The 70,785-nt window shown below is 36.2% G+C and overlaps 1 long non-coding RNA gene across 1 annotated transcript; it reads right to left on the bottom strand.

The window, feature by feature from the left end:
- Positions 1–15,668: 15,668 nt before the first annotated feature.
- Positions 15,669–48,157, bottom strand: LOC130852397 (uncharacterized). Its single transcript, XR_009053344.1, has 3 exons — positions 48,079–48,157; positions 16,288–16,399; positions 15,669–15,758 (listed from the first exon to the last, which is right to left on the bottom strand). It is a non-coding gene; the product is annotated as an uncharacterized LOC130852397 (long non-coding RNA).
- Between the last annotated feature and the right edge of the window lie 22,628 nt (positions 48,158–70,785).

Genomic DNA, 70,785 nt, shown 5'->3' with positions numbered 1-70,785 from the left:
TGCTTATTACATATACAATTTCATGATATACAATAGCAGTCAAAACAGAGAACATTACAGAGCAAGGCTAATTAATTGCTTGCAATTATTTGAAGAGATATTTAATTACTTTCCATTTCATTATTTAAATCGAACACATAAAACTTCATAGCTACTAATTTATAAACAATTTTATTAATCAGAATTCTAATGGCTGCAAGTGATGGAAACTCCACTAAAACTAGTTTAGGTAAGATGTGGACTATACTGACTCACTAATCAAATTATAGGCCTTTGGGTAACCAGAACCAGGACCTTGAGAACCAGGGGGTGTGGGGATAGGGGTGGCTCTTTGTCTCTCTCCTTCTCTCCCCCTCTTTCTCATATTTTCTTCTCTTGTTCTGCTTGTTCATTCTCTTATATCTTCTTAAAAAGGCTAGAATCATTGCCCCCAGCAGATTCCAGGCTCTGTCTCCTCTCTTAGGTTCACAACAAAACATGAAAAGAGCTGATTCCCATAATTCTAACTTAAAAAAATTCACCTGAAGACCTTTGATTATTTCGCTTGGTCATGTGTCCCCTCCTATGGCATTAGAGGAGGATACTAAGGGAATTCCATATAGAATCACAGACCTGCTCTGGTGAATGGCTTATAGGAGAACTAAATACATACACAGATAAACAAAAAGAGCCTTCCATTTTCCAAAAGTGTGGTAGGCAGGAAAAAAACAATTGTTGTCCACTTTTGTTCCTCCAATTATTTCTGTGGACGTTCCTATCAAGTATTGACTAAAGTAATCAAACTAACCACAATAAAAGCTCAGAGGTAAAGTCAGAATTTAGTCTAGAAAATGTTAGTAATATGTAACTAAATAAATATTTGAGAATTCTAAAATAGCTTAACCTCTTTTTACTAAATTAAACATACTTATTATAGGTAAACACATTGATAGGAATTAATTACCAGAAATAAAATTCACCATACCTCAGCTTACAAATAACATTTATGTGTCTAATCTTAAAGACTTCTGAGACTCCTCAACCCAATATACGCAGTCAACCTCATATTACCAGTTCATATACATATATTAACAAAGAAGCAAGCATTTGACTTTTGACTCATATTTTAATGGGACTTCACATTCTTGTTGCCTCTATAAAGATATCTCTGAATCAAAGATCATGCATCTTAACCTAGACCATTTCCACTGATTTTTTATAAATTAATTTCTTTATCATTATTTTTGTGCATGATTGCATAAAACAGCATTATATTTTAGTACATTAGGAAATCTAAAAAGTGTAACGTATTCCATGCTGTACACTTTGGAAAATAAATAATTCTCAGTAATTCTCTTGCGTTTATCTCCCTGCTAATCCAGTTTTCTTATATTAGAAACATTAATAAATTAGTTAGGATAATTAATTGATTCATGATTAAAAGACTACTAAGATTAGCTTGTTCTGGAAAGGGAACACACTAGGAAAGAATGATTGGTAAAAGTATTGGGCACCTTGCAAGATACCAGGAAGGCTGCTGCTAGATGCCAAGCCCAAGTCGAGGCTGTTTCATGCCATGGTTGCAAAAGATCATGTGTTTACCTAGAACTGCTACCAGATTGTGTCCTGATAAACACAGAGTCTGAAGTACAGTGTTGGATGGCATTGCCTCCTCATCAGTGTCCCACAAATGTGTGAACCTGGAGCAAACCATCACTGATAGAAAAGTTAGACTTTGGAAATTAGGGAGAGAAATACTGAAAAGAACCATCCTCAGTCTCTAACTTCTCCTATGCAAAAAAGTCAAATGGTGAGATAGGTGGACAAAAAGAGGAGGATAGGAAAGTGACATTATACAAGTAAATTATAAATTATATATACAACAAACTTCATCAAGATTTTGATCTTTGTAATGAAAGTCATAGCTCATACTACTGCCAAAATTACCAAATTTTAAAAAACCAGGCTCTGACTTTTTTTCCCAAAAATGTTTGTTAATAGAAATGAAATAGAAAAACAAGGAATAAATTAATCATAACGATAGACAACATTTGTTGCACACTTACTCAGTGCCAGCTTACATGGATTATTTCATTCAAAGCTCACAACAATGCAATGGAATTGGCAATATTAAATACCTGAATTTTCAAGCTGAGGAAATGAAAACTTGGACAGGTCAGATAACTGGCCCTGAATTGGACCTGGTAGCCTTAAAGCAAGTCCTGTGTTAATGAGCACACATGCTGCCCCTTTCAAATTAGTGCTGCTCCCAAAGTGTGAGGAAAGAAACTCCTTTTCCAATAAAAGCAAAGCACCCTCCGGCTTCCTACGTGGCGCAGTGGTTAAGAATCTGCCTGCTAATGCAGGGCACACGGGTTCAATCCCTGTTCCAGGAAGATCCCATATGCTGCAGAGCAACTAAGCCAGTGCACCACAACTATTGAGCCTATGAGCCACAACTATTGAGCCCACGTGCCGCAACTACTGAAGCCCACATGCCTAGAGCCTGTAGTCCACAACAAGAGTAAGCCATGGAAATGAGGAGCCCGCACACAGCAAAGAAGAGTAGCCCCTGCTTGCCGCAACTAGAGAAAGACTGTGTGCAGCAACAAAGACCCAACACAGCCAATAAATAAATAAATATTTTTTAAAGTAATTGGAATGATCTTAAAAAAGAAAAAAAAAAGAAAAAAAAGAAAAGCACCCTCCAGGGGAGTACACGACTTACCATGATTCACCAACAATGACCTTAGGAGTTGATAGTTCAAGGGAGGAAAATATCTGAGAGATGTCTTCAGCCACAATAGCACAGAACATAAGGCAAGAATTGTTTTCTAGCTCCTAATTTCACCTAGCCAAAAAAACACAAAAAAACAAAAAAGCAAACAAAAAAACTATTATCAGGCCTTTTCAGCCTATTCTATAGTATCAAGAATGTAGAGAATAGTGACAGAAATATTCTCAGTATCCCCTAAGTATAAACTAAAAATAATTCACAGAAGTTTTTAATCTCTAAGTAGAATGGAACTTTAAACATTCTTTTTCTATTTACATTCTCTTTGGAGAAAATATAAAGCCTGCACCAATTATACATTAGCTAAAGTACAAAAATATAAGAATCAAAAAAGCACAAATATTATAAGAATAAAATGTGAAATGATAAACCAATTTATTCCATTTACTGGGTTTATTTATGTTATATTTTAAATATATTTGACTCAATGGCTACAATTCTCAGTATATGTCTTTTGACAAATAAATACTGAATTTACATGATTTCCATGTTGCTAGACTTGGAAAATTTCTCTTGTGCTCTCCTGCTCTTCAGAGGTGATTTATCATCTTGGGTAGTTGAGTATACAGTTCTTTCATAAATGTGTTATTTTCTTATTCATGTGTGTATTCAAAACTTTAAAAAAATGCTAGTATGAGTCACAAAATTATTCATGAACCCCCTTTTTTTCCTATGGCTTGCCCATCTCCCTTGAGATTTCATTCTCTTTCATAGACCAGCAAGTACTAGCATGCTAACCCTCACAGGTGATGACTGTGATGTAATATAAGTTTCTGGAGATGTAAAGGACAGACTCTATTGTTGGGAATTTCAAACTCTGTGAAGTTTGGGACGGATGGCTCCTTGTAATGCCAACAACTTGAATTGTGTTCTGGGTTTTACAAAGAAAAAGCAACTTAGAAAAGCAGAATTATTAGAGTAAAAAGATTTCTCTGTGCTATTTTTAAAAAATCATCAACCCACTACTCATAATCCTATGAATAAATCCAACAATATTAACTAGGCACCTGTTAAGAACTTGTCTTTCTACTAGAGATGCAAATAAAAAACTAAAGTACAGTCTTGCTCTCAGGGAAGTCCTAGAAGAAACCACATAGCAATCATGACAATGGTACTATGAGTTCCATATTAGGTATATGGAACAGTAGAGACACAAACAAAGGCCAAAATCTTCCAAGTGAGGGCAGAATGAGAAACATAATGAAAGCCTTCAGAAAAGGGAAAAATATTAAAAATGAGTTTTAAAGAATAAAGAAATATGGCATGCTGACAGGGACTTTTGGTGTCCAGGAAGCATCAGGTGTCACGGCTCAGTAAGGCAATGTTACAAGGTTAATGGAACCGTGAGTGATTCAGAGGAGCAGGGGATGTGGTTGAAGCCGAAGACAGAGACCAAATTATGAAAGGCCTTAGAATCCATGCTAAGAATTTGATATTATCCTTTGAGTAATAATGTGATGGTTAACTTTATGTGTCACTGCTTCTCTGGAGAACCCCAACTAATACAGATGGGAAACCACCAAAAAAATTATAACCTGGGGGTAATGTGATCGATTTTACATTCTGAAGAATAATTCTGGTAACGGTGAGTGGAGTTCCAGTGTTTTGTTAATTTTTAAAAGGGGTGTGTGTGTGTGTGTGTGTGTGTGTGTGTGTGTGTGTGTGTGTGTGTGCGCGCGCGCGCATGTGCATCTAGTTATCTACTACATGTTAGGCATTAAGATGGCTGTAAATTATAAACAAAAAACAAATAAACACAACCCTTCTCCCCATGGAGATAGTCAGTTAAAGTAGTTACAAGACATATTATAAGAGATTACTGGAAAATCCCATCAAGAAATAATGAAAGCAAAAGTGACAGGCTTGTTAGATGGATTAGGGAGATATCATTGACAAGACCTAGCAAAACAACTGAATGTGAGGCAGAGATGATTTAAGAGAGAAAAATAAGTTGAAGATGATGCCTAGGTTTCTGTCCTGGGGACAGCAGAAAGATAACATTTAGAATAGAAAATAAAGCAACTCATTTAAGAGTTAAACTTTATTGTAAACAAATCTAGGCCCTTCACATAGATTATTCATTTAATTTATAGAACAATCCCATGAGGTGGGCATTCCATTATTATCCTCATGATTCTTCTGTGGATAAGGAAACTGAGTGTGCAGAAGCTTACAATGTGTAAACTGACACATTTTGCAAGTGGCAGTACTGGATTCAAACTCAGATAGGGCTGAAGCCAACCCATGCCCTTTCACAGGCAGCATGGTGAACACAGCAGGCTGCTTCTCACTTAGTTCTCAGATGACTAAGTAAACAGAAAGATGCAGCATTAAAACGTTCTTCAAAAAATGTAATTTTATCACCAAAAACATAGTTTTCCTGTTTGATTCTCTGGCATGTGAGTTTAGCATGAAAGTCATAAGCCAACACATACTTTCTGATTAACTGATTTATTGAACTAGAGAGGTTTGCTTTTAATAAACTATTTGTAACTTGTTCATCCAACACTTCCTTTGTACTATTTCAGTCACTGCAAATGATATCCCTTAGATATAATCACTTGATCATGTGCATATACTTGGTTCTGATTTACACATGATAATCCTATGCCAGTGTGCAATAATTTGGGTATATTTAACATAAGTGTGCTCTCACTATACTTTTGAACAATATCCTTAGGCATAATAATGATAGGCTATGCCACTGTTTTTCACAAATACAAAAAAATTTCTTCAGTGCCAAACGATATCCAACATTTATGTAGCACTTACTGTCAGGCACCATTGTAAGCACTTCATAGATATTAGCTCATCTATTCTTGACAATGGCCTTATGAAACAGATACTATTATTATTATTGTTGTTCCCATTTTACAGATTGGGACACTGAGACATTAGGTAACTTCATGGTCACAGGGCTACAAAGCAGCACAGCCAGAAGGAGGACCCAGAGTCCAGTCAGTTCCGAACTGCTGCACCTACACTGCCTCTCACATACAAGGCCTTCTTCTTTCAAACCTCAACCTTCCGCTTTCAGAACCAGTTGCATTCCTTCTTAGGAAATATTGAGAAAAATGGTGATAGAATTCTTCCAAGCCACAGAGTAAGGGTTGGGCATAAGGCTAGAATTCTGAGTCACTGCAGACTCTGCCGGACAGATTTGGAGGAGCCCTATGTCAATGGGTCTCATTGATTTTCCCCTCCATATAAATCCAGGAACTGAAAATCTGAGTGGACTTCATGGCCTATCTTCCACTCAAATGATCCAGTAAAGCCATGACTAAATTCCCTACTGCTACCTATGGGGCAGTGCAAGAGATGACAAAACCAAACGTGACTGTAGCAGAGAAGAGAAAGGTAACAGGGCTGAAAATGCTTATCTCAGGAATCAGAGTCTCTGCCAGTCATTTAACTGCCAAATTATTATTAGTGACTCCACTTTTTATTGCAAGGTTGAGGCAGCGCGGGTTAGAGGAAAGAACAAAAGTTTTCAATTTAGACAAGCTTGGGGTTCAGGCATGGTCCTGCCATCTGCTTGGTGAGTGAACCCACAGAACACACACATCCTCCCAGAGCCTCTGTTTTCTCATTTGCAAAAAGGAGATAGAAACAATTTTATGATGTTATTTGAGATAATAAATGGAAGAACTATGAAAACTGTAAAAGCACTACTCAAAGATGAGACAGTATCATTGTGGCTCAGCAACCAGAGTTTATGATCCTCAGTCACTATGGCCATTATCTAACTGGCTATGCCATTCTGAGTGTGAACTACCGGGTCAGAACACTTTTATCTGTGGGACAGGCCACATTTCATTAGTATTTATATGCATAGAAAATAGCTTGTAAATACATATGTATATACATTCTAATGAAGTGTTTGTATTCTTCTTTCCAAAATAGCATTTTTCAATAATTTGGTGACTTTGTAATTCGCCTTAGTATCTTAACCCTATTTGACACTACCTAATGATATCCTTTTCTGGGAGATGTGAGAAATGTGGGGATACTGGAAAAGAAGAGATACAGTATAGATGGAAATATTTTTGGTGAGAAATTCTCACAAATAGCTTGTTTATAACAAAAGTGTTTAAATCATTTTTTTCCTTAGACATGTACTACTGGGGACCATATGTGTATGTGTTCTGGGAAAACCTGTACATTTAAAACTTCTTCCCTGAATTACTTTATAAAAATTATATTAATTACTAAATATTACATTAGCAAATAATAATGAGGAAAGAATTCACGTACGATTGTTTGTCAGGAGAGACGTTCCTTCAAATTTTTTTAAAAATAGATTTTTGCAGGTTTTACACTAGAAATCGAGTTTACAATTCAGCAAGAAATGCTTTTTGTTTCATTTGAGGAAAAAGGAAATTGTTGCAATTGTAACAAGAAAAACAGTTTTTAGTGGCAAAGGCCCAGCATACTGAAAAAGATTCATCTTATTGTTTCACAGAAAAGTAATTTCAGGTAAAATCTAAATACAGGTAACAAACAGTGAAAAATGGTCACAAGCTGACCTCTTTTTAGGACATGTGGAAATCCAGATATGACCTCTGAAGAGGGAATAAAAGGTCTGGAAGGAAACATAGCAAAGTTCAAGGTAACAGCTGCCTTGAGAAGGGAGCAGAAAAGGGAATAAGTCCAGAGATGGTGTTTGAACTTTAACTGCAATAGAGAAATTTCATTTATATTAATGCAAGGACACTTTAAGTATGACTATAAGGTTTTTGGCTTCATTAATTTTATAACTTCAATTTTAACTCTAGTGTTTTGCCCCTAGTATTTTTGGAAACTGCTCAGATATAAAAGCCTGTGTAAAGAAAGAGAATGATGATGAATAACCATTTTTTTAATATCTGCACCAGAATAATGTGTCATTTTTACTGCTCTTTCATTCAATTGTGAAATATAGGCTTTGCATTTCTGCCACATTTAAAAGTGTGACCTATTTCTCATGTATTTTCTAAGTGGGGAGATACACATGGTAATATTTCAAATATAGAAAGATGTGAAATAAAACATAAATAAAACAAATAATATGATATAAAATGCTTTCACAGAACTGGTCATGTCCCTTGATTGGGAGATGATCAGTTTTCTTTAAAGTTCTGAAGAGATTGCCTGGTGTCACAAAATGACATGCCACTGCATTTAATTCTGTGACAATATCCTAAAGACAAATTCAGAGACATAACATTTTCCTTCACCACAAATGCAGCCACAGAAACAACAATACTCCATGGTGAACATGGTGCTCCTGGTGTAGTCATGTGAATACCAAGATGAGAACAACAATGTAGGCTTTAATGATGATCAAATACTAATGTTACATCTGCAGGTGACTCTTTGGGTCCTGGAGTCTACCCAATGATTACACTGACTCTGTAGAGAAAATCTTCTCCATTAATATTAAGACCAATCTTCTGCTTTGCAGCTTTTATTAATGAGTCTGAACTTAGACCCAACACTGGTGGTTTTCTAAATTTGGAGATGAGACTTTGGGAATAGTAACTGAAAATTCATGTGCACTAAAAAAAAAAAAAAATCCAAGTGAATAGCAAATTCTTTGGGAGTTATTCTTTACATATTAGAAGAATTCTTTTGAACTAGGTATATTGAAAGTTTTTTCTAGCTATTGCCTTTTACATTTACTTATTTATTTATTAAATTATCAATCTAGGGATATTTACCAACTCCTTTTAAATACCATCAAAAATATTCTGTATGTTATATTTTGGTTAAAATTTGATCCCTAGATCTAGGAGAAAGCTATTATAAAATTCAAGGATAAAAACTTAGGATACAAGGATTTTTCTTCTAGAGGGCCAAAGTTGACTGTACTCAAGATTTTGTTAACCTTTAAAAGTTAACAAATTGTGAAGTAGTTATGATTATTCTCTAAGGCAGTAAAGGGTAGCAGAATACACCACCCCAAAATATGCCATTTTGGCATATTGATTATTCTGAGCTGAAGGCAATTGAAAAACAGGAAACGCAGGAAGAGGGTTTCTCTGAACTCCCCTTATCTGCCTGAAGACAGATCTTCCAAAAGGAATTCAGTTGTCATAAATTCTCTCCCTGGATTGACTCTCATCACAGGAGAGGAGGCTAGAACTTAATACTATACCCCAACAAACTTTGTCACAAACTGTCATATCTCCCATTTATTCTGCTAAGTGCCCATTCATCTTTCCTAAAAATTGTTTATTCTTCTTTAAGAGGCCTAAATCTCCTCTCCCCTTTCCCTATTAGGATGATGTTTAAGTCTGAATTCTAAGCTACCTCTTTGAGTTTTTCCTGCGTATCTTTCATGTATGCATGAGTTGTACATATTAATAAACTTCTACTTCTTTTTCTCTTGTTAATTTGTCTCTCATTACAGGACCTCAGCTAAGAACTCAGAAGGGGAGAAGGAAAATTATTTTTCCTCCCCTATGGCAGAACACCAGAAAAGTTATAAATATTAAACAATAACATCACTTACATCAAGCGAGGTCTGGGCTATATCTGACATAGCCTCTGAAAATTTCATCACCAGTTCTGTGCGGAAATAGGAGTGGAAAAGTCATTCAATAGGAAACCCACATATGTCTTCATGGAACTTTATTTTCAATCCGATTTCTGCAAACCTTCTCCAAATGGCAACTTCTAAAATTAAACTATAATTATGCTTTGTTTATTGCAGGCCAATAAGGGGTAAGTGTATATGATGCTTTTTCTGGAATCATTAGATAGCACATCAGGATCACATTTTAATTTATTATAATGGTAAAATATGCTCATCGTAAAAATCTCAAAACTGTTCAGAGGGTAAAAAGCAAAAGTTAAAATCCCTTTTACCCAAAACAATCCTGCAGTTTCACTCCACAGAGGTAAACACTGCTTACAGTTTCCTGTGCATCTTTCCAAAACTCTTGTAATTTGCATTAATTTTTAAGTCTTCACAAAGTGTATAATTATTTAGTCTTCAACCAAAATGTAAAGAAATCAGTAATGAATATGATGCAATTAATGTATTAATTGGAAACTTTCTTATGTAGAATCTTTAGATTTTGGGGGGCATACATATAGGCTATCTATGCAAACAATAATATAGGAATGATGTAACTATCACAAATGATCCAAACTTACTAAAAAGTTTCCAGAAAATTATTGTTTATCCCCTAGAAAATCTCTCTCTTATATTGGCAAAATAAAAAATCACTTTAAATATTGTTTTAAATATTTTGTATAAATATGTTTATTCAAAACTCTATTGGGAGAAAAGCAATAACAACTGTTTGGGGATTGGATGAAATCCTGGCTGCTTTTAATGCAATTTGTGGAAATCCCGGGTGTCATGGATAAATGTTTGCACACTCAAACCATCTGCATCACCATTTAGAAAAAACTTAACAAATGGCAGTATTAATTCCCAAACACAGTCTCCAAATAGGCCAAAGATTTCTGAAGAGCAATACAACTAGCCCAGACATTAGGAAATCTATTTACTGACATGAAAAAATGTTCAAAAGAAAGCATTTTTTATCCCAATGTAGGAAGAGAAGACAAAGTATGGCAAGAAAGAATTATGAGAGCAGAATAGATGGGATTTCAATTCAGTTAATTATATCCAATTTATCTTTATTTGCCATGTACTTTAATTTCAAATAATTCTTCATATTGAAATTAAGGGTTTCTCAAACTTCCTAATAACTATTTCTCACAAATGCACAAATTATAAAACAGTAGTTAATAGGTTTTTATTGACTTTTTATAGACTAAAATTACCTGAGAATAGAGACAAAATGATAAATGATCAACAAATAGTTTAATAAATCTGGTCCCCTGCTGAGAAAAAAAGAATAAGGATACAGATGCAGAGAATGGACTGGAGGACACGGGGTTGGGGGAGCGGGGGGTGAAGGGAAAGCTGGGACGAAGTGAGACAGTAGCATAGACATACATATACTACCAACTGTAAAATAGATAGCTAGTGGGAAGTTGCTGTATAACAAAGGCAGATCAACTCGATGATGGGTGATGCCTTAGAGGGCCGGGACGGGGAGGGTCGGGGGGAGTCACGAGAGGGAGGGGATATGGGGATATGTGTATAAATACAGCTGATTCACTTTGGTGTACCTCATAAGCTGGTACAAGAGTGTAAAGCAATTATATTCCAATAAAGAGCTTTAAAAAAAAAAGTTACCAATTTTGACAGGATAAGGAATCATAAAAGAACACATAGCTCTGCTGATCTTTCCCTATCTTGGTCTGTAAGTTTTCTACAGCAAACACATTTATGAGAACTTTTCCTCTGTTAACTTTACAGAGAATATATTTGTATATGAACATACGGACACATATTTATCTATCCCTCCTCCTTATTCTTTCATCACAGCAAATCACTAGGAATCACATGTAACTGTTTACTGGGGTACATATCTACCTGAGCCTTCAGAATACAACCTGTCCCTAGCAAAACTCACCTACACAGAGCAAAAAAGACTGAAAAACAAAACTCAGATGTGGAAAAATCAAGTTGTTTAAATTTTGTTTTGCCTCTGACTTCAAAGGACTCCTATATGAAATAAACTTTGTGAAATATGAAAGGAAGAGAAGGATTTGGCCAAGAGAACAGAAGGATAGAATCAAAGTACCAAGTTGTGAGAATGCCTGAAAAACGCTTCACTGCGCTTAGAACCCTTGGCTGTACACTTTGAACAAAATCAAATTCACCCAGACTTGTCAACTAAGTGAAGAAGCAAGTGAGGCTGATGATGGCATTTTAATTGTTTTAATGGAATGATTTAAGTTATTTAAGCATAAAAAAATTTATCTTTTCATCCAAAGCCAAAGTAAACTGATGTATATTTTTGAATGTGGCAAATAACTATTTGCCATTAATTTTGAATGTGCAGATTAATTAATAATTCAAGTATGCTTGGGATTAAAAAAAATCAACACTTTGAGCTTGTTGGGATTTCTAAAAATAAATCAACACATATAAATAAGTATAGTCTACCTTAATTATAATTAAGCTACTCAAAGATGTCATGTAATCATTGTTCCAGTAATGCTATTGTTATTCAAAATATTTTTTTGAATTCTCTTTATAATGAAATTTGGAGCCCCTGAAGAAAATTACTCCCAAACTTCCAATTTTTTTAATGGAAATACATATTTTGTTCTGGCTACAAACTAGTATATTCTTCATGCAAAGTTTTTTAAAACAAATTTTAAAAATACATATAAATATAATGGAAATAAAATCACTCATAATTCCTTTACCACATTATTTTTTTTAAGCACATTAACGTTTTAATATATAGTGGTTACTTGAACAGCATGGATTTGAACTGTAAGGGTTTACTTACGCTCACATGTTTTTCACTAAATACGGATGTACTATAGTACTACACAATCTGCAGTTGGTTGAATCTGCAGATATGGAACCGTGGATATGAAAAGCTGACTGTAAAGTTATATGAAGGTTTCCACTGAGAGGAGGGTCAGCCCCTAACCCCTGTGTTGTTCAAGGGTCAACTGTATGTTCTTCCAGAATGTTCCTATGAATTTGTCACATGGAAATAATATTTCACAAAATGGTATCATTATTTTATTTAACATGTAATACATGATATATATAATACATATATACATATATAATGCATATATAACATACAATATATACATATATAGTTAGTAACATGATTTTTTATATATTACTAACTTTCTATGTTAATAAATATGACTCATTAAATTCTTTGTTAATTGGTAAGTAGTGTTTTACTGACTTGATCTAACACAAATTTTTTAACACTCTGTTTTCAAAAATACTTCCTGAAAGTCTTCCAAGAGGTTCTGAATCATAGGAAGGGAAGGAAATGAGTGATCTGAACAAAACAAAATTAACAGTTGTAAAAGATTTTAACTGTAGGACTTCTCAGAGTTTTTAATATGCTAATTCAAAATGTTAACTTTCCAAATGTGGAATATATTATGATGCATTTACAAAGCAAAATAAGCCACTGGATTTTTTTTTTTATAAAATCCTATGAATGTCCTGAATTACTCAAATGCCATGGTATGTACCTGTAAAAGCTTTTATTTAATCATCTCCCTACTGTTGGGTTTTAGGTTGTTTTAATTTCATTAACTATTATTAATAATTCTTTGATAAGTATTTTCAAATACTCATCTTTAAGCATTTTTCTGATTATTTCCTTTAAATAAATTTTGAGACATGAATTGCCTGGCCGATTTTTAAGGATTTGATGCACATCATCAAATCACTCCTAAAGATTTTATCATTTTACATCCAGCACTTTCTGAGGTTACTTCCTATAAGCTAAGCAATATCTATTTTCATTCCTCCAATTAACTTTTTTTCCCTACCCTATTGATTAACCACCTGAGTCAAAAGCCTTACCTCTGAATGACTTTGGTAACCCTATGTAGCAGACAACCTCAGCCTGAGAATACGATAGGGTATAAGAAAAAATTAATTCTTTGGAGTCTCACCAACTTCCATTCCCTCTTCCCTTACTCATTCCCCATCACCACCACTGGTGCTCTCTGCTTCATAAATTTAATTTCTATGACACAGCAGGAAAGACACACCTGAAGTCACACCTGTCTAATTTATCTAAGTAAATGGCACCATGATGACATTGCAAAAAATTAAAATTAAAATTCATGTATTGAAGGCTTTCAGATCCCTTAACTTCTACCTGGTAATTATACCTACTCTACAAATAGTACTAGAACAAATAGAATAGTAAATCTCAAAGAAGAAGATAATTCCTCAACCAAGAATTTCCAATAATTCAGGAAAAGACAATACTATGAAAGAGAGGCAATGGACTAAAAGAGTGAGAAAATTTTGTCCAGTGAAAGATAGGTAAAAGAGCAGGCAAAATAAGATATTTAAATAGTTATTAAAACATAAAAAGAAAAACAGGAGAAAGGATAAGCAAAGGTAAAATCTGATGTTTTCAAAAGGAAAGTATAAAACAGCATTAATAAATATTTATTAATAAACACTAAAAATTCATAAAATGTTAATAAATACTAAATAGTAATGATAAAATATTAAAGATTAATAAACAGGAAGAATACAAATAAGCCAAAAGTAACATTTGGTAATGTAGAGAAAACAATAAAACCTTAGAATCATAACAGAACAATATAAACAACCATGTCAATAAAATTAGATGAAATAAGTAATTAGCTAGGAAAATATAAAGTTAACAAAACTGACTCAGGCAATAGAAAACTGATTGAACTTGTACCATTTCAGAAACTAAATCAGTAGGCAAATATCTACTCATCATAATAAGCACCATGCCCACAGTTTTACTCATTTCACTAAACTTATAAGAAAAAAGTTAATCCTTACCTTATCCAATTGTTCCAAATTATAGAAAAAGAGAAAAAGCTACCCAAAACTTCTATTAGGTTTTCCTAACACTGGACTCAAAATCAGACAGATTGAGTAAGAAAAGGATATTATGAACATAGATTCAAAAATCCTGAATAAAATATTAGCAAACTGAATCTAGTAACACATAATAAATCAACATATGATAACTTTATAGTTTATTCAAAGAATGGAAAGCTGGTTTAGCACGAGAAAATTTATTACTGTCATTGCTACATTAAAAATTTAAAGAATAAATTATTTTTATCATAGAAGTTGATGCAGCAAAAAATAATTTAAAATGTTTCGATGTCCATGCATACAAAACAAGAAAAGCTCTTAAGAAACCGGGGTAATAGGGAATATTTTATTCTATCAAAAACCTGCAGCAAACATTATAGGTAATAGTGAGATAGTAAAATTATCTTGTTTAATATCATAAGCAACATAAATTTGTCACCACTCAGAAATAGTAAGAATAGCTAAGAGTGGAGGGAAACTGGCACTGTCATACACATGCTCTGTGATGCAGACACTTGGGAGGGGAAGTATGCAGTGTCTCTTAAAATAAGAAAGTGTGCTCACTTTATGACGCCACAATTCTCTGTATATCCCCATACTAACACTTGCACATAAGAACAAAGAGGCCTGTACAGGGATGTGAACTGCAACGTTGTTTATAACTGCTAAAAGTTGGAAATAACCTAAATGTCCATAAATAAAGGAATTGTTAAATAAACCAAGATAGATCTACTATGTTACTATGGTAAAAAAACCTCTAAGACATAAGGTTGGGCAAAAAGATAAAGTAAATAGCAGAAAATGATGTAACTACACTATAGTTTAAATTTTAAAAGAAGAGCAAATAATATCGTGTATTTTACAGGCATGTGAATATGTACATATATGCCTATAAATAGTTCTGGAAGAATCCTAACCAAACTGATATTAGCTGTCATTTCTAAGGAGTGATTATGGATGTAGCCATGGAAGACTTTAGCTTCCGCTGAAATGACTGAATGAGTTGATATTAATAGATGCTAAATTTGTGATAAGACCAGAGTTAGACTTATGACAAAAAGCTAAATACTTAGAGATACTAAATACTAGATAAGACCAGAGTTAGACTTAAAACAAAACAAAACAAACTACAAAGAAAACTTGGGAAATCAGTTATGTCCCAGGTTTTCTCTTCTACAACATTTTTAATCCTAATGAATTCTAGACTATGAATTCTAGAACCTTCTTTACTGAGCAATCCTCTTCCCATGTGCAGCTACTGTAGGTTTCCCAAATTTTCCTGGGAAAAAACTCCAAGAATTCTCATTTGTTGTAGAACTTTTAGAGCCCTCCCAATGACCACACATCTTCACCTTAGCCCAGAGTTAGGGGCCTTAGGGTTCTCTAAGACAAAGTGGGCTCATGGGCCAGTGAGCACTACATGTCCATGGAGGAAAGAGGAGAACAGAGTTCTATTGTCCCTTACCAGTGCTTGGGCTGCCAGCCAGGATGCCTTGGTTCTAGTCCCTGCTTTGCTCTGCTACTTGGTCAATTCTTGAAGTTTATTTTTCTCATCTGGAAAATATAGACACTAGATCTATCGTCTCCCTTCCAATTCTTTAATTTGGTGACTTTATTATGAATTGGTTAGCATGCACCTAGAAACACGATTATCCCTTAAGACACCTTGGGCCAGTATCTGCAATGGTAATGTCTGTGCCTGCCCTCAAAAACTATATCCTTTGAGACATGAATCCTTAACATAATTGTTAAATATAGGTGTGCTGTCGGAGAAAACTCTAAAACTGCAAAGTCACTTGGAATTAGAAAGTAACATGGGAGTAAGTGATAGTACAGGCATGACTGTCATAAATACTCAACTAGGTTCAGCAGGGATGTTGTGTTTACATGAATCTTAGTACTTCTCCCCTTAGAAAAACATTTGTATGAAAGCAAAAGTTTCTCAGAAATTGTGTAAAAAGTTCGTTGCTGGATTTTTCAGGAAAGATTTCTGAACAAGGGTGTGGGTTATTTAAGTCTAATTGTAGCTGACCTTACTCATTGGCAGAGAGAAGACTTGACTTCCTGGAGGGCAAGAACTTACCTGTCCTAAAATAATTCTTCAAGGGCTTGTCATGGCACCACCTCCCCTCTTCCCTGGCTCCAAATTGTCTTTCCCAGATTTAGTTCATGGCTGAGAAAATCAGTGTGAGCAACTGGAGAGCAAACACAGTAAGATGAGTTAACAATGGGAGCAGCACTGAAATAATTCTTAGGCTGTTGGAGAACATGGGTGCTGAACAGGAAGTGAAGGGTCCCCTCAGGAGCATCAGGCGCCCAAGCTGGGGGACCTGGGGCTGCGCTAGGGAAGGTAGAGTACTGTAGGCTAGGGTGTTCAAGAATAAATACTTGGCAAACTGGGTTGGACTGAAGGAGGAGATGCAAAGCACCTTGGCCTAGGGCTAAACTCTTGCCAGAGGCTGTAATTAATTTGAATCATTTCAGAAGCCATTTTGCTAAATTATTTTTTTGTTTTTGTTTCACTACTTCTTATAAGTAGTGCTGACTCCTTAAGATTAATCCCACCCCTGGAGTTTTCTGATTTTTTTCTCCTAAATGAATAAGTTAACATCATGCAAAAGGGCTTAATCCCTAAAAATAACCTCCTGTTGAAAGCAAGTAGCACAAGCTTGCCGAAGTCCACACTAACTGGCGTAACTGCATTTTATACCCTAGTATTTTGAGCATGATCACCGCCTCCACCCCACCTTGCCTCTGTGACAGCCAGAGGGAAATTATAGCAAAATCACTCCCCATACTTATAATGGATATAAAAGCAGGATGGAAACTTCATGATTAATTACACACAAAAAAACTAGATAATTGGCTAGATGAGAGAAAGAGAGTGCATATGTGTATGTTTATCCAAGCTTACTGAAGCACTAGATGAAAACTTTGGGGTTAGTTGCTCTCAATAACTGAGAGAATGACAGAATATCTGTATAAGGCTGAATGCTAGTCAAGTGAAGAATAAATTGATGCATGATGGATTGCTGTTGCTGGCTCAGTGTCTTTGAGTTCCCTGGATAGCCATTTGGAATCCATGCAGACTTGAATAATTTACATAATAGTCAGTGAATTCTACTGACTCTGAGGGTAAAATTTGATGTATTCAAGTATAAAGTCATTCATGTGGAATTGTTTTACCAAAAATAACCTATTATATTTCATTTTGGTTTTTTTTTTACTTTTAAGATTTTTTTTTGATGTGGACCACTTTTTTGTCTTCATTGAATTTGTTACAATATTGCTTCTGTTTTTTTTTTTTGTTTTGTTTTTATGTTTTGGTTTTTTGGCCGTGAGGCATGTGGGATCTTAGCTCCCCAACCAAGGATCGAACCTGCACCCCCAGCACTGGAAGGCAAAGTCTTAACCACTAGATTGCCAGGGAAGTCCCTATTATCGTTATTTTAAATGGTGTGGACATTCATGATTCATATTGACTGCCTTTAACTTATACATATTAAATTTCATTTAATATTTTTTCAGTAGTTAATTTTGCATCACCCAAATGTCAATACTCTCCTTTTTCAAAATTTGGCACCTGAAGTTTCATCAGTTCCTGATGAATAATGTTCCCAACTGAACGAAAACATATTAAAATTCTTAATAGATATGCATTTCCTTTAAAAAGATTCATTGTCCTTTCTGTGAGCACAAAGTTGGACCCTTTTAAATCTCTGAATCAAAAAGGCTTAACTTTTTTATCTCAATTTAAGAGTTTGATCAATAAACCCAGGAGAAAATCAAAGATAAGAACTAAGTAAACATAGCTCCCAAAGCAGTTAAAATTACATTTATTTTCACTTTTACTCATTCTTGCTATAAAATTTCCTTATTGCCATTTGAGCTGAGAAAACTTTCTGAATAACTGAGCTCGATAGAGGAATTTCCAAATGAGTTATTCTAGGCAATAAAAAAAAAAAGAAATGACTTAGAAAGAAAGGGTTTCCATTCCTGCTGGGCTCTAAATCCTTCTGTGACATTAGACTTTTGATGATTTCACAAGATAAACATGCTACAACCTGTTCTCAGAACTATTTTTTTAATTAATGAATTTCTTACATGGGATAAAATGGCACATAAAACCTAAACATTTTTATCTCTGTAGAGCTTTTATTGACACATCCTATGTCAAGACTAACTTTAGCACCTATAGAGAGAATTAAAAGGCTTAGGTAATCTCAAGAGAAGGCAATAACGTCCCTGTTAAGTAGCCATTTGCATGTATTAAAATTATACAGACACCCACATGCAAAAGAGAGAAACTGGACATCTACTTTACACCATTCAGGAAAATTAAGTCAAAGTGGAACATAGGCTTAAATGTAAGAACTAAAACTGTAGATGACATCAAAAGCTCAAGTAGCAAAAGAAAAGTCAGGTAAATTAGACTTAACCAAATTTTAAAACTTTTTTGCTGCATACAATATTATGAAGAAAGAAGACACACAGAAAGGGAGAAAATATTTGTAAATTGTATGTCTGATAAGGATCTAGTACCTGGAAAATATAAGGAACTCTTATAACTCAATAAAGACAAATACCACAATTAAAAATGGACAAATAATTTTAATAGACTTTTGTTCCCAAAACATATATAAATGGCTAAGAACATGATAAAATGTTCTGCATCATTTGTCACTAGGGAAATGCAAATCAAAACCACAGTGATATACCATTTCATAACCACTGAAACAGCTATGATAAAAAAGACTGACAATAAATATTCCACAAGGATGTAGAGAAGGTGAAACCCTTATATATTGCTAGTGAGATTATAAAATCATACAGCCACTTTGGAAAATAGCATATCAATTTCTCAAAATGTTAGGTTACCACATGACCCAACAATTCAACTACTAGATCACATACCCAAGAAAACTGAACACATGTGCTCACACAAAGACTTGTACGTGAATGTTCACTGTGGGCATTATTCAGAATAGCCAAAAAGTTGAAACAACCCAAATGTCCAAAAAATGGTGAATAAACAAGATGTGATCTACACAATGAAATATTGCTTGTCAGCAAAAAGGAATGAAGTATTAATACATGCTACGGAATGAATCAACCTCAAAAACATGCTAAATAAAAGAAGCCAGTCAAAAATGACCATATATTTATGATTCCATTTCTATGAAATGTCCAGAATTGGTAAATCTATAAAGAGAGAAAGTAGATTAATGGTTATCTAGAGCTGGGCAGCAGTAGAGGAGAGGGGAAGGGAGGGGGCTGGTGGGAAGTGACCGCTAAAGCTTACATCCTGATACTGTGTCCTGGATCATACAATGTTGCACATATGGAATTCAATTCAGTGACATATCTGGTATCCCTAAAATTTTGTCACTCCATCATACACAAATTATTCTGCTATGCAGCTATCAAACAGAACTAAATTCTTTTGCTATGGTGGGGGGGGGGGGAAGCCACATTTATTCCTAAATTATGTGCCAAGAATATTGTTGGAAGGCAAGTAAAAGAATTCCAATAATGCTATAGGACAGGGGTTATTATGGTATAAGGTAGTGTGGTGAGCTTTTGGAATCAACATCCTGCAGAGACTTGGGGCTGAGTTAGTAGGGACGACTTTTAGAACGTATGAATGCAGTCATTCATCAATAGGTACAGATGATCTTGTTTATGTCAGTTGGCACGCTGACATGACTGAGCCCACAACTGGATCCAGATATGTTCAGACTGATAGATCAAGGCTTTGGCCCCACAGGGAAGTAAGGAGGTCTGTGGAAGAAATCCAAAGGGAAGAGAACATTAGGCACAAGAGATCAACCCTATAACCAAGCATAGGGCAGGAAGGTGAAGCAAAGTACTCTGTGGTCTCTGTTACTGTGATTTGCCTTCTGGTACCAGCTCCCAAGAATCTATGCCTGACATCTATGACAGAGAGTAGAGTGTAGGTAAAAGCTGAAGAAAACATCTTTTCACCAAGAAGGGAATCATGTACATTCTGATCTTATGTCTTTGCTTTCCTCATCCATGTATGTCTACATTCAAAGTACAGAGCAGTGTGTACAGCACACCATCATTTGTGTGAAAAGAATATTTATTTATATTCTATTTGACAGTATGCACATAGAATAACTCTGAGAGGATTAACAAGAACTGATAATGTACATTAACCATATGAGGAAACTTTGAGGTCTGGGAATAGTCATAGTGGGAGTTTTCTGTACTTTTCTTTTGTATATCTTTTGTACTTCTAAATTTTGAACCATATGGATAAACATCATCACTTCAAAAATAAGTTAAAATTTAAATTAAAAGTGGCCATGTAGGACTTCCCTGGTGGTGCAGTGGTTAAGAATCCGCCTGCCAATGCAGAGGACATGGGTTTGATCCCTGGTCCGGGGAAGATTCCACATGCCGCGAAGCAACCAAGCCTGTGTGCCACAACTACTGAGCCTGAACTCTAGAGCCCTCGAGCCACAACTACTGAGCCCACATGCTGCAATTACTGAAGCTCATGCACCTAGAGCCCATGCTCCACAACAAGAGAAGCTACCGCAATGAGAAGCCCGTGCACCCAATGAAGAGTAGCCCCCCACCCCCACTCACAACTAGAGAAAGCCCATGTGCAGCAACGAAGACTGAACGCAGCTAAAAATCAATGAATCAATCAATCAATCAATCTTTGGGGGGAAGAAAGCTTGAAAATTCTAATAAAAAATCAATAAATAGAAATAAATCTTGTTCTTGAATATAAAGACAGTATTGTAAAGACGGCAGATATCCCTGAATTAATTTATAAATTCAATGTGATTACCAACAAAAGTACAAATGAAATTTTATATTTTGGAACTTGATAAGAATTCCATGGGGAAAATAAGATATGGACATATAAGCATGTTAGGATAGCTAGAAAAGACATGGAAAAAAAAGTAGTGATGGAGAACTAGCCCTTTAATGTCATACATTAAAATATGACAGTGCTTCAGGAACAAATTGATCATCAGGGTAGAATACCAAAATGGAGTCAACCGTATGTGAAAATTTAGTATATGTTAAAGGTGGCTTTACAAATCAGCTGGAAAATGTGGCATAAATCAATAGCCAAAATGAGAAAATTAGTGGGGAAAAATCTAGACCTTTTATATAAAAATAAATTCCAAATATATGAAATATTTCACAATAAATTATGAAACCCCAACTATCCTATGAAAACAGTAGACACTTAGGAAAAAAATTTGGAATGGGAAAAGCCTTTCTAAACAAGACATAAAATTCAGAACTCTATAAAAGAAATGATTAATAGACTTGCTTTCATAAACATTACAAATTCCTACATGGCAAGACATGTACTCAACAAACTCAAAAGATGATTAAAACACTGGGAGAGTTTATTTACAACATATGTAAATATGTTTTCATTGCTTTAATATACAACAGTCCAACAACCCACCAGAAAAACAGAGAGCAACACTGACTCAAAGAAGAAAAAAGAAAGACAGATTATATATATTTGACTGTGAAACAGAATTGAAGTATTTTTTTTATCTTTTAATATGACAAAGGTGAAAAGTATTGATAAAATATAATGTTGGCAAAAGTGTAGAAAATTAGGACCTGTCATCATTGCTGGTTTGAATGTAAATGGTGCAGACTATTTGAGGGGTAACTTGGCAGTATCCACATTATCTATCAAAATTCTAAATACAAAATCTCACTCAACAGCTTTGCAGAGAAACATATATTTAAGCAAAATGGAAGTAGAGCGTATTCATTTCAGTATCTTTTAAAGCAAATACAAGAAAAAATATGGCTATCCATTGATATAAAACTGATTAAGTAAATAAATTAATATTATACCACTGTTAAATATAGTGAAATATATCCAAAACTGTTATGGAAAGACATCTTCAAAATTAAATGTTAAGTTAAAATCGCATTACACATATACATTTTTTGGATAGCAGAAATTTGGTCCTGTCTAAAACATCCATAAGACTCTTGGTCCATGACAAAAGGTCCTTGAAATTTGGTCCTAACCAAAACATATATAACCGTGACACATGTCAAGTGGTTTTGACAGAACCAAATATCAAGGAGCTTCCTGTGTAACACTAAATGTCTCAAGAATGTTTTAGACAGGACCAAATATCCTGCAAGGCATTTTTGCATATACATACACAGTATGTATAACATATTTTTGCTCATGTAAAAATATTTTTAATGTATTTTTACAACTATGCCATTTATATATTGTACATATATAGAAAATTCTGAGAAAATGCACAAGAAACCATTAGCAATGGTTGCTTCTGTGACTGGGATGGGGTTGGAAGGTGCTGGTCTAGGATGTGTAGTAGACTTTCTTTGCATTGTACATATTTGCACAATTTGAATGTCTTTACCAAGTGTGTGTGTGTGTTTAATTAAAGTAACTATTTAAAGATAATTAATTATTTGAAATATATTAATATATGTAATATTTGAGAAAAAATATCTTCATTCCTTCCCTATTGCAGGAATTGTAACCCAGAGACAGTTAGTTACTGGTAACCCACAATTTGCCATCTGCTATAATTTCTGATCTGCTTTTATCTCAGGTGATTTAAAGGTGTTGGTGACAGGAAACAGATCTGATCTTTTACTGCCAGTTTCTATCACCTCAAAGGTCAGACTGAAAGCATGATGCAACTAACTAAGCTTGCCATGCAGCAGTTAACTGGAGGACATTGACCATCATATCCCACTAGGTTTCTGATTGGCTAAAAAGGGATTACCCAAGAAGAGCTCATTCTGCAAAATAACCAATGTGGAATAATTTAAGGCGTGCACTTACTACTGTTATTCATATTTAACTGGGAAATAAAAGGACACACAAAAATATAATGCCCCTCTGTTTGTACTTATCCTGCAATCATGTGGGCCTAAAGAGTTAAACTGCCTTCGGAACTAGGCATGTAAACCAAGATAAATCTTTGAGATCTAAATTTAGGTAATGGGATAGTTCTTGTCCCAAATAAAAGTTCAAAGTCCAGGTTCATGTCTAGAGAGACAAAGATCATCAGTGTTTTTCCCAGGGTCATTTTGTAAGAGTGAAAACATTACAAGCATCCTTTCTGTAAGATGTTATGGAAAAACCTAAACAAACTTTTTGGCCAACCCAATATTTGACGTTGCTTCCTTAGAATTTCTAGAGTAACCAAGCAGTTTTTGAAACCACTGAGAAGCCTTCTGATATTTGACCCCTGCTCAGCATAACACCAAGAAAGTCTCAGAGGAAGGCACCCTGATTAAAACAATATGTTTCTCATAAGAAATAAAAACCATAACAATATTTATCTTTGAGAAAGTAAACTGGAATACCAGGGCTGGGGTAGCAGAAGAATTTATTTTCATGCTATACCCTATTATCTTAAGCGCTTTGATATGTATATGTATTAATTTTTGGAAATAATAGTAAGAGTGGGCTTTTCAAACATTAGGACAATTAAGTAGTGTGGAATGTTATGCCAAAAAAAGCATCAAACTGATCTTTGTGCTTCTGTTTCCTTTACCTGCCTCTTCAGTTCTTGATGGTTCCATTCGTACATTATTTAGTTGTAAGGTCTGGTGATTTCCAGGAGGGTTAACTTAGAAATGCTCACATCCCATCTTGTTTTATACTTACTTACACAGTACATAGGAGGGATATTGCTATACCCCTCCACACACGAGGTTCCCAATATATGTTTTGCATGTTACATAAACTAATAACTGAGTCATCCCAGTGTTGATTCCTGAGGAACTCTACAGTAAACATTTATCCATAAAAGGACTACTATCAAAAAGAACTTACCACCACTACCATTATCATTATTAAGATAGAAATCAGAAGCCTTGCTTACTATATGCTTACAATTTTTAAGTGAGCAGATGTTACTACTTTTCAAATCAAACATCCCTTTGAGAATCTGTTGAAAGCTATAAACCCACTCTGTGGGGTAGGGTGAGGTGGGGAGGAATGAATAATTGTATTTACACACAATTCTGTGTATATGAGGGCATTCATAGGGTATATCAAGTCTTCCCATGGACCACTTTGGTCTCAGTAAAACTCAGATTAACACCATCTATTGAAATCAAGCCTCTGTGTATCATAAAATGTCCATCTCAAATTAAAAATATCTAGATTCTTCTTGTTAATGGATTTTTAACATATAAATATAATGTCTCAATTACAAATAAGTCTCCATAGAAGATTGACTTTTTTAAAAAAAGGAATCAAGTAAGGGAAATAATTAGGTCTTCCCCCCAAATTTAAAATGGAGACTTTTTCTGTGTGGGAAGGCAAGCAAATAGTTGGGGAAATAAATATTCAGTAAAAGAAATGATGACTGAGATCATCCTGTTTTAACAAGTATTATGCTATCCTATAAAGCAAACACTTCTGAAGAGCCACCTAGAAATGAATCTTTTCTCTTGGGATTATTTTGTATTACTTGTCATGCAGTAAGATTGCTAATCTTACCCTTCTGTGTTCACAAATGTGCTATAACTCCACTTCTTTGCTCTGCAAGTGCAAGGTTTATTGAGATGAAACACTGTCACATCCAGGACAAGACTTTTTATACTTTAGGTTAATGCAACGCCAGTCAAAGGCAAAAATGTAAAACATTGCCAGTTCTCTGTGAAATATGCACTGATTTAAGTTTATTATTATATTAACAGATGAGCAGGTTGCCTGGGAACTACAATCCATCTCTTGAAACAATTGCTGTCAAATGAACATGAGGTAAAAAAGTTATTTAAAGTTCAAATTAAGATAAAGCTTTCAAGCCCTGAGAAGAGCATAAATTGGTATTGATAAAGGGGAAAATACTTAGAGAGTTAAAAGTAAGAATTCTTCCTTGATCCAATGTGTTGTTTTTTATTCTTTTTTAATATAAATAATAAATTCTGTCTGGAGGCTGGGTTTTTAAATTTGGGCCTAATAAGAGACTCCACACCTGGCCATCATTGACCAACCCAGGTGTGACCTCACATCAATACTACCATCATCCCAGGCTCCTGAACACTCGTGACATTTCTTCTATCTCATGTTATTTCACCAAATCTGTCTGAAACTAAATCTGAAAAAAACAGATGCAGTGGAAGAGAGGACTCACAGAATTAGCAAATGATGTCTTAATAGCGTGCTTATTTTCCAATAGGCCAAAGTGGGGCTTTTTCAATGTCCAGTGTAAGAGGTTTGAGGGATCTCTGAACCCCAGATGCAGCACCAAGTTCAGAGAGATTGAAAGGAAGTTCATTATTATTAAGGGCATAGTTGTAAAGTAAAATCCAAATTTATTCCTACAAATTTCTTTGAATATCTGCAGGAACGTTACTTAAGACATGTGTATTCTTCCTATAGTCTTTCCTCAATTTTCTTCTCTGGTTTTGGATTCTGCTTCCCAAGCAACACTAGTTAAACAGCAAGCAAGATCACAGAGGAGGTTTAAACAATAATGATCATTATTCAGAGACACTTTAAGTCAAAACACATCCTAGAGAACACACTATAAATTTTGGACGTCTGATACACAAACCATGTTAACTCACATTATTGGAATTTGTCCTCTACTCCAATTACACTGTGTTTACTGGTATATATATTGGGATTCCAAGAGGAAACAGATGGTGCATTCAAATTAGGAAAATTTGAGGAGGGTTTATTTACAAAGGGACTATTTACAGAGGTGTGGGTGTAGGAGAATCACAAGGCGTAGTTCAAGAATGCTGAGCTGCTTATAAGGAGTTAACATGCCTAGGTTCATAAGAACAAGGGGAAGGAGTAAGCATTAGAACCGGAAGGAGAGAGTCATGCAGAGATGTTCACCTTGAAAGATGGGTGATCTTCCAAGATGAGCAGAGCTGGCCCAAGTGTATCTGGCAGGGAGCTCACTCTCTTTCTGCCCCCTGTTCCTCAAACCAACAGGAAGCATGGAGGGAATGGGAGCTTTAATGACCTCAGTCAACAGTGCCACTCTAGGCCGCCTCTCCACAAGCTATCAAGGAGAATGAATACCTCTGCATCTCCTGTGAGGGCTTCCCAGTGGCCAAACCTAGCCAAAAGCCAGAAACACATTTGATAATGAGTCAGCTTCCTGGGGCAAAGATCAGGATGAAAATATGGCCACCCCCTAAGAAGACCCACAACATACATGATTCAATCCTGTACCTACACGTGCTCGTCAACAAAAATATACTCACACATATAACTTGAAAAACTCTCAGAAAGGACTTTTCCCGGGAAATGTGCACATTATTGATGTCTCTCATGTTCAATATTTCCACCATCAGGTACTTCAGAGATTTAATACTGCTGATAACCTATAAATGTCAGGTAGCATTGATAGTGAATTAGAAGGCCAAAACAGAAACTAACATTTTTGAATATTACCCCCTTTACATATCTTATCTCATTTAATCTTCAAAATGACCCCATGAGTTATAAATTATTATTCACGTTTTAAAGATACATTGAGACTCAAATAGTTTAAATAACGTATCCAAAGCCACACAGGAAATACAAGGCGAATTACTCAAGCCAGGCCTGTCCAATTCTGAAGCCCATTCAGCTACCCCACACCACATGGCTTATTGTTAACTGACTGCACTTGAGCACTTTAACCCAAGATAATTCAACATTTTTCTAGCAGAAGGTAGGGAAAGCAAGAGTCAACTAAAGATATAACAGGAGACCGATCCTTCATTGTGCAGTGTCCAAAGTCTTATCTGGTAGAATATGAAAGGAGAATCCTGGAGGTAAGTGGAGTGGGGTAGTTAAGAAGGGGTTGAACGTCCTGGGAGAAAGGGAAGTAGAAAGAGAGATTAAATACAATCTTTGAGTTCTCCCCACTCCCCTCTCTTGCTGAGCCAGCCCTGCCACTTTTCAGTGCCTATGGACTTTGCACCTGAGGTTTACACCCTTCCGCAAAGGAATCATTTTATTATGTCTACGCTGATGCAACACCTCACCCGTAATAATAATTTCACCAGCATTCCATCTTCCCTTGCTCCTACCTGCTGTAAGCAGCAGTGTGCAATGGTCAATCAATTGCAGGCTCGCAACAATCACCTGAGGGCCAATGACTCTCTCAGTTGCACCTGCCTTTATACATGTGTGCTGTCACAGTAAAATTAAAATCGCCTCTACTCAGGTAGGAGGGTGTTGTTCCCAATGAGTGTACATCTTGATAAGACTAAGTGAGTCAGTGACTCCAGGCAAACATTATGATACCACAGGAAATCATAAAGGGAATGTGCTATCAGACTCTAGGCATTAGTTTGCCTAGAGAACAAACAACATGGATCCCAAATATGAGTGAGTCCTCTTTTGCTTTAAGGAGACTGCAAGCATGAGTTTAGCCACAAACAACAAAATCCATACACCTGTGCTTTTTCCAAAGGCCAAATTGGCCAACCGGAAGTGACTAGTAGGAAAGAATATGGAGTTATGCTCTTTTCATCTTTTTTAAAAAATGGACTCAATGCCCTGATGTAGGCATTCGATGTTTTCTTTTTCAAAATAGTGCTAGAAACCTCTAAAAATAGAACACAAAGAAATAACTTCCAGGGCTGGGCAACCAATCCTTGAGTCAATGAGGAATCACTAGCAGTACTTTTATTTTTGACTCAAATTCCACAGTTGTCATAAGGCCATTCTCCTAGTTTCTCCAATTTCCACACTGGATTCTACAGAACTTATTTGTGAATGTTCCATTTACCCAGCCAGCCTTCCTGCCTGAGCTGTGAAATCATTTCAGACAGCTAAATGGATAAAGGGCTTAAAATAGGGTCGCCTTTAGTCTTTATCAGCTTAAAATTGCCAGCCAGCAGCCAATTTGGGCTTTGGATAAATGCAGAAATGCTTTTGAGCTATTTATATTTTCTTTGCCATCCATGAAATAATTTAATTCAGAACTAATTTAAATAAAAGAGGCTCTTTAACTCATGAAGTATTTTTTGATCAACTATCTGATTAGCTAGACCTCTCTGAATTACTCAAATGATTTAAAAATTAAGAGATGGTCAATTGCTTGGAAAATAAGGGACAGTTTCAAAATATGCTCTCCATAAAACTCATATGCAACAAAAAATATATGCAATATTTATATTATAATCCATATGTAGACATGTAAGTGTCTATGTGTCTTGATGGAAGAGGCCCTGGTCCATGAGTCAAGAATACAGGATTTAAGCCATGTTTCCGTCACAAACTACCTGGAAGATTCTGTTAATGTCACTTAAAACCCTAAACCTCAGAGTCCTTCTCTGTAAAATGAAAAGTTTGGACTAGTACATAGTTTTCAAATCAATATCAGAAGAGCATTCAGTACCATTTACGATAGCGAGGACATGGAAGCAACATAAATGTCCATTAACAGATGAATGGATAAAGAAGATGTGGTGTGTATATATATATATATATATATATATATATATATATATATATATAATGGAATATTAGCTATAAAAAGGAACAAAATTGGGTCATTTGTAGAGACGTGGATAGACCTAGAGTCTGTCATACAGAGTGAAGCAAGTCAGAAAGAAAAACAAATATCATTTATTAATGTGTATATGTGGAATCTAGAAAAATGATACAGATGAACTTATTTGCAGGACAGGAAGAAAGATACAGATGTAGAGGACAGATGTGTGGACACGGTGGGTGGGGAGAAGAGGGGATGGGATGAATTGGGAGATTGGGATTGACATATATACACTACCACGTGTAAAACAGACAGCTAGTGGGAATCTGCTGTATAGCACAGGGAGCTCAGCTCGGTGCTCTGTGGTGACTAGATGGGTGGGAATGGGGGCTGGGGGTGGAAGGGAAGTCCAAGAGGGAGGGGATATATGTATACATAGAGCTGATTAACTTTACTGTACAGCAGAAACTAACACAACATTGTAAAGCAGCTATACTCCAAATAAAAAAAAGGAAGAAGACGAGCATTCAGGAGGGATGATTCACTGGCCACTGTTGGAGGCGGCAACCGGGCCTCTGCTCAGCCCCACCACCATCATCACCGCTATCACAGCAGCTCCACATTTTCCGATTTTGTGTAAGATTTTGGTTGAAGACCATTTTCAAAATATTGCAAAGCTTTGACTACAGTATCTCTTTGATCAAATTCTATGACTTTGGATTTTTATTTCCATTGACGTATAGGGGTGTCCCTTTGCAAAGCAAATATCATTTCCTCTGATGTATTAAATAAGTATAAACAAACTGGTGTGCTTCACAAGATATATGTAGGATTATTATAATCTTATTCCTTTGAAAATGGGCAAACGCCTTGTTTGGATAGATTTCTACAATTTTCTTATATTAATGCTTTACTACTTACATATGAACAATCTGAAAAGACCTAAATGGATTTTCAAAGTTGGGAAGGAACTAATTGATAACTGGAAGAATAATATCTGTCTTTGAAATGGCCAAACTATATAACTGGTCCTTCAAAACACAAACACACCACACACACCTCCTTAGAAACATATCTGCATTTAGACAACCAAATACCATCAACGATCAAGAAAAACAAAGCAGGGTGGCAGAAGTAAAGAGAGTATGATTTTTCTGGTTTATCCTCTGAGTTTGAAACAAAAATGGGAGTGGTCTGAACCTCACTCAGTTAAAGCTGCCTTAGAGGCCACTGCACAGATATGTGTGGATGGGTATGTGGGGATGGGGCAAGGAGAGGGAAAAGAAGGCTAAATCCCTGTGGAAGACCCCAAAGGAGGCAAGTTTATGGCATCAGTCCAAGAACTGCTATACTTAGAAGGGCCCAAAGCCAAAAGAACTCAGGAGGTCAACCTTTACATTGGAAACTAAGCAATGAGTAAACTGCAGACAAAGGCTTGAGGGGCAGCGTGGGCTTGGATCAAAGCACAAGAGAGGTGAAAGATGTTCGAGAATGAATTTCTTAAACAATGATCATCTCATGTGACATAATTTTCAGGTTAGCATTTTTTTTAAATCTTTTTTCTTTCCTTTTCTTTTCTTTTTTTTTTTTTTTTGGCCTCGCAGCATGTGGGGTCTTAGTTCCCCAACCAGGGATCAAACCCACACCCTGTGCACTGGAAGCACGGAGTCTTAACCATGGGACTGCCAGGGAAGTCTGGGTTTACCATATTTTTGATGGACTAGAACCTATCCTGAAAGTGCATCACGCATCATGCAAGATACTTAATCCTGTGTGTGTATGAGATGGACAGGGTTGGGGGAGACTTTTCCTTACAATGTAAGAATCTATGTTAAACTCCAAACACATCTTTTTTTTCCCTCAGAACACTGATTTCAATTACTTTGACATGTTAGTGCTTTGGATATAATAATGACTGTGTATTTTAATAATTTCATGACATTTCTTTGGATAATAAGAAATGTCTTCATACCAAGCTAGAGAAAATTGAATTTTTATAGGACCTTGTAGGTTGTTAGTCCAATTATAATTCCATCTCCCATCATATACACTATTTTTAATAAGATAAATATATTTTACATTGTTTGAACTTTTCCTTATCTATTTAAGTATTCCACAAAAATTCTACCAATATAGTGGTGATGAAATAATTACCAGTTTTTCAAAACAAAGTCAGAACTACTGCTTCCATAAAAAATATAATTTGAAATAAGAAAAGTTTGATTTCAGCCAAAATTTGTAAGTGAATAGCCCCCAAATTTAAATAAATGTGAGCTTCTGCTCCCTCTCAAAAAGCATTTGAGAGGAATTTTTGGCCTCAGAATTGAGTTTCAAAAGCCTTTATTTCTGGCCTTTAATAGTCTCATACATAAAAAGGAGGTCAGATGTGTCCTATTTCTCAACTGTCACATATACAAAGGACTAGTTGTGATTTTCAAAATTAAAATAAGCAATATAAGCAATAGTAAGTTTTGACAGTACACACAATTTGCCTAAAGAGAAGTGTCATTATTCCCACTTTTATTAACAACAGAGTCTTTGGAAAAAGGTCATAAATCACTGTGACATAAGTGAGGTAACAGGAAATTGGCTAGCAACTGGGTGATCTATGCCATGAGTGGAGATAGCTTAATGTTTTTTCTGTACATGTTTTCTTAGCCTAGGAAGCAGAAGAAACCTGGATTTTTATCTACAAAAACACATGTTATTTTTCTCATGATTTCCTTCATTCAAATGTAGGGAGAAATCACAGATTTCTTAAAATAATATAACTCATAAAGATACTGGACATCTGACAACTCTAAAGTGATAGCTACCTAGATCATCACTATGTTTTCACAGGAGGTATTCCTATTGTTTTTGGAGGATGGGAGCACTGAAGTATAACATCCTGTGAGTTAAATTTCTCCTTGCATCTCAAGGTCTAAACTAGAACTTCTCAATGGACTATAAAAGAAACTAAAGAAACTATCAAGAATCTTGGTATTATGTCACTTGTGACATTTTGAGGGTCGATGATGAGCTTACTAGTCATGAATGCATTTGTGCCTTTAAGTATATATTTTAAGCCTAAAAGATTATGCAAATAGATTTCAGATTAGCAGTTTTACAAATGCTGATCATGAATGGGACATATTATTTTGTTGGCACCACTACTAAAGATAAGATGAAAATCAGAAGCTCAAATCTATGGACAACTCATATTTCAAAGTAAAAATAATGGGGGTATATGATTGTTTTAAGTAAGGGTCCCCAAGAAAAAGACTAAGGAACAGAAACTTGTGTGCAGTAATGTTATTGGGGGATGCTCTGGGGATGAATTACCTTTTAGGGTGTGGGAGAACCAGGATCAGTCAGAATTGAACTTCAGTATAATAGAAGCTTCACCAGTTACTGCTGTAGAAATGGAATGGCCTTTTGGCACTACCCTGGATGAGGCTACAAGGACGAGTCTCCACTACTTCATTCCCCTGACAGTCATTGGACGTGATCTACCACTGATGAGAGTTTGTTAACTTGGGTGAAATAGTTCCCTTCAGCAGAAGGCAATGTTCTGAGAGGTACTCATGTGAGCCTTCAGCAGTTAGTATGGGTAGCACACCACACCATCCACTACAGTGATGAAATTTTTACAAGCCTAGGATTCTCAGACTATTATTTCAAATAAAGTAGCAATTCTATTTAGTTTGGTAAACTAAATGGTTTAAACTTTAAACTTTAGCATCTCTAGAATAACCACCATTAATATCTCCTGCATAGATCGACATGAAATAAAATTCAGAGAAAGAACTGACAGAATACACCAATATCTTAAAACATAATTGCAAAGAAACCCATCATCTTGGGTGCTAAGTTCCAAACAGCTAAATTTCTGGACCTCTGAGCTATAAAACCATTCTTAGGAATTTATCTCTGAGTCACCTAACAAAAAGAACAATGAAAAAGTAACCCTAGATTCCTAATAGTTTTTCATTTTTAAGCTCGTGTCCCAACCTACTTATTTTGAAATGTGGTTTGACTCTTCATGTTTAAGAGCTCAAAGTAGATGGATGGCATGGGAGGTGGAGGGGTCAGGAAGAATATTGTATACATACTGCAGTTTGGCAGAGAAAACATAAAATATTCTGAACAATCTTTTTCTAACATTTTTTCCCTTTTTTTTTGCCAACCTGAAATGGAATAACACTTCCATCACCTTATAAACTCCTATGAGTTCATTCTCTCCTAATGTTGTATGCAGCTCCAGCTAGAAGATATTCAGATGTCCTTTATCTTCTAGGCCCTAGAACAACTCAACAAATGAACTTTAAGAAAAGATAAGAATAAATTTGGTCACTTTCTAAAAACCATAGTAGGAGTCTGTGACTTCTTTTTGAAAAAGAAATGTGCATATTTGAAGATGACATTTAAATTTTCTTGGAACATTTTCTTAATCCGAGAAAAAATAGTATTTTGCTTTAACCTGTGTTAAAGCAACATATCTCAATGGGATACTTCCTATACATCACAGAAAAAACTTTAAAAAATGAAATCTTTCAAAGTTGTGGAAAAGAACAAAAGAAAGAACAACAATAATTGACTTTCATTTTAAAGTTACAAATTGAGTCTTGAAATCATTTCCTAGACAAAAGGGCTCTCCACTTTCATAAAATACTAGGATTTAGAGGCAAATTTGTGCATTGTATAAAGAACACTGTGTCTAGGAACAGATTTTAATGGAATGACATTTTATACATTCTGCCAGGTACAAACAGGTTCTCCTTAAAGTGATGTTTACCCTGGTATGTACACCACAGTAGCTTTCCCAGCTTAGATATTTGATTTTACATCCCAGCGTGGATTACTGTCAGAAACACAGATTCATACTAGCAAAGTCACAAGGGACTGATAAATAAACCAGGTTATAATAAAACAGATACAGCAAGTGTCAGCTAATGAGACTTGTTACCTCATTGAACTGACAAGCAGATCCTCTCTTTTTAGGAAAACTACATGGAAAGCCAAATAATCAGGCAGTGGCTGGATGAACATGAAATATGATTTGGTTATTTAGTGGACTCTCATTCTGACTGACAAACACAGACTTCATTCTACAAAATAGATATTTCTGAGAAGTAACCAAGAAAATTACATAAGCTGGGCCAAGCAGCATCTCCCCTGAACAGACAGTTCTTTGACAGAATCTGTCAATGACTGAATGATTATTCTTTTTCTATAATTCCATGGATGGATCCACATTTGGTTGGTACTGGAGTTTATATAATTTAGTGACCCCCTCAGGGGGAAAAATATAAATATGTGTATATATACATAAATATAATTAGGTATAAAAGTGATTATTTATTTAGAATGACAAAAGAAATCACAAATATTTACAAATTTAGAAAGGTAGTAAATACCAAAAGTATCACAAACTCTATAAAAAATTATATATTTGCATTCCTATTAACTGCCCAATTTCCCATTTAATACTTTCCTACATATGTGATCCCTTCTTCATATGACTACAATTTTGCAATATTATTTTCTATAGAGAGAACAGAAAGGTATTTCAGTCTTTACTCTAGCAGCGCATATCAAAATTTCTTTTTTATTACAAAGATTTAGAAAAGTTTATTTTTGTTTCTCAAGTTGTTATTGTAATATCATATCTGTATCTTCCTCCCTTGTTTCTTGCTTAGGTGGTGGGGAAAAAATGGGGGAAAAGGGGCAATGGAGAGAAGGTTCCTTGGAGACCCCCAGCCCTTTGATCTTGATGGTGAACTTCTGATGAAGTTCCAGATCTGCATGGGCCAGATGCCACTAGTGGTCCGCGCAACTGGACAAGTGGAAGTACTGCTGGCAGCAGAGACCAAACCCCCGACCACAGGCCTAGCCCCGCACAGCTTAGAAGGGACCACTCACCCCTCCTTGGGCCAGAGGCTACTGCCTCCTTCTGCCTCCAAAGAGGAGAACAGACATCGATGGCCTTGAGAGGGGCCTGGAGAGCTTAAGCTTCATCAGCATGAGGTCAATAGAGCCCTATCTCACTCGAGTTAGACAAGTTTTACTAGGGAATCTTCCTCTTTCAAAGGGAAGGTTATCAAACAAACATATTCCAGGCTCCTCCCAATGGATTCTGTTCAGAATTTGATGCAGGGCCTAGATTGTATTTTTAATGTGTCCCTGGTGATCCTTACAGTGTGGTACATCTCAGACACAGGGATTTAAGGTAATGTAGCATATCTCAACTTTGAATCTTTAAGTGTGAGTTAAATATTTTAAATCTCAACAGGCAATCTTTTTTTTTAGCTCTTTATTGGAATATAATTGCTTTACACTATTGTATCAGGTTTTGAGGTACACCAAAGTGAATCAGCTGTATTTGTATATATATCCCCACATCTCTTCCCTCCTGCGATTCCCTCCCACCCTCCCTGTTCTGGCCCTCTAAAGCATCACCCATCATCGAGTTGATCTCCCTCTGTTATATAGCAACTTCCCAATAGCCATCTATTTTACATTTGGTAGTGTATCTATGTCTATGCTACTCTCTCACTTCATCCCAGCTTCCCCTTCACGCTCCCCCCCGCCCCCGCCAAATCCCATGTCCTCAAGTCCATTCTCGACATCTGCATCCTTATTATTGGCCTGTCACTGGGTTCATCAGTACCATTTTTTTAGATTCCATATATATGACTTAGCATACGGTATTTATTTTTCTCTTTCTGGCTTACTTCTCTCTATATGAGAGTCTCTAGGTCTATCAACCTCATTACATATAGCTCCATTTCATTCCTTTTTATGGCTGAGTAATATTCCGTTGTATATATGTGCCACATCTTCTTTATCCATTCATCTGTTGATGGGCATTTTGGTTGCTTCCATGTCCTGGCTATTGTAAATAGTGCTGCAACGAACATTATGGTACATGTTTCTTTTTGGATTATGGTTTTCTCTGGGTATATGCCCAGTAGAGGGATTACTGGGTCATATGGTAGTTCCATTTTTAGTTTTTTAAGGAACCTCCAAACTGTTTTCCATAGTGGCTGTACCAACTTACATTCCCACCAACAGTGCAGGAGAATTCCCTTTTCTCCACACCCTCTCCAACATTTATTGTTTCTAGATATTTTGATGATGGCCATTCTGACCGATGTGAGATGATACCTCATTGTGGCTTTGACTTGCATTTCTCTAACGATTAGTAATACTGAGCATCTTTTCATGTGTTTGTTAGCTATCTGCATGTCTTCTTTGGAGAAGTGTCTATTTAGGTCTTCCATGCATTTGTGGATTGGGTTATTTGCTTTTTTGGTATTAAGCTGCATGAGCTGCATATATTTTTGGAGATTAATCCTTTGTCCGTTGCTTGGTTGGCAGGTATTTTCTCCCATTCTGAGAGTTACCTTCTTGTCTTGCTTATGCTTTCTTTCACTGTGCAAAAGCTTTTAAGTTTCATGAGGTCCCATTTGTTTATTCTTGATTTTATTTCCATGATTCTAGCAGGTGGGTCCAAAAGGATCTTGCTTTGATGTATGTCATAGAGTGTTCTGCCTATGTTTTCCTCTAGGAGTTTTATAGTGTCTGGCCTTACATGTAGGTCTTTAATCCATTTTGAGTTTATTTTTGTGTATGGTGTTAGGAAGTGTTCTAATTTCATTCTTTTACATGTAGCTGTCCAATTTTCCCAGCACCACTTATTGAAGAGGCTGTTTTTTCCATTGTATATTCTTGCCTCCTTTGTCAAAGATAAGGTGCCCATATGTGTTTGGGCTTACCTTTGAGTTCTCTATTCTATTCCATTGATCTTCCTTTCTATTTTTGTGCCAGTACCATACTGTCTTGATCACTATGGCCTTGTAGTAGAGTTTGAAGTCAGGAAGCCTGATTCCACCACCTCCATTTTTCCTTCTCAAGATGGCTTTGGCTATTTGGGGTCTTTTGCGTTTCCATACAAATCGTAAGATTTCTTGCTCTAGTTCTGTGAAAAATGTCATTGGTAATTTGATCGGGATTGCATTGAATCTGTAAATTGCTTTGGGTAGTACAGTCATTTTCACTATGTTGATTCTTCCAATCCAGGAACATGGTATGTCCCTCCATCTGTTTGTGTACCGTCTTTGATTTCTTTCAGCAATGTCTTAAAGTTTTCTGCATACAGATCATTTGCCTCCTTAGGCAGGTTTATTCCTAGGTATTTTATTCTTTTTTGTTGCAATGGTGAATGGGAGAGTTTCCTTAATTTCTCTTTCTGCTCTTCTGTTGTTAGTGTATAGGAATGCAAGAGATTTCTGTGCATTAATTTTGTATTGGGCTACTTTACTAAACTCATCAATTAGTGCTAGCAGTTTTCTGGTAGAGTCTTTAGGGTTTTCTATATATAATATCATGTCATCTGCAAAGAGTGACAATTTTACTTCTTTTCCAATTTGTGTTCCTTTTATTTCTTTTTCTTCTCTGATTGCTGTGGCTAAAACTTCCAAAACTATGTTGAATAATAATGGTGAGAGTGGACACCCTTGTCTTGTTCCTGTTCTTTTCTCTAAGAGTTTTATAGTGTCCAGTCTTACATTTAGGTCTTTAATCCATTTTGAGTTTCTTTTTGTGTATGGTGTTAGGGAGTGTTCTAATTTCATTCTTTTACATGTAGCTGTCCAGTTTTCCTAGCACCACTTATTGAAGACATTGTCTTTTCCAAGGGATTAATCTCCACAATATACAAACACCTCATGCAGCTAAATATCAAAAAAACAACCCAATCAAAACATGGGTGTAAGACCGAAATAGACATTTCTCCAAAGAAGACACACAGATAACCAACAAACACATGAAAAGATACTCAACACCACCAATCATTAAAGAAATGCAGATCCAAATTTCAATGAGCTATCACCTCACACTGGTCATAAAGGCCATCATCAAAAAATCTACAAACAATAAATGCTGGAGAGGGTGTGGAGAAAAGGGAACCCTCTTGCACTGTTGGTGGGAATGTAAATTGATACAGCCACTATGGAGAACAGTATGGACGTTCATTAAAAAACTAAAAATAAAACTATCATATGACCTAGCTATTCCACTACTGGGTACATACCCTGAGAAAACCGCAAGAGACATGCACCCCATTGTTCACTGCAGCACTATTTACAATATCCAGGACATGGAAGCAACCTAAATGTCCATCGGCAGATGAATGGATAAAGAACATGTGGTACATATATACAATGGAATATTACTCAGTAACAAAACTGGGTCATTTGTAGAGACGTGGATGGACCTAGACTCTGTCATACAGAGTGAAGTAAATCAGAAAGAGAAAAACAAATATTGTATGTTAACACATGTAAGTGGAATCTAGAAAAATGGTACAGAAGAACCTATTTGCAGGACAGGAATAGAGATGCAGACATAGAGAACAGATGCATGGACATGGGGGTATGGGGGGAAGAGGGGGTGGGATGAATTGGGAGTTTGTGATTGACATACATACACTACCATGTGCAAAACAGACAGCTGGTGGGAACCTGCTGTGTAGCACAGGGAGCTCAGCTCAGGGCTCTGTGGTGACCTAGATGGGTGGGATGAGGGGTGGGGGTGTGAGGGAGGTGATATATGTATACATATAGCTGATTAACTTCACTGTACAGCAGAAACTAACACAGCATTGTAAAGCAACTGTACCCCAATTTAAAAAATAAATAAAGACATTAGCTTGTCACACTTGCAAAACAAACCACAAGTGGTCAATCTTTGCACCCATTAAAGATGAAAAATAACAGGCAACAATTTATTAATAGCCCATTCACTCAGTGGCAGAGTCAGAAATCAGACACAGCTGCCTAAATGTCTATTTGGCCTTATGCTCTATTTTCTCTTACCTTGAGGAGAAAAGTTTGCGGGCTTTGGAAGAAGAGAGACCTGTGTTTGAATCCTTGCTCCACCACTTACTTGAAATTTTGTTGCCTGCAAATTATTGACAATAATACCTAGTTCATAGGTTTGAAGAAGTTTAAATGGGTTAACAACTGGTAAACATCTGCTCATAACAATAAATATTAGTAAATTTCCTGTTTTTTCCTGCCACTTTTAGTGTTCTAATCCTAACACTGTTCTCCACCTTGTCACTCGCAAAAAAATCCTTCAAGATTTTTGTCATCTCCACATAAGGTCAACATAAAATTATATTTCATTTCACATATTTTCTTTAAATAAACTTACATTTTTTCCTTCACTCACCTAAAGCAACAATAAGTGTGAAATCATGGGTCTAAAGTTTAGTGGTATTGTAATACACGTTAACATAAATTACAACTATTAAAAAATTTATCCCTACAATACCTAAAGTTATATTCTATGCCACTGGGGTACAAGAACCACACTTCAGCGAGTACTGGCTGAAAGTGATTGTCTCTGGATCTGTCAATAAACAAGATGCTGCTCCTTCTACTCATGGCCTGTCCTCATAACCCAGGAATAGAGGCTGCTGAGTCCATCACGTACACTTACCATGGCCCCCGAACAACTTTGAAGGCCCAGAATTAAGCCATTAAGTATATTCCAAGAAATCTACAAAGCTCCTAGATACGTGCACTTTCCAACTAAATGCACCTGTTTCTAACATACATTGAACAATATATATGAAGGCATCTTGGCCATTTGGCTCTTCTTTGTGAAAACACACATCTCCCTACAACAAATCCATAATCATGAACCCCTTCAGTGCCAGAATACTAAATATTAAGAAAGCTAATAATATGTCAGTAGAAAGAACAATTAAAATTTATGAGATTTCTTTCTAAGGTTTACACTAGAACTTGTTTTCTAGGCTAGAGGCACATGAATGAATCAATCTGCATGTTGCTTGTCACGTTAACATGAAAGATAATTTTAGTAATTTTAGTCTATTATACAAATAATTTACTCTGTGTGTTCAAGATGACTAGGCATGTTTTAAATATACTGGTTGAGTTACAACAAGATATGGTACACAAGTTTGGCACAGACAGATCAAGAGAAAATCCTTTAAATAAGCAGGACAAAAGAATACATGGGTTTATCAGTGGGCTTGCTAGCCTCTGGTACTCAGCATTCTAGGAGGAGAATCAAAAGCCAGGTCACAGCTGCTCATGAGTGTATTACAGGGAAAACTGTAAGTTAGAAGCTGTCGTTAAGGTGATTACCAATGTTTTCAGTTAGGAGATGTGAGGACTATGATCAAATCTACTAAAGTCTGCAAAACACTAGGAATGCAAAATTCCTTTGGAAAATAAGTTAATAGTTCAAAATAAATGTATGCTACCCTAATATTATATGAATTAAAAAGTTTCATAAATAGGAAAACTAATTTCATATTTAGATATAAAATCGATCTGTTTTGGAAATAACAAAACATAAAAAGCATGAGGACTAAACTCAAGGAATTCCTTGGGATGTGGCTGTGCTCCCTTTTTAATGAATTTCTGAACTGTGACATTTTAATTGTGGAATAGAAATCAATTCCATTTGCCACACTGAAATTCAAGACAGTGCTGGAAAACCTCCCAGCATGGACTTTTTCAAGCCAATCCCGATTTGGCCCATGAAAAGCCAAACATTTAGAAATTCTAACCAAAAACATGAGGAAAAGTAGGAAAATGTGTGCCATTTCAACACACTATGTGTCAGGAACCAACATTATTATCCTTCCTTTCAACAGAATTCCATGTGCATAAAAACAAAATTTAAACATAGCTGTACCCTATTCATTGTAACAGATGTATTTCTGAGAAGATGCTAATCAAATATTTTAATAAAGAATGATATTTTACATGCACTAGGGTAGTGGTTCTCTGCTTTTCAGGTTTAAACGACAATTATATTCTTTTAAAAAACTGGTTAACTAAATTGAAATCAAAATCAAGCAAAAAATAAAATATATAAAATTTAAAATTTGTAGATACACTCAATAAAGAACAACATTTTTCCAGAAGATACTTGGTAATCAACATGTCAAAATCAAAAGCTTTTTTAAAAGTTTTGAATAGGCAAAAAATAGCGCCTTATTTTACACTATTACATTGGATTGTGTATTTTTAAAAACTACTTATCTAAAATATTTCACCTATATCATAAGATCCCTACCAGTTGATTTCTATCTTATGCTTCTTTTGGAATTATATTATTTGGCAGAGATAATCAATTATTTTTTAAAACTACTGAATCATCAAACTTTCCAAAACAAACACATTTTAAACATGATTTAATTAACTTCTAAGAATTATAAATTTCTCAGACTTTGAAGCAAATTATATTACTAATATTTTTTAACTTCTTATATTGAAATAACTATAGAATCACAAGAAGTTGCAAAAAATGGTGCAGAAAGATCCTGTGCACTCTTCACCCAGCCTGCCCCAATGTTAACACCTCCTGTAACTTTAGTACAATATTAAGACCAGGTAATTGACACTGGAACAATTCATAGAGCTCATTCAGTACCAGTTATACATGTATTCCTGTGTGTGTGTGTGTGTGTGTGTGTGTGTGTGTGTGTGTGTGTGTGTGTGTGTTTAGTTCTATACAATTTTCTCATGTGTCGGTTTATGTACCCACCACAACAGTCAAGATATAAAATAGTTCCATCATCACAAACTCCCCTGGGCTACCCCTATATAGCTACTTTCACCTCATCTCTAACTCCTGGCAACTACTAATCTGTTCTCCCTCTCTATAATTCTGTTATTTAACAAATATTGTATCAGTAGAACCATGCAGTATGTAACCATCTAAGATCGGCTTTTTTCACTTAGCACAATTTCCTTGAGGTTTATACAAGTTATTGTGTGTATCAATAGTCCATTTCTTTTTACTGCTGATTAGTATTCCATGATGTGTAAGTTTAACCATTCATCTATTGAAGGACATTTGGGTAATTTCCAGTGTTTGGATATTATAGCTGCTATGAACATTCATGTACAAATTTCTGTGGGAAAAAAAGTTTTCATTTCCCTGAGATATATACCCATGAGTACAATGGCTGGAGTGAACTGTAAGAATTGCCAAAGTTTTTCCAGAGTATCTGTGTCATTGATACCCTCCCACCAACAATGTATAAGTGATCCAGTTACTCTTCGATCTCTCTAGCACTTGGTGTTAGCACTATTTGTTCCTCTGACAGTTGCATGGTGATATCTCACTGCAGTTTCAACATGCATTTTTCTAATGCCTGATGATGAACATCTTTTCACGTGCTTATTTGCCATCTTTATATCCTATTTGATTGAAACGTATTCTTTTGCCCGTTTTCTAAATGAGTTGCTGGAGTTTTTTATATTGAATTTTGAAAGTAATTTATATATTTTAGATACAAATCATTTGTCACATATGTATTTTCTCCCTAGCTGTGGTTTATCTTTTCTTTCTCTTAACAGAAGTTTTTACATAGCAAAAGTTTTAATTCTTATGAAGTTCAAACTCTCTAATATGCTTTTAAGAATACTTTTTTTTTCTGTTTACTACACTGCACAATTTTCAGTTATGCTTTAAGCATGGAATATTTTCTTTCAAAAAATATTTTTAATTTTGTATTGCAACCTTGTAAATGTGATGGTTTCATAGAATTATTCCAGAGGATAACCCCATACACTACACACCCCAGGGATCACTTTTATTTACTTTAAAAAACCTGAACAGATTTATGAAAATCATCCTTATTTCCTTCATCTCTCCATGGACCAAAGCTTTTAAAAGCTTTGCCATTTAAAGGGGCAGGTGCTGAGACCAGCCCCGGACAGCCACCACACTGAAGTATAAAGTTCACTGAATTAAAATCAGAAAAGAAAAACTGACTTGGCTTGGATTATTATTTTGCCAAAGTGGTTCTGAGCTGTATTTCAGCTCTGAAAAAAGGGGGGGAAATGACTTTATATAAGTAAAACCTTGAGAATCACTTGACAAGTGTCAAAAAAACAGAGACAAACCCTCCAATATATCTAATACAAAGTTGAATTTCTTTATTTGTTAAGGAGAAACTGCTGGCAGAACACAGTCTCTCTGAACAAAGCAAAGAGCCCACTTATGTCACATTTAGGGGAAGTGAGCAGTTTAGGGACTGGCTGATTTTCCAAAGTAAAAGCACTGAAGCAGTGCCGTCACATGAGGCTGCAGCACTGGTGGACTAGGGCTAAATTAAAATCTGTTCTGCGTGTGGTTTAGGACTAGGGCCAATGACTCAGCCTGTCCCTTTTATGAGATCACAGATAGGAATTTCTTTTTAAATATGGAATCTGTCGGCATCCCATACCTATTGAATCAGAAACACTGGTGGTAACCAGGGATATAGACATAGATATACTTATAAATAGGAAATGCATAACTGATGCATATATCTACATACATCTATATATGTATATGTAGATATAAAGTTATAGATATGATATAGGTATCGATATATTCATCAGTTACACATTTCCTGTTTCAAGTAAAGCAATGTGAAACTGCTTTGGGTTTGTGATATTTTTGAGACCACTGGAAACATCCTAAAGCAGAGCAAACCAAGGTGAGGAAACTTATAGAAAGGAGGCTACAGTCTCTACAGGCACTTTTTGGACCCAGCAAAGGCACCAAGAGCATTAACTGGGATGATTTCCCTTGTGTATCCTCAAACACAAGGCACCCGTTCTATTCTTATTTCCTATTTTTTCTTTTTTCCTCCACAAAGGGCCTGAATCATGGAGAAGGAAAATCCTCGCAGAACCTTTGGCCTCTCATTTACTCCTTAGAGGGAAGACATTAGCACATCATACACTTAGTCACATACTTTGAGGTCAAAGTTCTTTTCATTATTGCAAAATGAGAGTCTTTAGATAAATTAGAGTAATTCAGCTTAGTAACTGAATCTTTTATTAGACCAATCAGCTCATACTATTGTGCCCTTTGGGATACTCAGTCCTATTAGAAGTTCAAATCTTTATGTTCAAACTGAATTTGCCCAATTTTCAGCCATCTAAACTCCCTACCTAATTATCTGCTCATTTATATTTGACCCTGGAAACTCTTTACTCTTTTAAAAATGTTTGACTCAGTAATACATACGTGTTAAATCAAAAATAGATGGTTTTATTTTTTAAAAAAAAGCAAATTTCTTCTCTCTCCCCTCTCACAAATCCTTTGCCCAAAGGCAACAACTTTTAACTTCCTTCAGGTCTTCTTGGGGGTACTGCCATATCTATTTTTTAAAATGTGATTACTGTATTAGTTTTCTAGGTCTGTTGTAACAAATCACCACAAGCTAGATGGCTTGAAATAACAGAAATTCTTCCCTTCACAGTTTTGGAGGCCAGATGTCAGAAATCAAGGTGTTGGCAGGGCCATGCTCCCACTGAAGGCTCTAGGGGAAAAAAATCCTTCTTCCAATTACATCACTCCAATTTCTGCAAATACATACAGCTGAAAAATGTATACCACCACCAATATTAAGATTTTTATCACCCAGAAAAATTCGCTTGTGCGCATCTGCGCTCAATCTTTCCCATCCCCAGCCAGAGAAAACTACTTTCTTTTACTACAGATTAGAGCTTCCCTTTCTATAATTTCATACAAATGAAATTATATAGTCTGTATTATTTTGTGTCTGGTTTCTTTCTCTTTGTATGATGTTTCTGAGATTCAACCATGTTTTTACTGTATCTGTAGTTTGCTCCATCATGTGGCTATATCACAATTTGTTTATTCATTTCACCTATTAATGTTTCTACTTTGAGACTATTCTGAATAATGCTGCAAAAAACACTCATGTACAAATCTTAGCAAGGGTATAGGTTTTCATTTACTTTGGTTAAAAACCTGGAACTAGACTTGTTTTATCACATGCTTTTTTGGCACAAAGTTGACAAACTCTTTTCCAAAGTAGTTGCACCACTTTACAATCCTATTAGTAAATATGAGAGTACCAATTATTCTACTGCCTTCCGAAAACCTGGTATTTACCACCCTTTTAATTTTAGCCATTCTAATGGATGTGTAGTGATAAATCATTGTGATTTTCTTTTACACTTCCCTGATAACTAGTGCTCATTGCCCATTTAAAGATCTTTTTCTGAAGTATCTATTTAAATACATTTTTGCTCATTTTTAATTGGGATGCCTTACTATTGAGCTGCAAAAAAATGCTTCAAGTCTTTTGGATATAGTCCTTTATCAAGTATATCATGCCCTAACATTTCTGGAATACATTCTAATGATAACTTCTTAAGAAAGAAAGGATAAATACTGCAGTTCTTGGATGCTTACATAGCTTCCAACATTAGGGTCAGTGTTGAAAAGTATAATACTTCTCTGGACAGTTTTCCCTTTTTTGATAAGCAGCTATTATTGATTTTATTTTTCCTCTTTAGAAACTTTCAGGTTTGTTACTTCATGTTATAAAGTTTTAGTAATTTTTGTCCTCTTGCTGTGCTTTTTTGAATAGCTTATCTAAGCACTTGGTGAGTCCTATCAAGACTAATGTTCTTCACTCATGGTTAGGAACGTAGCCTCTGGTGTCATCCTACTAACACACTAGCTTCAGGCCACTAGGAATGGTTTATAACTTATCCAATATGAGAATTTAATTAGTTAATACAGTTAAGAAAAATAGCAAGGCATGACATTATTACTATTAGTAGTAATATTAGTATCTCTTTGATAGTATTCTCCCATCTGGTTTTTCTCTTTCTGGAATACCAATTATTGACATGCTGCATCCTTTGGGTTGATTCCCTATTTCGGTAAATATTTTTCTCTTATATGTTGTTTTTGTTACACTTTCTGGATAATTTCACTGAGTTTTTCTTTGAACACTAATATATCTGTCAATTATGTTTTTAACTTTTGAGTTCTTGTTCTTCAGACTATTCTTTTCCATTGCATTCTATTCTTGTATTATGGATGCAATTCTCCTTGACTCTCTCCAGGAATATATGTTAGAGTCAGGGAATTTGTTTGCTTTTTTCATTCCTTATTTGTTTTTAATCTTCTTTTGTTTTATAAATTTTCTTGTACTCCAAAATAATTAAAATTTAACTCGGACTTTCTCTTTTATGTTGCAAGTACTTGTCAAATATGCAGTGATTCATGATTTTCTGTTTATGCTTAATTAATGTAACACTAGAATTATTGGTAGGGAGCTCTGGATATTTAATGGGACTTGCTGACAGGTCTCTTGACCTGTTCCCTTCATGCATAATCTAGGTATGACCTATGCTTCATCAAGTGCCCCTTTTCCTTTCATTTTCTGATTCCAGAAATCTATGGGGAAAAAAGTACCATGTAGATGCATTCCTCACATTCACTTCATTTTTTAGTTTACACCCCTATGTGTTTCTTCATTCTCATTATATTGTGGCCATAAGAGGAAGCAATTATAAATATGTTAGTTCACTATACTATCTTCCCTGGTACCTGTTCTTTGTTGTTCTTTCGCTTGTTGGTAAAGGGTAGTGGTATTTATTTGGATTTTTTTAATGTTGAAATCCAGTAAAAGTTGAAAGAAGAGGGTAACAAATCACTTCAGTTCAAGGATGTGCAAATTGTCATAACTGCTCCATCTCCCTCTATACATGAATACATACTTCTCTTTTGCCAACCATTTGCAAATTGATGACATACATCTTGACACTTTACCTCTAAATACCTCAGAATGTGTCTTTCCAAAATGAAAATATTTTCTCAGGTAACCACACCCCCACCTAAGAAGTCATTAATCCAAATACATTATCCCACATTCCAGATCATCATCAAACCTTCCCAGTTATCACAAAAATATCTCCAACCAATTTTTATATAATGCAAATGGCTATTATGTCTCTTTAGAACCCGCAGCTCAGAACACTCTACCAGCTCCCTCTGTTCTTTATGAAATGTAATCCTTGGAAGGGTCTAGTCTGTCTCTTCTTCAATAATGTCTTCCTCTATAGGTCTGCTTCCCTTCCAGGAATAAAAACTAGTAGCAATTTACTGTTCTCTATCCTGAAACTTCAAATTGCCTTTTTTTTCCTTTTTTTCCTTTCTTTTCTTTTGTTTTTTTCTTTTCTTTAAAAGTAAATTCCTCCAACTATTTTCCTCCTAGAAGGAGAAGCACACAGTAGCTCCTCTGCCTTATTAAATCACACTTTTTTTAGGATACTCATATTCTCTAAATCATTGTTTTAAACATCACCAAGCCACTCTTCATACTAGATTACTTGCAAATATCCTGAACCACAGTCTTGTTAGCATTCATTCTCCTACACCAAGACCACCCTTGTGCACACCCATGTAAAGTGTTTTCTTTTCTTTTTTTTTTTTTAAGTGTTTTCTTTGTATCAAAAAATTAGAGGCATGCTTAGAGTTCACACACAACCAAGTAAATGGATTGGTGCTTATATTCTGTTTATGGATGAGTCATTTACCACATTATGCTTTAAATAAAAGTCCTCTTTTGATATCTAATGTGTATTTGATTCATATTTCAAGTTAGTGTTTCTGAAAATGTCAATGACCTAATAATTTAAACAGAACCCAGTGTAACTTTTTGTTCAGTATCCTCAACTCAAAGGCAGATAAGAAAAGAAAAACAAACAGAATTGCATACAGCATTAGCAAACTGAAACCATTTATGAAATATAGCATAATAACATGCAATAATAATATTTCCAACTTTAGGCATAGGAAAATGATATTCCCTATCCTGTAAACAAGATGTACGTCATAGACGACATAATAATGAATTAACTAGCTGCTTAACTATTTAAATAAAATTTATGATAAAAGATGTTATTTTCCTCCTTTCTCTCATCCATAAAAAATAAATGTCAGTAGTGATGTAACTCTCAGTACATTTTTAGAGATATAATCTAATATGACTAATAATCAATAAAATCAGATTTTAGGAATCTAATAAAGGTAATCATTTTCTAAGAGGAAAATAATTTTTTTAAGGCATAAAAATGGTTGTGTTGAATACACTTCTGAGATACTTATGGCCAGATACAGCTATAAACTGTGATACTCCTTGGTTTATACATGCATTTTTAATTAGGTAAATAAAATAATTTAAGACCTAACAGGAATAATTTTATAACTATTTAGCCAGTTCTCAAGGGAAATTTACAGTGTGATGGTCAAAGAATTTGGCATTCTGCTCCCATTAACTGCAATAAGAGTTTTGCATCTTTGTACCCTAGCAAAGCTTATCCTTTCATCTTTACTTTGGAACTCAAATATTCAGTGATTATAAGGATTTGGTGGGGGAAATAGCTGATTAGTATCTGTGAAGTTAATCTGTAATGTTTACTTTTTTTCCTTTAAAATAAAGTTGATAGTCATACAATGTGGAACACAATGGCAGCCTAGGGAGTCACCTGTATTTGGATTCATCATTTGTTCTTTTGATTTCAAATTATTTTTCTTAAATAATAAAAAAGTGTACATACCTGTAATATCTGAGAATATTTCTTTTGTTTAGTTTACCACGAGTAAATGATAAACCAAGTTGTCAACAAGCAAACTAGAATATGATTAGAGCAATAAGAAATCACAGCTTTTTACAAACGTGTGACCGAGAGCTAACAGCCGATCACCACATTGATTGCAATTCAAGCCTTTGCTGTACAGAACCACACCTGAACCAGGTCAATGCCTTGTTTAGCCACAAGTTCTGTCTTGCCTAGCTTTTGAGCTAATTATGATCAAGATAAGCAGGATATACCAACCTGAGCCCAGAATGTGTCCCTGGCGCCTCCTCCCAGTTTGCCCAATCTACCTGACTGAACTGGGTTTCCTGCAAGGCCCTCTCTGGGGGCTGAGCCCTGGCTGAACCTCTAGAATACTTGTGTGATACCCTGACGCAATGCCTAGAAAAGCCTACTGGCTCCTGCCTCCAGGGCTTCACACGGTTCTTACTGCAAGCTTCCTGCTGTGAACAAAACACCAGGAATGCTCACCTCTCTTCAACGGTCACCACTTCCTAGACATTTCTGTCACTACAGTGCCCTGCCCCCACCATGGATTGTAATGTCTCTCTGGATCAAGCTCTTTGAATGCATTTTTGGACTCTTTACTGCTGTTGGAGATAAAATCTCTACCCACACTGGATTCTAGAGTCCAAAAATATTTTATTCTCACTTTTTCTTCCTCCCTTCAGGAAAAACCAGGATACCTGGTGTCCACAGACCTCAATTTATGGTGCTTTGGAGCACTGGTTCTAACCAGTTAAAGGTTGAGATGCTTTTGAAAAACACCTACATAGTGTCCTCATGTCAGAGAAATGCACATATGCACAGACACTCAGTGTTACAGCGGCTTAACAAACTCCCTAATATCCTCCCAGGCTCAAGAACACCTGCTAAGGTCCAGGTGCTTTTATATTTTCAGCTGCACATGAACCCCTAATTCCAACTACTCTACATGCTTGAATGTGAGAAGCCCCTGGCCCCCAAAAATCTTACTTCATTTTTCTCACGCATAAGTTTAAAAATTAAGTAGATAAACTTTTTCTTTTTTTTTATTGGAATATAATTGCTTTACACTCTTGTACAAGTTTTTGAGGTACACCAAGGTCAATTATGTGTATTTATACAAATATCCCCATATTCCCTTTCTCCCTCGACTCCCCGCCACCCTCGCCGTCCCAGTCCTCTAAGGCAACAGCCATCCTTGAGTTGAACTCCCTTTGTTATACAGCAACGTTCCACTGGCTATCTCTTTTACAGTTGGTAGTATATATATGTCTATGCTACTCTCTCACTTCGTCCCAGCTTCTCCTTCATCCCCCGCCCCCGCAAACCTCGAGTTCTCCAGCCCATTCTCTGCATCTACGTCCTTATTCTTGTCTTGTCACTGAGTTCATCAGTACCATTTTTAGATTCCATATATATGAGTTAGCATACAATATTTGTCTTTCTCTTTCTGACTTACTTCACTCTGTATGACAGACTCTAGGTCTATCCACCGCATTACATATAGCTCCATCTCATCCATTTATATGGCTGAGTAATATTCTGTTGTATATATGTGCCACATCTTCTTTATCCATTCATCTGTTGATGGGCATTTTGGTTGCTTCCATGTCCTGGCTATTGTAAATAGTGCTGCAATGAACATTATGGTACATGTTTCTTTTTGGATTATGGTTTTCTCTGGGTATATGCCCAGTAATGGGATTACTGGGTCATATGGTAGTTCCATTTTTAGTTTTTTAAGGAACCTCCAAACTGTTTTCCATAGTGGCTGTACCAACTTACATTCCCACCAACAGAGCAGGAGAGTTCCCTTTTCTCCACACCCTCTCCAGCATTTGTTGTTTCTAGATTTTTTGATGATGGGCATTCTGACTGGTGTGAGGTGATACTTCATTGTGGCTTTGACTTGCATTTCTCTGATGATTAGCAATGTTGAGCATCTTTTCATGTGTTTGTTGGCCATCTATATGTCTTCTTTGGAGAAATGTCTATTTAGGTCTTCTGCCCATTTGTGGATTGGGTTATTTGCTTTTTGGGTATTAAGCTGCATGAGCTGCTTGTATATTTTGGAGGTTAATCCTTTGTCTGTTGTTTCATTGGCAATTATTTTTTCCCATTCTGAGGGTTGCCTTTTAGTCTTGTTTATGGTTTCTTTTGCTGTGCAAAAGCTTTTAAGTTTCATGAGGTCCCATTTGTTTATTCTTGATTTTATTTCCATGATTCTAGCAGGTGGGTCAAAAAGAATCTTGCTTTGATGTGTGTCATAGAGTGTTCTGCCTTTGTTTGCCTCTAGGAGTTTTCTAGTGTCTGGCCTTACATGTAGGTCTTTAATCCATTTTGAGTTTATTTTTGTGTATGGTGTTAGGAAGTGTTCTAATTTCATTCTTTTACATGTAGCTGTCCAATTTTCCCAGCACCACTTATTGAAGAGGCTGTCTTTTTTCCATTGTATACTCGTGCCTCCTTTGTCAAAGATAAGGTGCCCATATGTGTTTGGGCTTACTTCTGAGTTCTCTATTCTATTCCATTGATCGTCCTTTCTATTTTTGTGCCAGTACCATACTGTCTTGATCACTATGGCCTTGTAGTAGAGTTTGAAGTCAGGAAGCCTGATTCCACCAACTCCATTTTTCCTTCTCAAGATTGCTTTGGCTATTTGGGGTCTTTTGCGTTTCCATACAAATCGTAAGATTTCTTGCTCTAGTTCTGTGAAAAACGCCATTGGTAATTTGATCAGGATTGCATTGAATCTGTAAATTGCTTTGGGTAGTACAATCATTTTCACGATGTTGATTCTTCCAATCCAGGAACATGGTATGTCCCTCCATCTGTTTGTGTCATCTTTGATTTGTTTCATCAGTGTCTTAAAGTTTTCTGCATACAGATCTTTTGCCTCCTTAGGCAGGTTTATTCCTAGGTATTTTGTTCTTTTTGCTGCAGTGGTAAATGGGAGAGTTTCCTTAATTTCTCCTTCTGCTCTTCCATTGTTAGTATATAGGAATGCAAGAGATTTCTGTGCATTAATTTTGTATTCTGCTACTTTACTAAATACATCGATTAGTGCTAGCAGTTTTCTGGTAGCGTCTTTATGGTTTTCTATGTATAATATCATGTCATCTGCAAAGAGTGACAATTTTACTTCTTCTTTTCCAATTTGGATTCCTTTTATTCCATATTCTTCTCTGATCGCTGTGGCTAAAACTTCCAAAACTATGTTGAATAATAATGGTGAGAGTGGACACCCTTGTCTTGTTCCTGTTCTTAGAGGGAATTCTTTCAGTTTTTCACCATTTAGAATGATATTGGCTTTTGGTTTCTCATATATGGCTTTTATTATATTGAGGTAATTTCCTTCTATACCCATTTTCTGGAGAGCTTTTATCATAAATGGATGTTGAATTCTGTCAAAAGATTTTTCTGCATCCATTGAGATTATCATATGGTTTTTATCCTTCAATTTGTTGATATGATGTATCACGTTGATTGATTTGCATATATTGAAGAATCCTTGCATCCCAGGGATAAACCCCACTTGATCATGGTGTATGACTTTTTTAATGTGCTGTTGGATTCTGTTAGCTAGTATTTTGTTGAGAATTTTTATATCTATATTCATCAGTGATATTGGCCTGTAATTTTCTTTTTTTGTGACATCTTTGCCTGGTTTTGGTATCAGGGTGATGGTGGCCTCGTAGAATGAGTTTGGGAGTGCTCCTCCTTCTGCTATAATGTGGAAGAGTTTGAGAAGGATAGGTGTTAGCTCTTCTCTAAACGTTTGATAGAATTTGCCTGTGAAGCCATCTGGCCCTGGGATTTTGTGTGTTGGGAGATTTTTAATCACTGCCTCAATTTCCATACTTGTGATTGGTCTGTTCATAGTTTCTATTTCTTCCTGGTTCAGTCTTGGAAGTTGTATTTTTCTAAGAATGTATCCATTTCTTCCAGGTTATCCAATTTATTGGCATATAGTTGCTTGTAGTAGTCTCTCATGATCTTTTGTATTTCTGTGGTGTCCGTTGTTACTTCTCCTTTTTCATTTCTAATTCTGTTGATTTGCATCTTCTCCCTTTTTTTCTTGATGAGTCTGGCTAATGGTTTATCAATTTTGTTAATCTTCTCAAAGAACCAGCTTTTAGTTTTATTAATTTTTGCTATGGTTTCCTTCCTTTCTTTTTCATTTATTTCTGCTCTGATCTTTATGATTTCTTTCCTTCTGCTCACTTTGGGGTTTCTTTGTTCTTCTTTCTCTAATTGTTTCAGGTGTAAGGTTAGGTTGTTTATTCGATATTTTTCTTGTTTCTTAAGGTAAGACTGTATTGCTATAAACTTCCCTCTTAGAACTGCTTTTGCTGCATCCCATAGGTTTTGGGTTGTTGTGTTTTCATTGTCATTTGTTTCTAGGTATTTTTTAATTTCTTCTTTTATTTCTTTAGTGATTTCTTGGTTGTTTAATAGTGAATTGTTCAGCCTCCATGTGTTTGTATTTTTTGCATTTTTTTTCCTGTAACTGATATCTAGTCTCATGGTGTTGTGGTCTGAGAAGATGCTTGATATGATTTCAATTTTCTTGAATTTGCTGAGGTTTGACTTGTGACCCAAGATATGATCTATCCTGGAAAATGTTCCACGTGCACTTGAGAAGAAAGTGTATTCTGTCGTTTTTGGATGGAATGTCCTATAAATATCAATGAAGTCCAGATGGTCTAATGTGTCATATAAAGCTTGGTGTCCTTATTTATTTTCTGTTTGGATGATCTGTCCATTGATGTAAGTGGGGTGTTCAAGTCTCCTACTATTCTTGTGTTACTCTGCATTTCCCCTTTTATGGCTGTTAGCATTTGCCTTATGTACTGAGGTGCTCCTATGTTGGGTGCATAGATATTTACAATTGTGATATGTTCTTCTTGGATGGATCCCTTGATCATTCTGTAGTGTCCTTCCTTGTCTCTTGCTATTGTCTTTACTTTCAAGTCTAATTTGTCTGATATGAGTATTGCTACTCCAGCTTTCTTTTGATTTCCATTTGCATGGAATATCTATTTCCACCCCTTTACTTTCAGTCTATATGTATCCCTTGGTCTGAAGTGGGTTTCTTGTAGGCAGCATAGAAGGTTCTTGTTTTTGTATCCATTCAGCCAGTCTGTGTCTTTTGGTTGGAGCATTTAATCCATTCACATTTAAGGTATTAATGACATGTGTGTTCCCATTACCATTTTCTTAATTGTTTTGGGTTTGTATTTGTAGGTGTTTTCCTTTTCTTGTGTTTCCTACTTAGAGAAGTTCCTTTAGCAATTGTTGTAAGCCTGGTTTGGTGGTGCTGAATTCTCTTAACTTTTGCTTGTCTGCAAAGCTTTTGATTTCTCCATTGAATCTGAATGAGATTCTTGCTGGGTAGAGTATTCTTGGCTGTAGGTGTTTCTCTTTTAGGACTTTCAGCATATCCTGCCATTCCCTTCTGGCCTGCAGAGTTTCTGTAGAAAGGTCAGCTGTTATCCTTATGGGTTTTCCCTTATATGTTGTTTGTTGCTTTTCTCTTGCTGCTTTTCATATTTTTTCTTTGTGTTTAATTGTTGTTAGTTTGATTAATATGTTCCTTGGTGTATTTCTCCTTGGGTTTATTCTGTATGGGACTCTCTGTGCTTCTTGGACTTGGTGAATTATTTCCTTTCCCATGTTGGGGAAGTTTTCCACTATAACCTCTTCAAATATTTTCTCAGACCCTTTCTTGTTTTCTTCTTCTTCTGGGATGCCTATAATTCGAATGTTGGTATACTTAATGTTATCACTGAGGTCTCTGAGACTGTCTTCCATTCCTTTTATTCTTTTTTCTTTTTCCTGCTCTGTGGCATTTATTTCCCCCATTCTATCTTCCAACTCACTTATTCGTTCTTCTGCCTCAGTCATTCTGCTGGTTATAGCATCTAGAGTATTTTTAATTTCAGTTATTTTGTTATCCATTGCTGTTTGTTTGTTCTTTAGTTCTTCTGAGTTCTTATGCACCGTTTCTTGTACTTTCTCTATTTTGTTATCGAGATTTTGTATCATTTTTACTATCATTACTCTGAATTCTTTTTCGGGCATTTTTCCTATTTCCTCTTCATTTATTGGGTCTTGTGAGGTTTTTTCCTACTCCTTTGCCTGCATGGTGTTTCTTTGTTTCCTCATGGTAGTCCAAACTTCTGGGGTTGCTTGTCCTGGCAATAGAGGGGTTTATAGAAGACTGTCCAAGCCCCAGACTAATGGCCAAGTGTTGGGTCAAACAAATACTAAGTCAGGGCAGTGACTGATGAGCAGAAGCCACTGTAAGAGCCAGTGCTGGGGTAGTAAAACCAGGACTGAAACTGACAAATTGCTGGAGGCTCAGTGTGGACGAGTCTTTTAAAGATGGTAGTTTCTGCAATTCTCTATTATTGCTCTCTCTAAATCTGGAATAATTTTGCCGTTTGTCTTTCTTCACTATGGGCTGAGGGGCAGGCACTTTAATTTTACTAGATACTGCAGATGGGGCAGCAACAAGGCTGTTTTTCCTGCTGGAAATCCTGAGGGGACGTCCCCCCACAGGGACCGTCGGCCAGGGGTGCTGTCCGGCTCGGGCACCATGTGGGCCAGTTTGGTGGGAGACACACAGCTGCCCAGGCTGCCCAGGAGGCTGAGGGGCCTGAGAGGCCAGGAGGGCCCCTCTGAGGACGTGCAAAGATGCGCAAGAGAGAGGTTACACTTTTAGAAACGAGTCAAAGCCTTAATTACACATCAGTGTTTAAAATACTGTTCTTTTTCACTTTTAGATTTTAAGAAGCAACTGTGCTCAAGTCTTCCTATTTCTCTTCCACATCATTTATATGCTTCTTCCATTCAGCACTGGTGCTTCTTGCTGAATCATCCACCAGTTTTCAATGAAATCTATTTTTCACTTCTCTTCAAATTTTTAAAATACAGCACCTTTAATCCATATATGATGAAAACTATAACCCAAACTACAAACCAAAACATTAAGCCCCATATTCATCCTGAAAATATGTACGTGTGGCCTCCCTGATACAATCACTTGCTTTCTAAAGTGATCTTAGTTCTTGTTTACAGACATCAATACTTGCATTAGTGAGGTAATATCCCTAACAATAAAGAAGCATATAGATGCATCAGATTCTTGAGTGGAGAAATGAATTGTGTTTTGCCTAGCATGCCTACTCTAAACTGTATTTCGATCTACAAATTAAAGTAATTTTTAAAAAGCTCTATAAGAACATTTTTGGTAACTTTAAAACTAGGCGTCTTTCTTTTTTCTAAGGTATAATTTTTTAGAAGAAAAAAAAATGACATTAAGGTAGATAAGATAAAACCTTATGTTACATGGTAAAATTCAGTTAAAATTTCCCCCCACTACAAACAGGTCAACATACTTAGTCCCAAAAAGAAACTAAGCCTCTTAAGCATATTTTATGTAAAGTCAATTTGTATAAATCCTTCTCTAAATCTCCACCTTTGATAACTATATTGGGAAAACTGCACAAATACTGAATATAAGAAGATAGGTATATAGATAGATGATTGATAGATATATAGATCTTCTTCTCACCATTATTTTCCATAATGATATATACTTTCCCCCTTTGTTGCTTCTTCCTCACTCCCACTGTCACTTCTTTTCTGTATGTTCTTAGGTATTTCTGGGGTCTTCTAACTGAGATACTTCAAAGTGTTTTATGAGGTAATATACATTATTAAGGTATTAATTTTTGCTTTATTGTCATAAAAGAATAGATAAAAAAACACAGAATTACTTGTGTTTTACTCTAGGTATTTTTTCCTTCACCTTTTCTAAGAAGATAATGAGGCAAGCAGATAAGCTCAATGGATGAGGACAGCCTCTCTTTCTTTAAAGATGCCTGGGCTCATTGACTGTATTGTGCTGGGAGGGAGGAACAGCTGCATGGTAACCTAGGGAAGTTCCATCCCAGTCCTGGGCCTCCCAGCTCTAGAGCAACATTCTTGTGCTCAGGAATGGACCACCAGGACTTCCCTGGTGGTGCAGTGGTTAAGAATCCACCTGCCAATGTAGGGGACATGGGTTTGAGCCCTGGTCCAGGAAGATCCCACATGCCGTGGAGCAACAAAGCCCGTGTGCCACAACTACTGAAGCCTGCACACCTAGAGCCAGTGCTTCACAACAAGAGAAGCCACCTCAATGAGAAACCAGTGCACCACAACGAATAGTAGTCCCCACTCTCCTCAACTAGAGAAAGCCCACACGCAGCAATGAAGACCAAATGCAACTAATTAATTAGTTAATTAATTAATTTTAAAAAAAGAATGGACCAACAGCCATGGAGGTGGCTGATTTCAAGGGCTCATGAGGGACTGGCACTAAATCATCTTTGCTACAGACCAGAGGAACCTCACTGGGTACCTCACTTTATGTTAGATCCCTTGAATCTTTGTGGAACCCCAGGGAAGGGACAGACCCAGTGACTTCCTGGCAGCCTTGATGAATAAGAATTTGGCATCAAATTAAATTTTCCTTGAAGGAAACAAAGAAACATTTCATTTTATATACGTCCAAGATTCTTGAGCTATTTACCACACCTGTTATCCCCATATTCATCTTTTTCTCTCTAGATTATCATCATGAACTCTCGTCTTTATTTTCTACATCCCTTTAAAGAAAAGAAACCAAACTCTACAGTCCTATGTTTATTTTTTGTGTACCACTTTTCTACATTCTCTCTCCCTCAAAATCTGCTGAAATAAAATCAAGAATAAACAAATGGGACCTCATGAAACTTAAAAGCTTTTGCACAGCAAAAGAAACCATAAACAAGACTAAAAGGCAACCCTCAGAATGGGAAAAAATAGTTGCCTATGAAACAACGGACAAAGGATTAACCTCCAAAATATACAAGCAGCTCATGCAGCTTAATACCCAAAAAGCAAATAACCCAATCCACAAATGGGCAGAAGACCTAAATAGACATTTCTCCAAAGAAGACATATAGATGGCCAACAAACACATGAAAAGATGCTCAACATTGCTAATCATCAGAGAAATGCAAGTCAAAGCCACAATGAAGTATCACCTCACACCAGTCAGAATGCCCATCATCATAAAATCTGGAAACAACAAATGTTGGAGAGGGTGTGGAGAAAAGGGAACTCTCCTCCTCTGTTGGTGGGAATGTAAGTTGGTACAGCCACTATGGAAAACAATTTGGAGGTTCCTTAAAAAACTGCAAATAGAACTACCATATGATCCAGTAATCCCACTCCTGGGCATATACCCAAAGAAAACCATAATCCCAAAAGAAACTTGTACCATAATGTTTATTGCAGCACTATTTACAATAGCCAGGACGTGGAAGCAACCTAAATGTCCATCAACAAATGAATGGATACAGAAGATGTGGCATATATATACAATGGAATATTACTCAGCTATAAAAAGGGATGAGATGGAGCTATACGTAATGAGGTGGATAGAACTACAGTCTGTCATACAGAGTGAAGTAAGTCAGAAAGAGAAAGACAAATATTGTATGCTAACTCACATATACGGAATCTAAAAATGGTACTGATGAACTCAGTGACAAGACCAAGGACGCAGATACAGAGAATGGGCTGGAGAACTCGAGGTTTGGGAGAGGGCGGGGGTGAAGGGGAAGCCGAGACGAAGCGAGAGAGTAGCACAGACATATATATACTACCAACTGTAAAATAGATAGTCAGTGGGAAGTTGTTGTATAACAAAGGGAGTCCACTCGAGGATGGAAGATGCCTTAGAGGACTGGGGTGGGGAGGGTGGGGGGGACTCGAGGGGGGGCGTCAAGAAAGGGAGGGAATACGGGGATATGTGTATAAAAACAGATGATTGAACTTGGTGTACCCCCCAAAAAATAATAAATTAAAAAATATATATATATTAAAAAAAAAAATCTGCTAAGAACAATTCTTTCTTCCTTAAAACTTTCCTTATAATCATGAACAAAGCAATATATTTGTTGGATTCTATATCTAGGTTTTATTGTGATTGTACTATGAAATACATCGTTGAATACACAGCATCATATTTTATGCTAATCTTTTAAATTCTAATTATTTTTAGCATCATGAAATGCAAAGTTGGTTATATAGAGGCATAAATTCAAAATAACGTAACAAGAAAAATTCATTTTTGATCAGTTATTTCATGGTATGTGGTAGTGGAGGCAAATTGGGTAGGAAGGACGTGTAAGAAAGCAAGACAAGTTCATGAAAGCAATGGAGTCGATCTGCTCTCCAGACCATCCTAACATCGCTTCACTGTAACTGACAGAAGATACATTCTGACTACAGTTGTGTTGAGAAGATTTTATAGACATTCAAAACATATTGACATGTTTATTTGGATCACATTAATTTGGTTTTTTTAAATATTTATACATCAATGTGAAATACATTTGGCTGTGGTTTTATTAAAAGGAAGAAGCACATTTTAACTATCTTACTGTGTTATAAGACTTTTGGTACAATGTAAAGTCAGGCTATAGATCCAGCCCTTCGCACAAATGGAATCTTTTTTGTTTTAGCTGTTTTTAACTGAAGTAGTTGCAGTTGTCAACATTTAAAAACAAGAGGTATCAGATAAAAATCTAGATATCTGGCTTCCTTGGACAAAAGAAAGATCTGGTATGACTAGACTGACTTTCCCTCCCTTCATGTTACCCACATGCCAACAATCTGCTCCCTGTTTTGTACACAGTCTCTCAAAATCATACATTTGGACCATTTCACTCAGAGTAACTTGCGGGGCTCCTGGAACATTTAGGTTTGAAAATATGGCTTACATTTTCTTTGAATAATCACAAATGGACTGAAATACTTTATGAGATTCTTTCATAATTTGTATCAATACTAACCCAAGTAGTTTTCTTTTTTAAGGCAGTATTGTGGGGAATGAACCAACTAAATACATCTATCTAAAATTAAAAGTAACCTTTCTTTGTGCAATAATTGCAGCATGCCCTCTTACTCAAAAGTAAATCTCAGCATTGGACATGGATGGATAATTACCTAACGTTTTTGCTTAGTATACTTTACGTTCTTTCCCTGGGAGTAATGTGAAACCAAATGTCCAAGAAAGAAATAATATGATAGAAAATAAATATCTATATTATGTCAAAATGGCAGTCACTCATGCTAATGGGATTACAGCTCAATACACAGAAAGAGAGAACGATCTGCATCCAGAGGTAAAGCCTTAAAAGAATTCATTTTCCTATCACTGCTGAGAATACACTGTATCATAGAATGAGAGGCATTAAAATAAATTGGCAAAAGGAAACCTCTCTGCATATGGTGTTTACTCAGAAGGATGAGGAGCCAAAGAGACAGTCAGTCACAGCAAGTTGGGCCTTCTCTGGCACGATATCATTTCCAGAGCTGCCCCTGATGAAGTCTCAGGCTCCTGTACCCATTAGACTCAGTGTGAAAGGTCTCCTTTCACTTGCCAGCTGGCATAGTAGACTGTTATCTAAAGATGTGAACAGCCTCAGCACTGGCCTGGCTGCAACTGGAAACCAAAGCGACAATTAATTATGGATGGAATGCGGCCAGGCAAGGCTGCAATTGTAATCAAATGAGACCACACTGAGGAAAAATAACATTTTATCCTGTGCTGGGTACCTTACAGATAGATTTATGGCTACACTGCCTGTTGGAGATAAAGTAAAACTCAATCATATCATTCACATGAGTAACATAAGCAAGTCCTGATGAAACAAAAAATATGCTTCCTCTGATTGTGTGGCAGATACTCCATTTACATCCAGCTTCATTCGGCAGAATCGCAGATCCTCGGTTTTTTTTTTTTTTTTTTTAATGAAAGCTGAGAAATACACTATCAGCTGGCACTGTAATGAAGAGATCTGGGAACTTTTTACATTCAAAGCCTTGGTTGCAAAAATATGTTACAGTATTTCCTGCTTTACTGCCTTGCTCATATTTCATTATGATAACTCTATTGCATTTTAAAATGTGGAGCCTGGAAGCCATAGAATATCCCCAGTCAACAAATAGAACAGCTTGTTATGTTCATGAATAATCAAAAAGAGAAAAAAAGAACTGCTAATTCTTGTAGTGTAAAAAAAAAGTAAAGAATTTAGGTTTCTTTAGAAGCACAATTTAAATCTTAACCTAGTTCTGTAAAGGAAGGAGCACCATTAGCTGAATATTCCCTAAAAGACATGGTCTTTGGAGGACTAATGTGCCAAGCCAAACAGAAACGCTGCAATAAACCATAGGTTAATGGGGAAGAGTGTCTCATGGACTAAAATTAGCTACAATCTAGCAATTTTTTATTTAAAAAGAACAGCCATCTGTTGATGATACACTGAGAATATGCATTTATCCATTAGTGGCAGAAGTGCTACTTCTTTTTTAAAAATCCCTTAGAATATGACAGTTCTACACAGACGTTTCAGCAACTTTGGCAATTAAATGAACATGTATAGCTGTTTAATCCCCAAACCTATAAAGCATCTGAGCAGTTGAGATCTTCACATCAATAGCCTAGGAGATTTTACAGAGACACTGGAGTCTGTCTGCCCAAATCTTCGATTCCACCTCACCTTCTACCCCTTTCTAGCACTTGCCACAATATTTGTGCAGGGAGTGGGGTGACTGGAGGGGAGTCAGGGGATTCCAGCAAAAGAGGAGTGGGTAGAAAGGAGCAGAAAGGCAGAACACCACAGCAGGCTCAATTCCCTGCTTACCCACCACCCTCCTCTCCCTCTCCCAATCCCCAGCAGCAGAAGCCAAAATATCCAGTGACTGTAGCAATGATGCAGTCACTTTTAAGAACTGCTTAAACAAAAGGTCTTCTTAAGAAGTGGAACATTAGGCATTATAATGGAAAGGGACATGGATCGATGGTAAACAAACAAAAAAGCCTGCAATCCAAAAGCAAGGTGACTACATTTGTGGGTGTCTTTATACCCCTCACTCTGGAAAGGGCTGAAGCTTGAGTACAGCTTCTAATTACAACTAAACAATAAATCCTGCTATAATGACAACAGTTTTTTCATAGTGGTCTTTGTTGGTTTAGTGTGGCACAACTGATTATGTCTTTCCTGGTTGCCTTGTTCCTCAGAATTAAGCAATTAAACACATTTGTTCACATTAAAGGTAGTTGCTTGCGTGGTCCCTTCGAATTCAGGATCAATGAACGAGTACATCATACAGAATTCTAGCAGGCAGATGCTTTAAAGGAGCATGGAGAGAAGCACTGTCTGCAGAGTATCTGTAAATATGAAGGTTAGGGTGCCCATTAGCAAGTGTCCTCAAACTCCTTTGCCTGTGTGAGGCCCCCTTACAGGTGAGTCAAGCTTTAATTTGTTTTCCTGCAAAGTGACTTGTTCTTTCTCTGTCACAGAATGACAGAACATTAGGGTTTAGTTACTTGTCATTTTTTCCTGATGTGAAAAGCAAGGCTGAGAAACAGAATTTTCCAATTGCTGACGAATATATGCATGTGTGTGTGTGTGTGTGTGTGTGTGTGTGTGTGTAAAAGTTTGCAGGCTGGGAGAAAAAAAAAGACCATTATGGTTAGACTGCAGTCTCCTACAATTCAGCATCATGTCTTGATTTTGGGGAAAATTTCTTCGTCTCTCTTCAGATTGGGTTTTGTCCTCAGCCCCAAACTAGGGTATATGTTTCCTGCCTGGGCCTATGAAATCATTTTTAAAGTCCCAGAATCTCTCTGGAAGCTCCTCCTCCTGCCCTAGGCAGAATTCAATAGCTCACTTACCTGTGTCTCTGTACTGGAACTATATGTACATTCATGTCATTGAATTTTTAGCTATTTCTGTGTATGTTGGTCCCCCCCACCCCAGTCTCCCACCCTCCATTCCACTACCTGCCAATCCCCAATTCTTAACTGAGACTTATTTGAAGCCAGGAAGTACATCTTACCTGCTTTGGGATCTGAAGTACTGTGTACACAGCCTGACACCTAATAGGTCCCCAATATACTTTGTCAGATCAGTCCCACCCATTAGGAAGCATGCTGGAGCCTCCTAGATAGCTTCCTCCACAAGAGGGCAGACAGCAGTATCAAGCAGTATCAGCAGCATTTCGTCTCATGGAACTGAAAACCACGGCCACAGAAAGATAGAGAAAATGAAAAAGCAGAGGACTTTGTACCAGATGAAGGGACAGGATAAAACCCCAGAAAAACAATTAAATGAAGAGGAGATAGGCACCCTTACAGAGAAAGAATTCAGAATAATGATGGTGAAGATGATCCAGGACTTTGAAAAAAGACTGGAGACAAAGATTGAAAAGTTTACCAAAGACCTGGAAGAATTAAAGAGCAAACAAACAGAGATATGCAACACAATAACTGAAATGAAAAATACACAAGAGGGAACCAATAGCAGATTAACTGAGGCAGAAGGGCGAATAAGTGACCTGGAAGACAGAATGGTGATAATCACTGATGTGGAAAAGAATAAAGAAAAAAGAATGAAAAGAACTGAAGACAGCCTAAGAGACCTCTGGGACAATGATAAACGCACCAACATTCGCATTATAGGGGTCCCAGAAGGAGAAGAGAGAGAGAAAGGACCGGAGAAAATATTGGAAGAGATTACAGTTGAAAACTTCCCTAACATGGGGAAGGAAATAGCTACCCAAGTCCAGGAAGTGCAGAGAGTCCCAGGCAGGATAAACCCAAGGAGAAACACACCAAGACATATAGTAGTCAAATTGATAAAAATTAAAGGCAGAGAAAAGTTATTAAAAGCAACAAGGGAAAAATGACAAATAACATACAAGGGAACTCCCATCAGGTTAACAGCTGATTTCTCAGCAGAAACTCTGCAAGCCAGAAGGGAGTGGCATGATATATTTAAAGTGATGAGAACCTACAACCAAGAATACTCGACCCAGCAAGGATCTCATTCAGATTCAACAGAGAAATCAAAAGCTTTACAGACAAGCAACAGCTAAGAGAATTCAGCACCACCAAACCAGCCCTACAACAAATGCTAAAGGAACTTCTCTAAGCAGGAAACATAAGAGGAGAAAAGGACCTACAAAAACAAAAACAAAACAATTAAGAAAATTGTAATAGGAACGTACATATGGATAATTACCTTGAATGTAAATGGACTAAATGCCCCAACCAAAAGACACAGACTGGCTGAATGGATCCAGAAACAAGACCCATATATATGCTGTCTACAAGAGACCCACTTTAGACCTAGGGACACATACAGACTGAAAGTGAGGGGATGGAAAAAGATATTCCATACAAATGGAAATCAAAAGAAAGCTGGAGTAGCAAGACTCATATCAGATAAAATAGACTTTAAAATAAAATTGTTACAAGAGACAAGAAAGGACATTACATAAAGATCAAGGGATCCATCCAAGAAGAGGAGATAATTATAAATATATATGCAACCAATATAGGAGCACCTCAGTACATGAGGCAAATGCTAACAGCTATGAAAGAGGAAATGCAAGGCAGAAATAGAGACACAGATGTAGAGAACAAACATATGGGCACCAAGTGGGGAAAGCAGGGAGGGTTGGGAGGGAATGAATTGGGAGATTGGGATACCAAATTGTACACTCTAAATATATGCTTTTTATTGTCTGTTAACTGTATCTCAATAAAAGTTCTTAAAAAAAAAAAAAGTAACCTGATGGAGAAGATGGGTAGAATGGTTTTACGTTCAAACCTGAGTTCCTTATCCACCCTCCAACCAAATGTAAGAAGCAAAGATTAACCAAATTTGTCCTATTTCTTCCTGATGGTTCATATCAATAAATACTTACTGGACGTCACTACAAAGCAGAAAATCTGACATATTCTGGGATGAGTGAGTAGAGTTATACAAATATGGAATTGCACAAATTGAGGTTCTTGCCTTCAAAGTATGTATAAATTTAAAAAAATATATGTATATACTCTGTCAAATTGGATCAAGTTTAAGAATTCAAAATATATCTGAAGAACAATTGCTATGTATGCATGACCTCCTTTACTTCATGTTGCTCCATCTTAGAAAATATATTTCAGAAGACATTGTCATCTATCTAATCTTACTGTTCCTTCAGTACAGTCAGGAAAATAGCCATTATATATGGGATTCCTAAATGATTAAAATTCATACATATTCAACTCAAAAATCCGAAATGTATCTGGGGAACCAATATCTTCAAACCAACAGCCTAGGAAATGTTACATGGAAACTCCAGTCTCTGTTCTCTGCTCAAACCTTCTGTCCTTCCCAGCCTTCTACTCCTTTCAGTAAATGACTGAGCTCTCAGTGCAAGTAGGCGGGGTGACTAGAGGAGAGTGAGGAAACTCCAGACAAAAGAAGAGGGGGCTATTTTGTACACCGTGAACTGTATTAAGTGCTCCATGTATATTATTTTATTTAATCCCAAAGTATGTGTTAACATGCCAATTTTATGCATCAGGAAACTGAATCTCAAGGATTTTCAGCCACACAAGCAAGTAAGTAAGATTGTCACAATTCGAACATTTTTTGTTCTGATTTTAAAGATTACATGGCTTTTTCTATGACTTTACACAGCAACTAAATTGTTGCATTCTTTTTACTGCATCACTTTTTTTTTTTTAACTAGTTGGTGAAAAGTAATTCTTGTTTCATCACAAGGACTTATTGAGTGCCCAACTGATAAGAATACATCTGATGTATCCTGTGTTTCAGAGCGAAAATTCCAGAATCAGAGGAGAGAATCTGTTATAAATTTACATTTAGGTCCCCAACTGTGACTTGATTCTGTAGTTAATAATTTATATAAAGAGTGATTTGGATCCATATATTTCATCTATTCAAATCATTTTCATTTTGAAAGTTGGCATAGTAATATTTGTAGCTTGATATATTAAAACAATATATATTTCCTCACTAGTATATAATCATAGAGAACATTTTATTGAAAGAAGACTTTTATGTATTCTGTCTATATAACAAAGCCTAATAGAAACCGTACATGTGCCTATATTGTAGCTGCAGAGACTAATTCAAAACAACAAAACCCTTTGCTTTTAGCTGAAGCAGCCTCAACTTTGGCACTTGAAAAGTGAACCCAGTGCCTTGCCCTTTTACTGCTGGCTCTTTCCACACGATGTTTTGCTTGCTAAGAGCACTCTTTTCCGCCTCCTTGCCATCATTAGCTACTTCTTCCTGATTTTTTCCCCTCAGAACAAACTTCCTCACAGAGATCCATGGAGGCTCAAGGCCTCTGTGGAGAAAATTTTATTTCATTACGGTCAATTTCTTTTATAATGCTATGCACTTTATTTCATATATTTAAATTTTTTTTTCTCAGAAGGGGCTCAAGTCACCAAAGAGGTTAAGATAGACCCTCTTTTACGTTCCCAAGTTGCCATGGTCTCATTCCTAGATCAAAACATGCTGCTGTTGGTTTTTGCCTCCACTAAAGGGTGGACAGACTCCTCAAGGTGGGGAAGCAGCTGTGTTCACACTGTATTCCCTCCACCCACATGCTACCTGTATGTGGAAAAGGAAAAAGAGATATTTGTGGAAAGGATGGATGAACTATATTAACTCTAAGTGACAATCCTGGCTATTTTATGCTGCTCAGTAGTTCCATTTGAAAATTATAGATAAATAAAACTGGGAACATAAATTTTGATTAAATGCTATTTGATAGAAAAGAATCGCTCAAATACTGCAGTTCAAGAAAAGAGCAGATTATGATGTGACTAACAGACTGAGACCCTGAAGATTGTCTGCCTGTCTCTGAATAGTTGCATTTCTCTCCCACTTCAACCCAATTCTGGCCTTGGAGAGGATGGATATGAAGCTGGACTTGTAGAGTCCAATTCTTTGTGACCACTTGTCTCCCAATAACTGGATGAGAATATCCCTATAGCCAGCACAAAGCCTGGCTCCTGAACTTGACCACTGCTCCCCAAATCCCTGGGTTTGTTTTCCTGACCTCAGTTGCCTCATTGTTATTTAAGAAAACATATTTTACAAGGAAAAGGGAGTAGAGGGAAAGTGAGGTGAACTAATATTTAGTATGCATGTTATATATGCAAACATTACACGACAGGCTGTTAGGGATAGGTATAATTCTTTTCAAATTATTTTTAAACGGTAAGTAATTTGTTCAACATTATGCAGTGATTAAAGTGAAGAGAATAATCTCTTCGATTGACCCAGATCTGTGTGCTCCAAAAACTAGTATCTTTTCTGCCTAGAATAGGGGTCTAGCTGCTGGGAGAATTAGAGTCATCAAAAGCAGATGGTTGTAAAACCATTTTGATGTCAATTGATGCAGTGATCCCCAAGCGTGAGCTTAGGCCAGGACTGCTGTCTTCTGTAGAAAATTTCTTTCTGATTATGTTACCTCATGAACCAAAAGGTTATCATGGGACTGAAAAAGTTACTCAAGACAGAAAACCTAGGTGCTAGACACATAACAGGAATGCAATTAAAAGTGGCTCCCTCCCTTTAACTTCTTCCCTAAACTATGATTGGCCTTAACTTCCACATAATGTATCTTTAAAACTATGGGAAAATTCACCTGACACTTTCACATGGTACCAACTTAGATGCTAGTTCTTCCATAAATCCCTTCCTCATTGTTTTCAAACAGAAGTTTTTGTTCACTCTTTTCCAGACCTTAGTTTCATTGACAGTAATTTGCCATCGACCACAATATATATCCTTATGGTATGTACTAAGAAAGAAACAACATTGCCAATTAAAGTATGACAAATAAATTATAAGGTGCATCCCACTTCAAATATGTAAAAATGTGAAAAGTGTGCTTCTTAGAATCATTTCAAAATTATGTCTCTGGTAGTTACCTTCAGAGTTTGTCCTGCCCTGGAACTGGGCTTTTGTACTTCTTCATAGTCAGCCCTTGGCCTGGTCCACCCTTGGAATTGTGAACTACAGATAATTCCTGCAATCCAGTCTTCCAGCTGCTGGACAAAGCAGCTCAGTAGCCCAAAGATAGTCCTTGGAAGAGGACTGCAGGTGACAGCCGTTAGAAGCCCATTTGAAAAGGGGATCCAGGGTAATCCAGGAGGATGGCAATGGCATCCACTACTGGGCATGTCTAATATATGACAAAGACAGGGAGGCTGCTTTTAATGTGTAGGCTGTGGAATCAGATTTCTCCTATCATAACCACATTTCATATATCTAAGATAACCTCGACTGTATTTTGATCTAAAACAATTGTCATTACATAAATTATCAGAGAATTTTTAAATAATTTATGTTAGTGGTTTCTATTGAATGTCAACTATATGGAATTTATTGTGATTTTTACAAATTATTTTTATTTTTTTCTGGTTCTTAACTACTGGACATCACATTATATAAATATTCAGATTATATGCAGGACAACATATTTGGTTGCCTTGTTATATGATTTCAGGTTTAAAAGGTAATCTTGCTTCCTATAGATTAGCTGTATAGTTTATGTCACCGAGCTCAAATCTGAGTAGCCATTAAGATTCTGAGACTCTACCATGGACATTTTAAAACTTGAAGTTATGTAGAAATTACCTATTTCTGATTATTGCTAAGGGATGTGTGGCATTTGGCATTAAAGTCTCTATTATTAAAGACTCTTTCCTAAAAGGGTGTTGACTGGGTATGCCTATAATACTGTAGCCTAGGGCAAGGTGTAGCAAGAACAAAACCAGGAGAATGTGTGAAGTCACTTCCAAAGACACAGAGTTCAACTGGATCCAAGAGGCAAAGACAGAATCAAGGGGCAAAGCCAAGGTCACATGACAGTATTACAGTTGGCTGGAAGATGCCAACTAATGAATGAATAAGTACCTAAGTTAATGGTCATGGATGAAAGCCAGAGGTAAATGAGGAAGCAGAAAATGGGGGTACAAGGAGAATACTCGCCTTGATTTGGGCAAAGAGTATCTTGCTGACCTAGGGTTCCTTTAATAATGTAAGGACAGTCTTTTTCTGTTGTATGGGGGCAAAAGGGGCATTTAGAAGGCACTGTCTATGTGAGACTATGGCAGTCTTTGTACTTGACTGAAGTACCACATTGTCTCATATGAAGTTTGGATTTCTCTTATCTATAAAAGACGGTGATTCAGAATCTATCAGTGTCATTTCATAGAAACACACTCCATTTCGTCTGCAAGAGTAACAGCCAACTTCTCTGGGAACATTGATTAAAGAGCCGAGAACTATTTAAACTCTGACTTCTTGTAGTTTTTCTTAAGCTTTAATACCAGTCTTAAACATCATTTATTTAATAGCCCAGGGAAGGTTTTTTTTTTTTTAACATGTTAATGAGAATGTAACTCACTGTCATCTCAGTTTCTCAATGACTCAATTATGTGACATTTATGCCCTTTGAATGACAACAGTCATGTCAGGTGCTGGCTGAAGGAGCAGCACTTAAATAGATTGTTTATCTTCATTAGCTCTTTGCTAGAATTCACTCTGAACAGACGTGGCAGCTGTTATTCATTGAATTCTAGAGCAGCCTTATCCCTGTTTTATGGTTCTGGTGTCTGCTTAGCTATTTCTTTTTCAGTCATTCATTTTATGTTTAAAATTTTAATTTATATTATCAACATGTTTTAATACATGCCATGCATTAATCTTTATCTAAATTTAATGTTTCTACATTTTTATCTTAAATTTATAGCTACCATACATTTGCAACTCATTTTACTATTACATTCTAGTTCAAGAAGATAAGTAGAATAAATGGTAGGAAAGTCTTTAACTAGGATTCATTTCAAATTCAGATGCCTTTGTTAATGTGTTACAGAAGTTGTTTATAATCTTTCCTTAGCACGTAATACAGTAAACTCTCAGACACGATCCTTCAAGAGTATGCTGGTGTAGACATTAACAATTTCCCTGAATAACATTCCCCATTTGCAACTTTTAAAAAATGTATATCACGAGACCATTTTTTGATAATTTAAATGATATATCTTCTATCACTGCATAGAATAAAATGCAGAAGTGACTAATAAGCAAGATTTCTAAAGCACGAAGGTTAACCTGGAGTTTTCTATAAACAGTTGTATAAATTTCAGATGTCAAAAAGGTAGTTAACAGTCTCCCATCTTTGAAGGATCAACCCGTGTTAAGGTTGAGTCAGGTTCAACTAAATGAAAAGGATAATTAGAGAAAAAGAAAAGAAAAATATATTTCCAGAGCTGTTGAGAAGAATATTAATCACAAAGTGCGCACTGGGAATTCCTGGCCTATAAAACTCAACACTGCTTTAAAGAACCCTTCCCCCATTTCCACTAACAACTTTCTTTACATTCTTAAATATGAAGATGTGCTTGTAAAGGTGGCAATTTTAAATATCATTCTGACTATTGTATGTAACAAATGAAAGAGGTATTTTGTTCAGCTAGTTTTCCACAGCATATAATCAAACAGATACCTCTGTGTCTCTAAATAAGTATTATTTACTACATGCTTACTATCTTTGAGGAACTGCTAAGTGTATATTTGTCCAAAATTCTTTCCCACTTCAGGGTATTTGAACTGGTTTGTTCTCAGAGCCTGGAAGGCATTTCCCCAAATGAATAGCTGTCCCTGGTTCTCTTACAAGTTTTAGCCTTTCCTAACAACATATCAAAAGTAGAGCTCTCAACCCTATCTCTGCCACATCAACCTGTTTATTTCTTTTAAATTGCTCTTCCAAATCTGTAATTGATTTATTCATTTATTTGTTACCTTGTTTATATCTACCTTCCCACTCATCCAACAGAATTTCCAGCAGGGCAGAAACTTTGTCTTATACACCTCTGAATCCCTTATCCTTTTACATCATTAATGCTCAAAAAATATAGATCAAACAAATGTGTGACTGTTGAATAAGCATTATATTACGTAATCCTCGACACAATCCCATAGGATCATTTCAAAGGAACTGAAGTTCAAATAGATTAAGAATATTGCCTGAGGTCACTTGAGAAGTCAGGCAGCACAAGGTTTAAAGCTATACTCTTAATCTTCATGGAGTTTTCACCTCTCAAACTAATTTCACTTAATAGCATTGGGTTGGCCAAAAGTTCTTTTGGGTTTTTCCATAACAGCTTACAGAAAAACCCCAAACAAACTTTTTGGCCAATGCAATATTACCATCTTCCCAGCACCTGCGCTAGAAACTTGACGTCCACTCCAGTCTCCCTTTCTTTTGCATCCTACCCAATCAATTGGTTACCAAGTCCATCTACCCTCCAGATACAGTTCTCCTCTCCAGCCCTGTCTACTTAGGCTGAGTTTCGACCTCACCATTTGTCATCAACGTTGCCTGTGCCTCCTAACTGGTCTTTCTGCTATACGTGACTTCCTCCAGGACGACAGTACAGATTTAGTACTTCTGTTGAAATTGCTGAGAGGCTTCTCCATCTTTAGGATAAAATTCATACTCCTTAGCTTTGCAAACACATTAAGGACCTGGCTTCAGCCCTCTTCTCCATTTTCACTTTCCTTCCTCCCTGCATTATAACCTATGCTCAGTGCCTAAAACACTGACATTCTTCCATATCCCTGTGTTTTTATATTGTTTCCTCTGAATGTGCTTCTCCCACTTGTCTGTCTGATTCATATCTAATCATTCTCCAGGACTCGAAACAAACATCACCTCTTTTTGAAGTTCTTATCTGATCTAATCCCTACA

This window comes from Hippopotamus amphibius, chromosome 4, assembly GCF_030028045.1.
Source record: "Hippopotamus amphibius kiboko isolate mHipAmp2 chromosome 4, mHipAmp2.hap2, whole genome shotgun sequence".
Classification (NCBI taxonomy): Eukaryota; Metazoa; Chordata; class Mammalia; order Artiodactyla; family Hippopotamidae; genus Hippopotamus; species Hippopotamus amphibius.
This window is presented reverse-complemented; position numbering and strand designations above follow the sequence as displayed.